The following is a 72,089-nucleotide window of genomic DNA, read 5'->3' on the forward strand; positions in this document are numbered from 1 at the left end:
AGGAGTAGATCAACCAGACCCATCCAGCTGGTACGACCGTTTTTTAGGAGGAAGGCCTTTCCTGTCCATCGTGCTGGATGGCATAGCAACACCTGCATTTTTGGACACCGGCTCACAGGTAACCATCATACCTGATGTCCTCTACAAAAGGTACTGGTCCATAGATGAACTCCACCCGCCAGCCCCGAACCTCTCTGTGTATGCCTCTAACAGCCTTCCTCTTATCCTAGTAGGGGTTAAGGACGTGACAGTGAAGGTGGGGAGAGTGGAACTAAAGGACCAAGGACTAATTTCATAGAATATAATCCTGGTGATACCAATCCGTATATGATACTTGGTACAAATATTGTTGGTAACTTTTTGGGAGAAGTGTTGTTTTTACTCCAACAGATTGCTGACACTGCCAAACCAGGACAGAGGAAGGTGCTCCAGAAAAAAATTTGAGCCCTCCTGTACTAGCAACAGGTAAAACTAACAGGTGGTGAGATTGGTAATGTACAGGTGACAGACCCAATACCCATTGTGATTCCCCCAATGAGTGAGATGCTGCTTTGGTGTAGGGCAGCAATAGGTCTCAAAGGACAGAACTACCAGGCGGTAGTGGAGCCCATTAGCTCAGAGCACAGACCTACACTCCTAACTGCTAGAGGGGTAGTTGATGTGCGCAATGGGAGGTTAGCCGTACGTCTCCTAAATTGTGGGGAGGAGGAAGTTAAATTGCCAAGATACGTCACTGTTGCCAGATTGTATACTGTGAATAATGATGCCATACTCACAGTGGAATCCTTGACCCCACCAGATACAGTGGAGGACAATGACTCCGAAGCTCAGCTGGAGGATTGGTGTCAACAGCTCCATGTTGGAACTGACGCCACCCCTGTCCATCAGAAACACGGTGTTTACAGGGTGGTTCAGGAATATGAACAAGTGTTTAGCAAGCACCCACTTGATTTTGGAAGGGTTAAAGGGGTACAACACCACATACCCACCGGTAACCATCCACCGATTAAGGAGCGTTACAGACCCATACCACCAGCACATTACCAAAAAGCCAAGGAAATGTTGCATGACATGAAAATGGCAGGGGTAGTAAGGGATAGCTGTAGCCCCTGGGCAGCTCCCCTCGTCCTAGTCAGAAAGAAGGACGGTAGCATGAGGATGTGTGTAGATTATAGACAAATTAATTGAATTACACATAAAGATGCATACCCTTTGCCCCATATAGAGGAATCCCTGGCCGCACTAAAATCTGCCAATTACTTCTCTACATTGGATCTCACTAGTGGGTACTGGCAAGTCTCTGATGCTGAGGAAGACCGGAAGAAGACAACCTTCACCACCCCGATGGGATTATGCGAGTTCAACAGTATGCCGTTTGGGCTCTGCAAAGCCCCCGGGACATTCCAGAGGTTGATGGAGTGTTGCTTAGGACACCGGAACTTTGAGACAGTGCTGCTATACCTGGATGACGTTATCGTGTACTCAAGGACGTATGAAGACCATCTGAAGCAACTGGCAGAGGTATTTGAAGCATTGTCCCGATGAGATAAAACTAAAACCTTCCAAGTGCCACCTGCTTAAACAGAAGGTTCAGTACCTGGGACACGTGGTCAGCTCAGAGGGAATAGCACCGGACCCGGAGAAGGTCACTGCCATCCAGCAGTGGCCTGAACCGAGAAACATCAAGGAAGTACGTCAGTTTCTGGGACTGGTCGGGTACTACCGGAGGTTCATAAAGGATTACACCTAAAAGGCAGCACCTTTACAAGATCTCCTGGTGGGACAGTCCAAGAGAGGTAAAAATCCCCCATTCCAGTGGGGTGAGGAACAGGCTGAATGATTTGCAGTAATGAAGGAAGTCCTAACTGGACTTACCCTAACTGCAGCCAGCATTTCCTGTTGTATACCGAAGCCAGCAACGAGGGACTGGGGGCTGTGTTGTCCCAGAAGCAAAACGGCAGAGAGAAGGTAATTGCCTATGCCAGTAGGAAGCTTCGCCCTACTGAGAGGAACCCGGAGAATTACAGTACCTTTAAGCTGGAGTTCCTGGCCTTGGTCTGGGCTATCACTGAAAGATTCAAGCATTACCTAGCCTCAACTAAATTCACAGCCTTTACCGACAATAATCCCTTGACACACCTGGAGACAGCCAGGTTGGGAGCCATGGAACAGCGTTGGGTGGCCAGGTTGTCGAATTATCAGTTCACAATCAAGTACTGGGCAGGTCACAAGAATACCAATGCTGATGCCCTGTCAAGGATGCCCCACCAGTCAGACACCGAGGATGAAGTGGATGACCTAGAAGAAGTTGAATTACCTGCCTTCCACAGAAGCGGAGTGGTCCACGAGCAACATGCCTCCAGAAGATGTCATGGTAGGACACCAAACCCTCTACCTCATCACAGCTGGAAGGAGACCCAGGACAGTGACCCGGTTATCAGCCTCATCAAAGGACTGATAACCCAAGAAGGTTCTCACCTGGAGAAGGATGCTCCTCCGCAAGCCAAACACCTGTGGAATGAGAGAAGCCGGCTGTTCATCTACAGAGAGAAGCTGTGCAGAAGGTATGTCAACCCCAAAACCCATGAAACGGTGTGGCAGATTGTTGTACCCAGGACGGATATTCAGATGGTGTTGGAGGCCTACCACGATCAAGCAGATCACTTTGTTTGGAAGAAGCTGGAAACCTTGTTGAAGGACCAATTCTATTGGGTTTGAATGCAGAGCTCCATAGAAAGGTGGTGACGGGAATTGTGGGCCCTGCAGCCTCAGAAGGAAAGACAGCAGCCAGAAAGCACCCTTGCAGTCCATCAAAACAACCCAACCCCTGGAGATTGTCGCTCTGGATCACGTCAAACTGTCACCCAGCAGATCAGGCTACTCGTATGCCCTGACCATGGTGGATCACTATTCCCAGTTCCTGGTGGTAGCCCCTGTCAAGGACCTGACACCGGAAACTGCGGCAAGAACGTTCCAAGCCTACTTCTGCAGACCCCATGGATATCCGGAAAAGGTGCTCACAGATCAAGGCCCTGCTTTCGAAACTGAGCTATTCAAGGAATTCTGACACCTGTATGGATGCAAGAAGATCCGGACTACGCCATATCATCCGCAGACCAACGGTATGTGCGAGAAAATGAACAACATTGTTAAAGACCTGTTGAAAACCCTACCCTTGGAAGAGAGGAACCAGTGGCCAGAAAAGCTACCTGACCTAGTAGACCTGTATAACCACATACCCGTGAGTTCTACAAATTGTACCCCAGCGTACCTCTTGAGAGCAAGACCTGGAAAATTGCCCATGGACCTGGAACTCGGAGTGGTAGAACCTGCTGCAGATGCGTCCACTGAAGATTGGGACACAAGTCGGCAAGAGCAGTACAGGAAGGTACAGGCCTATGTCGAAGACAGTCTAAACAAGGTGAGGGAAAGACAGGAAGAGCAGTACAATAAACATGCACCAGCAGAACCCTTGGCACCTGGAGAAATAGTGCTAAAGCGGAAAAGAAGAGGTCACAAGCTCGATGACCAGTGGGAAAGAGAGCCCTACACTGTGCTAAACTCCAGATTTGACAACAGTAAAACCTGCCTGATTAGTAAGGATGGAGGTAAGACAACCGCAACAGTCTCAAGAGATCACTTGAAGGTGTGCCCAGGTCTACTGAAGACAACAAAGGAAGAAGTACCTCCTATAGCACCGGAAGAACCCAAGGAAGATGTGCTTCACACAGTTCTAGGAGATTTCCCTGCGGACTGGCCTCAACTTGATGGAGCAGTTATTATACCAGTAATACACTTCTATCAACCACAAGAAGAACCTATGAGCGCCCTAGAGGAACCTGCTCAGGAACAGGAAGAGTCCCCAGTCAGAGGAGGATCACCCGTTGAAGCAGAGCCTGAAGGCCAAGTAATCAGTACACTTGCCAGTCCCATAGAGAGATTGAGGCAGTTTTATAATCTACCAGCACATACACCTGATAGGTTAGCAGAGAGTGCATGCACAGACACCAGTATCGCCCCAGTGCTACGAAGGTCCACACGCAGCACACAAGGACAAATCCCTGCCCGGTTTAGGGATTAAAATGCAAAATGCCTAAAGTGTAAATAGTTACCCAGTTGGAAACTGCCTATTGTTTATTGTGTAAACTGAAATTAATGTGTGCCTGTAGTTACCCGTCAGGGTACAGAGACTTGTAGGCTGAGGACTGTGAGCAGCCAAAAACTGTCTTTGTAAATAGTTGCACTCATCTAAAGTGCCCCCATTATTTGACCACTGAATAAAAACCTGTTTGGCGTGGCCGAAGACGTGGTCCAACACCTGGATCACTTATGCCCTGTAGCCACGCCCAGGGCCTACATTGAGGGTTTTCAGGCGGGTCCTTCATGTTACTCATTTTGCACTTTCATCGGTGAAATGGACACCTGGTTAGGGGACTTACTGTAACTTAATTATTGTTATTATAATAACTGTTATTGTTGTAACCTGTTACAAAAAGCTTCAGTCCAGGAGTACTGAATTGTACTAGGGGGAGATGTGGCACCCTGCTGTTCACAGGTACCACAGGACGCAAAAGGGTGCATGGATGGACTTCTCCACAAGAGGCCCTCGTTACAAACAAACACCTCCACCCTTCCACCTCAAACCACCAGAGAGGGAGCCCTGTTAGGGATATATATACAGTACAGACCAAAAGTTTGGACACACCTTCTAGTTTAAAGATTTTTCTGTATTTTCATGACTATGAAAATTGCACATTCACACTGACGGCATCAAAACTATGAATTAACACATGTGGAATTATATACTTAACAAAAAAGTGTGAATCAACTGAAAATATGTCTTATATTCTAGGTTCTTCAAAGTAGCCACCTTTTACTCTGATGACTGCTTTGCACATGTAGCACCCCGAGGGTTCGGCCGCTACAGGAGTATTGCACCTCTGCCAGAGGTGTGATATTCCACTCCCGGGTAAGGATGGAGTATGGACCAGGGCTCAGTTAGCTGCATACAGCACACACACCCCATTTCCGAGGGACAGCTCAACGGTGCTCCCACTAGACAGAAGTGCAGGCACGACCGACTATGTCCCTGTCTGGAGTGGGGAGGGGGGTGGAACACCCAGTGCTGTAGGGGCAGATAGGGGTTGGTTCCTGAGCGTAGGTAGGAGCCCATTGGTTGCTGGTCACCTGGGCTCGTGGTCAGAGGGAGGTATAAAAGGTGGGCACCATCTTAGCTCAGAGAGAGAGAAGTTTGTTCTGTCCAGTGAGGAGAGGACAGGGAGTAGAGGCTCTGTAGGAGCTCTACTCCAGAAGGGCCTAGTGAGAGGCCGAGGAGGAGGTGAAGGGGAGCTGAGATTGTGGCTCATCCCAGCTCCAAGAGAAAGGAACAGAAAGGAACAGGAAGGAACAGAAAATGAGAAGAAGAGACAGAGAAACAGAAGGGCTCAGGAACAAGAAGGTGGAAGGGACCCTAAGAACCCACGAGAATCCAGGGTGAAGGGTCAGGCAGATTAAGGGTACCGGATCCCAAGTTGGTGGAGGAGAAACTACCCTCAGCCAAAGACCGGTCGTCGTGATCATTTATTGGTGCGACACCTCATCAAACCTGCTAGGAAGGCACCATATAAGACAGCGGAGGACGGGGCCCACGTTTACCCGCACAAGTTCGCGGCAGCTGGACAAAAGTGGGTCACTGGTGAGGCAGGCCAGAGAAAGGACAAAAGGGGGTCCTGAGCCATGCTTCTGAACTGCCTGGGAGTTGACCGAGCCCCACACCTGGTGGACGCAGCACGGCTCGGGCGGTCACTACTGGTGCCGAAGTGACCTGGAGCACATGAACTGTGAGTAAAGACCCTGGACTGTAACTTGTTGTCTGTGTGCTCCTTCGCGCCTCCAGCACTACCGGTATTGGGACTCTCACCAACATCACTCCCACCATCTACTACACTGCCCTGGGGCCGCATTCTTCCCGTGGGGAGTCACACCACCTCAGCTGCACCCACCATCAGCCCCAGCGGTCTGCCCTGCAGCGGCGGTTCCTAATAACCGCAATCCACGGGTGGCGTAGTCGGACATAATCATCAGCACTTAACGGACTACCACTGGCCTGACCACCCTGAGCCACGGAACCGGGTTGCCACTACTACTCCCATCGTTCCCCTACTGCCCGGATCCGAGTGCCCCACGGCCCAGGGGGCGAGTCACACACTCTTGGCATTCTCTTGAAGAGCTTCAAGAGGTAGACACTGGAAATGGTTTTCCATCAATCTTGAAGGAGTTCCCAGAGATGCTTAGCATTTGTTGGCCCTTTTGCCTTCACTCTGCGGTCCAGCTCACCACAAACCATCTTGATTGGGTTCAGGTCTGGTGACTGTGGAGGCCAGGTCATCTGGTGTAGCACCCCATCAATCTCCTTCTTGGTCAAATAGCCCTTACACAGCCTGGAGGTGTGTTTGGGGTCATTGTCCTGTTGAAAAATAAATGATGGTCCAACTAAATGTAAACCGGATGGAATAGCATGCTGCTGCAAGATGCTGTGGTAGCCATGCTGGTTCAGTATGCCTTCAATTTTGAATAAATCCCCAACAGTGTCAGCAGCAAAGCACCCCCACAACATCACACCTCCTCCTCCATGCTTCACGGTGGAAACCAGGCATGTAGAGTCCATCCGTTCACCTTTTCTACGTCGCACAAAGACACGGTGGTTGGAACCAAAGATCTCAAATTTGGACTCATCAGACCAAAGCACAGATTTCCACTGGTCTAATGTCCATTCCTTGTGTTCTTTAGCCCAAACAAGTCTCTTCTGCTTGTTGCCTGTCCTTAGCAGTGGTTTCCTAGCAGCTATTTTACCATGAAGGCCTGCTGCACAAAGTCTCCTCTTAACAGTTGTTGAAGAGATATGTCTGCTGCTAGAACTCTGTGTGGCATTGACCTGGTCTCTAATCTGAGCTGCTGTTAACCTGCGATTTCTGAGGCTGGTGACTTCGGACAAACTTATCCTCAGAAGCAGAGGTGACTCTTGGTCTTCCTTTCCTGGGGCGGTCCTCATGTGAGCCAGTTTCTTTGTAGCGCTTGATGGTTTTTGCAACTGCACTTGGGGACACTTTCAAAGTTTGCCCAATTTTTCGCACTGACTGACCTTCATTTCTTAAAGTAATGATGGCCACTCGTTTTTCCTTACTTAGCTGCTTTTTTCTTGCCATAATACAAATTCTAACAGTTTATTCAGTAGGACTATCAGCTGTGTATCCACCAGACTTCTGCACAACACAACTGATGGTCCCAATCCCATTTATAAGGCAAGAAATCCCACTTATTAAACCTGACAGGGCACACCTGTGAAGTGAAAACCATTTCCGGTGACTACCTCTTGAAGCTCATCAAGAGAATGCCAAGAGTGTGCAAAGCAGTCATCAAAGCAAAAGGTGGCTACTTTGAAGAACCTAGAATATAAGACATATTTTCAGTTGTTTCACACTTTTTTGTTAACCCTAGAACACATACCTGGGGCCTCGCAGGCCCGCCCTGTTAATTGTTTTCTATTTTCAGCAAGATTTCTTTAGTTAGAATTTTGAAACTCTAGGTATTCCTCAGGTATATAGTTGTTTGTCATTTCCAGTTGGTCATTTATTTATTATTTGCACACGGGCCTAAAAGGCCCCAGGTATGTGAAAGTGTAGATTTTTATGGTCATGCGTTTTAGGGTTAAGTATGTATTTCCACATGTGTTAATTCATAGTTTTGATGCCTTCAGTGTGAATGTACAATTTTCATAGTCATGAAAATACAGAAAAATCTTTAAATGAGAAGGTGTGTCCAAACTTTTGGTCTGTACTGTATATATATGGAGGGTGGAGTTAGGCAGTTCAGTTCAGTCTGAGAGTTCAGTCAGATAGTGTGCTGGCACTTAGACCAGTGAAAAAGCAGCACATGGGCTGCTGTGTATTGAGGGCCCTGAGTGTGGCCGGAGGCAAGGAGGAGAGGAGAGAGGAGTTGAGGGGGCAGAGGAGCATCATAGGCTCACCCCAAAACACAAACCGGACACCGGGTCCGCGCCTACAGGGTCCTTTATACCCATTAGGGATCACCGGCATACCAGGAGGACTACAAGTCCCTGGTCGACCTGAAGCTAAACCCTTGACAGGACTAGGAACCACGAAAGCCCCAGTGTCCAGGGATAGTGGTTGCCAGAAAAAGGTCCTACTACCAAGCAACAGGTGAAGGAACAGCACGACACAGAAGCTGGGCCCAGTTGCAGGCTGGCCAGGAGCTTAGAGAGAGGGAGACACGGACCAGGAGGTCTTATACCCGCTCACTGGGGAGAAGTCCTTAAGTGCACCCTTCCTACCGAGTACCCTGGACCGTACCTGACATCCGCACCAGTAAAGGTACTGAAGTGAATCTCCTATCTCTGTCAGTTACTCCTGCTGCGCCATCTCTCCAGCACTGCAAGCCCCAGCATCACCACCATTTGCACCTACACTGCCCCGGGAGCCCGCTCCGCCTGTGGGGAGCAGAAACATCCCAGCTGCCATCCCATCACCCCCCGGAGGTCTGCAGCAGCGCCGGTAACCATTACCGGAACCACAGGTGGCGTCACGAGACAAACTGTATACTAAAACCCCTTTTTAAAGAGAGACCCAGAGTACGGGCCCGGGAGCCGACTGCCGTGACCTCCTAAACAAGGTAAAAGGCCTGGGTACCAAGTCCCCTATATTCCCTCCTGGGTGACACATTACACATATCCATCTTAACAAACAGTCCTTTAGAGGACTAACTAATCCCTCTGCAGAGATATCAGGCAGGCAGTGTATATAGGCAGGCGGGCAGTGGATATAGCATACTGCAGTGCACATAGCACAAGAGGCTACATACCAGTTCTGTCGGCTGCTGCTGTTAGATATTTCTGGAAATAGGCCCAGGTCTCAGGGGCAGGAATAATTTTTTTGGCATCTTAATCCTCATTATTTGCTTAAAAAGCAATCCAGAGAACACTATTTTTCTGCGCCATTTGCTTGTTGGCACTGCAGAATACAGCCAGGTCATTTCCATATTACAGTGCTAGAAATCCAGCTATTGAAAACTGTGTTTTCTCTGTCAAATAGATCACATATATTTTGTCAGAAAATACTGCCATTTCTGGCCTCCATTAAAAATTTCCTTTAGTGTGCCATTGAAGCAATTCACACCAGTTTGCTGTTCAAACTACTTACCTACAGGCCAGGTATTTAAAACTGTTTTCTCCGTCATACGGATCACATATACATTGTCAGAAAATACTGCCATTTCTGGCCTCCTTTAAAAATTTCCTTTAGTGTGTCAGTGAAGAAATTCACAGCAGTTTGCTGTTCAAACTATTTACCTACAGGCCAGGTATTTAAATCTCTGTTTTCTCTGTCACACCGATCACATATACGTTGTCAGAAAATACTGCCATTTCTGGCCTCCATTAAAAATTTCTTTCAGTGTGTCAGTGAAGCAATTCACAGCAGTTTGCTGTTCAAACTACTTACCTACAGGCCAGGTATTTAAAACTCTGTTTTCTCCATCACACGGATCACATATACGTTGTCAGAAAATACTGCCATTTCTGGCCTCCATTAAAAATTTTCTTTAGTGTGTAGATGAAGCAATTCACAGCAGTTTGCTGTTCAAACTACTTACCTACAGGCCAGGTATTTAAAACTCTGATTTCTCCATCACACGGATCACATATAAGTTCACTCCAAACTCAGTCATTTGTAGTGAGCGTGGAAGATACTGTCCTCCATTTAAAATGGGCAAGGCACGTGGCAAGGGACGGGGAACTGGACGTGATGGTAATGGTGCATGCAGAGGCCGAGGACAAGGCCGTGGGCAAGCTGAAATTTTGCCACAACAAACACCCACATCTTCTCGCCTGACCTTCCTGTCCCAATTTCTAGGGGACCGCAGCACACCACTATTGAACCCAGAGCAGTGTCAAAAGGTTGTTGGTTGGATAGCGAATAATGCTTCCAGTCACTTACCCACCGCCACCACCACCACCCTGTCTTCCACACGATCAAGTCTCAGTAGCCATGAGTCTGGACCGCATATTCCTCACCCTGATCCTCTTGCCTCTCACCATGCCGAGTGCCCAGAGACAACTGATCCCACACTTGGACAATCTGAAGAAGTGTTCACTTTTCCATTTATAGATTCGGGCCTCTCGCCCGGTCCATTTGAAGCGGGGCAAGAGGAGATCACGTGTAGCGATGCCAAATATTTCAGCAGCCACGGTCACACGAAAGCGATGGTAGGAAAGTGTCACAAGAGTTGGACGATGATGAGACACAATTGCCAGAAAGTCAGGAAGAGGACCAGGGTGCGGAAGTGGAAGACGAGGTTGTGGATGATATAGTAACACAACCTGGCAGGAGCAGAGCGAGGACAGCAGAACACAGGAGGAGGGAGGAAGAGCACCCCAATAGGCAGAAAGAAGCAGTGTGGTGGCCGCAGACAGAAGGCCGGCAACCGTTCCCCGTAACACCAACACGAAGTAAGTTGCCAGTACAACTGTTAGGTCTTCCTGAGTCTGGTTGTTTTTTAAAGACTCTGCCGATAACCCCAAAAAGGCCATTTGCACCACCTGCCAGGCCAGCATCAGGAGGGGTGGCAAAACGACCAGCCTGACCACCACCAGTATGATCAGGCACATGGCAGAAAAGCACCCGACTTTGTGGGACGAGCCCCAGGGTCCAGGAACAGTGCCTGCAGGTGGCACCATTGCTTCTTCCGCTGTTGTGCATGCAAACCAATCCGCTGTCCATGGTGCATGCGAAGATGCCTCCTGCCCTGCACCTGTCGTTGCACACTCTCAAGTAGCAGCATCAGGAAGCTCGTCCATGTCCTTGTCCCAGCACAGTGTTCGGTTGTGCATACCCCAGTCCTTGGAAAGCAAGCGCAAATATGCAGCCAACGCCCCACAGACCACACTACTAAATTCTCACATTTCACGACTGCTTGTGCTCAAAATGTTGCCTTTTAGGCTCGTGGAGACTGAAGCATTCCGCAACCTGATGGCGGCGGCTGTCCCTCAGTGCTCAGTCCCCAGCCGCCACTATTTCTCCCGGTGTGCCATCCCTGCATTACACAAGCACTTGTCCCAAAACATTAGCTGTGCCCTCAACAAAGCAGTTACCGGGAAAGTCCACCTAACCACGGACATGTGGACAAGTGCTTGTGGGCAGGGATGGTACATCTCGCTGACGGCACACTGGGTTAACATAGTGGAAGCTGGGACCCAGTCGGACCTTGGAACAGAACACGTCTTCCTGACGCCAAGGATTGCGGGCCCTAGGTCAATCAGGGTTGCCCCCACGGTCTACAGCTCCTGCACCTCATCTTCCTCAGCCTCCTCCTCCTCTTCAGCCTCCATCTTCGAAATGACCACATCAATCACAAGCTGGAAGCACTGCAGCACTGCCTCAGCCAAGCGGCAACAGGCTGTGCTGAACCGAATATGCTTAGGTGAAAAACCACACAATGCTGAAGAGTTGTGGACAACTCTGAAAGAGCAGGCAGAACTGTGGCTCACACCGCTGAAACTACAGTCTGGCATGGTCGTGTGTGACAATGGCCGGAACCTGGTGGCGGCTCTGAGGCGAGGCGAGCTCACACACGTACCATGCCTGCCCCATGTGCTTAACCTCGTGGTTCAGCAGTTTCTCAAAACCTACCCGGAGCTGCTGGATCTGCTTGTTAAAGTACACCGCCTGTGTGCCCATTTTAGAAAGTCAGCTACAGCTACCGCCACCCTTGCCGCATTTCAGCAGCGTTTGCAGCTTCCGGCTCACAGACTGGTGTGTGATGTCCCCACGCGTTGGAACTCTACACTACAGATGTTGGGAAGGATTTGTGACCAGAAAGCCATCGGTATTCAGTTCAGACTCCACACATAAGACCTCAGGAGTGGACATGGATGTCAGACATATGTACCATCCTCCAAAACTTTGAGGACTCCACCAAGATGGTGAGCGGCGATGACGCCATAATTAGCGTCACCATCCAGCTTCTCTGTCTTCTGAAACGCTCTCTGCTCACAATCAAAGAGGATGCATTGCAGGCGGAGCACGATGAGATGGAGCAAGGAACCATACAGGGTGATTACACACAGCCAAGCCTCATCTCATCCCAACGTGGATTGGGTGACAATCAGAGATGAGCGTTGTTCTACTCGAACTGTTCGCCAATCTCAAATTCGAGCTGTTTTGGGCGGTGTTCGAGCCGTTCGGCGAACACGAACAATTTGAGAAAAATTCGGCTGTTCGAGGTTATGTTCGATAACTGTTCGTGCACCAAAATCATAACTGGATTTTTTCTCAGTAATGATGAAAATTAATGTTAATACGCAGTTTGAGTGTACAGCGGGGTGGGGGGAGGGGCAGGGGATGGATCTCTGCAGGAACAATGGAGATCTCCATTTTTTTTTCTCTTTACCGCATTTGCAGTGGGGAGGTGCAATCTGTCAGCCTATCAGCAGCGCACACACGGAGCGAAGTGCTTTTTTTCACACAAGCAAGGGCATGTGTCATTGGCAGTGTATGTCACATGTCCTTGCCCTATAAGACCAAGCCATTTTCCCCGTCGCCACCATTTTCTCACTGCAGCAGCTGCGTGTTAGACGGCACCGCTGTTGCTGTGTGCGCTATACCTTGTTAATTTCAAGCCAATTTTCGCACAAATCTACAGATAGCTTGGGAGTAGGGAATAGTTGTGATTGCAGTCCTTTTAAGGACTAGGTTACAGCATTTCCTACGACTTTTATCAGGCAGGTCTGTGCTCTTAAATAGATAGATTGTGGGAGTAAAGACTAATTGTAATTGGAGTCCTTTTCAGGACTAGGTTACATCAGTTCCTATCAGTTTTTGCCAGGCAGGTCTGTGCCAGTGCTGTGCAAGTTTTTTTCACAGCATTTGGCTGAATCTAGCAAAGCTAATCCTTTTTGGCCTATTGCAGAGTGTGTTAGTCAGTGGAGTAGCCTATCTGTGTTGCAAGATATACCACCTGTGTATAGAATACCAATTTTTTTACTGCACCTAGTGAAGTAAAATCTTTTGGGCATAGCATCATTCTATTAGTCCATCTATACTGACCTCCATCGGGTTGCAAATTGAATATAATTTTTTTCTGCATCTAGCTCTGAAAAAATATTGGGCTTCTAGCTGTGTGTGGGACTTGTTCTATTAATCCATCTATACAGACCTCCATCAGGTTGCAAACTGAATATATTTTTTTCTGCATCTACCCCTGAAAAAATATTGGGCTTCTAGCTGTGTGTGGGACTTGTTCTATTAATCCATCTATACAGACCTCCATCAGGTTGCAAACTGAATATATTTTTTTCTGCATCTACCTCTGAAAAAATATTGGGCTTCTAGCTGTGTGTGGGACTTGTTCTATTAATCCATCTATACAGACCTCCATCAGGTTGCAAACTGAATATATTTTTTTCTGCATCTACCTCTGAAAAAATATTGGGCTTCTAGCTGTGTGTTTGACTTGTTGTATTAGTCCATCTATACTGACCTCCATCAGGTTGCAAACTGAATATATTTTTTTCTGCATCTACCTCTGAAAAAATATTGGGCTTCTAGCTGTGTGTGGGACTTGTTCTATTAATCCATCTATACAGACCTCCATCAGGTTGCAAACTGAATATATTTTTTTCTGCATCTACCTCTGAAAAAATATTGGGATTCTAGCTGTGTGTGGGACTTGTTCTATTAATCCATCTATACAGACCTCCATCAGGTTGCAAACTGAATATATTTTTTTCTGCATCTACCTCTGAAAAAATATTGGGCTTCTAGCTGTGTGTGGGACTTGTTCTATTAATCCATCTATACAGACCTCCATCAGGTTGCAAACTGAATATATTTTTTTCTGCATCTACCTCTGAAAAAATATTGGGCTTCTAGCTGTGTGTGGGACTTGTTCTATTAATCCATCTATACAGACCTCCATCAGGTTGCAAACTGAATATAATTTTTTTCTGCATCTACCTCTGAAAAAATATTTGGGCTTCTAGCTGTGTGTGGGACTTGTTCTATTAGTCCATCTATACTGACCTCCATAAGGTTGCAAACTGAATATAATTTTTTTCTGCATCTAGCACTGAAAAAATATTTGGCCTTCTAGCAGTGTGTGGGACTTGTTCTATTAGTCATCTATACTGACCTCCATCAGGTTGCAAATTCAAAATAATTTTTTGTCTGCATCTACCTCTGAAAAAATATTTGGCCTTCTAGCAGTGTGTGGGACTTGTTCTATTAGTCCATCTATACTGACCTCCATCAGGTTGCAAACTGAATATAATTTTTTTCTGCATCTAACTCTGAAAAAATATTTGGCCTTCTAGCAGTGTGTGGGTCTCATTGTATTAGGCCATCTATACCAAGCTCCACCAGCTTTTCAATTAATAATAATTTTTCGCTGCATCTAGCCCTGAAAATAATTTTTCTTCCCAATAGTGGTAGCAATAGAAATATGGGGCGTGCTCCTGGCTTACAAAAATATACGCTTCATAACAAAAAACACCAGCTTAGCGCACTGCATTAATAAGATGGCATCATCGTCTCTCCCAGTGCTAGGCCTACTACCCAGGCTAGCATTCCTGTGCCTAAAACACAATGTATGGGTCCGCGCTAGCCACTATGCTGAGGGGTCTAAAGCTGCTGCTAACGCTTTATAACAATTCAATTGGCAGATTTTCACAGAGCTCTTCCACAATGCTCACCCATCGGGACAACAGTTGCCCACCTTCCCTATGGGATCTAGTGGCGAATAGTTGATGCCATTAATCAGAGCGTCAGTTGCCCCGTCGACGTGGCAAGCATACGGTAAGGCATGGGAAGAGTGGACACGACTAGTAGCAGGCAGACGGGTTGACCAATGTGAACAAGCCAGATCACAAGTCACCATAGAATTTCTCCACCAGCTAATGATGAGGGGCATATCAGGGGCGTCAGCGCAGCGGTGTCTGACCGGAGTAGCATTTCACTTCCAACTACTGAATTGGGGAGATGTGACAAAGATTCATCATCAGACAATCCATAAAAGGGTGGAAAAGGGGTCAGCCAAGTCAGGAGTGTAGACGTCCCGTCCCGTGTCACTAAAACTGATTTCTCACATCATATCCCTAACACCATTAACATGACACTCACAATTTGAAGCAACACTACTGTCTACTGCATTTGTGATCGCCTTCTTCGGGGCGCTATGCATAAGCGAATTAGTCCCTCAATCCAAAATTAGCACCAGTGGAGGCTTATTACACCAGGACGTAGTCATAGGCAATAATGCAATACGTCTACGCATACACAAATCGAAAATGGTTCCAGCGGGCAGGGGCACTTGGGTACTTCTACAACCCACAAACGGTACACTGAGTCGGGTAACAATAGTAAAACCATATCTAACCATCAGATCACAAAGTAATTTGTTCCTATCACACATTGATGGGACGCCATTATCAAGATACCAGTTCCAAGCTATATTTAATAAATGCATAACATCGGCAGGGAACCACCCCAAAGATTACGGGACACACTCATTCCGCATAGGCGCGGCCACAGAAGCAGCAAGAGCATGACTGTCAGAAACGGAAGTTCAGAGGATAGAGAGATGGTGATCCACGTGTTTGGCAAGATACATAAGACCGGACTTGTTATCCTAACGTGGTTTGTTTCTTTTACAGGTGACGCTAAGCCAACAGTGTGGGTGATAGGCCACTCGTATATATATTGGGCAGATTAAAGGGCGAAAGTCCGCCCAGGCGGGAGGAAATTAGAGTTTCATAGCACATATTTCAACTGGAGAGGTATTAGAGGCCTGCTATGGCCACAGGTACTAATGGAGGTAATCAAGGTAGGGAGAGAGGCAAGATGTCTGGTCATCTTAGTTATACAGGCCGGGGGAAACAACCTAGGTCATCACAAGAGCGCATAACTAATGGCAATAATGAAACTAGACACTGAGCGCTTCAGAGAATTTTTCACAAAACTAGCTATAGTATGGTCAGAGATTGTGCCGATAGCGGTATGGCAAGGTGCGCGAGACATCACGGCCATCGAACGGACAAGGCGGGTAATAAATATTCGGATGGCAAAATTTAGAAGAGACAGAGGCGGTGTAGTGGTATGACACCGACAACTGGAAGGAGATAAAGCAGGCCTCATACGGCCCGACGGTGTTCACTTAATGGATATTGGACTGGACATATTCCTGTCAGGACTCCAGGACGGAGTGGAACAAGCGTTAAGAGTGATGGGTGGGGGTCAGAGTCCTGCATACGAGTACGCAGGATCCTCCGTGGCCTGGAAATAGAAAGGACATGTTGGAGAGTTACACTTGTTGGCCAAGTTGCCGGAGTGGAGACCCAGGGCATGCTGCAACAAGCTGAATTATTTTAGAAATAAAATGTCTTTCTAATGGAATGAGTATAAAGAGTTAATAAAGCTGTGACCGATCCTCACCCATCCAGTTGTAAGAGTTACATTATTGTATTGTCAAGGAAAGGGGGGCGGTAGGGGGGCTGAGCGTCTGGGTTTGGTTGGGGGTCCCCACAGTCTGCCTAGGCTAGATGCATTTAAAAATTCTTATTAGATACACAGGCGGTGCAGCTTGCTTCGCAGCTGGGCTACTACGCCCAAAGTATTGCCTAGGCTAGATGCAGTTAAAAATTCTACGCTGACTAGCAGACAATGAAGATTTGGAGCAGACCTCTGAGTAAACAGCTCTTCAGACTCAATCATCTGTGTTACCCCAAGCCATAGTGTATGTAGTTTCTTACAGTTAAAAGGGGGGGGGAGCGACCCAACCCACCTGGAATTGACGATGCCAACGTCACGTAAGACACAGCAAAGGGACTCCAAAAAGAGTTTCCATTTTTTCCCAAAATTGTGGCACAGACACCACTTAACCCTAGAACGCATACCTGGGGCCTCGCAGTCCCGCCCTGTTAATTGTTTTCTATTTTCTGCAAGATTACTTTAGTTAGAATTTTGAAACTCTAGGTATTCTTCATGTATATAGTTGTTTGTCATTTGAGTTTGAGTTATTCAATGTTATTTGCACACGGGCCTAAAAGGCCCCAGGTATATGAAAGTGTAGATTTTTATGGTCATGCGTTCTAGGGTTAAGTGGCATCAATTGCCCCACAGTTGCTTAAAATGGTTGGTGAGGTGATATTACCAAATCCTCAAGCTTTTAGCCTCCCAAGGATAACACAGGATTAGAAAAGTCCTTGCGAATCCATGATTTGTTCATCTTTATGAACGTGAGTCTGTCTACATTCTCAGTGGACAGCCGCGTGCGCTTATCTGTCAGCACACCATCAGCAGTGCTGAACACACGTTCAGAGAGAACACTGGCTGCAGGGCATGACAAGATCTCCAAGGTGTGAGTGGCGAGCTCCGGCCATTTTTCCAGATTGGAATACCAAAATGAGCAAGGGTCCAGTGACACAGTCATGGCTTCGATGTTCACTTGGAGATACTCCTGCACCATCCTCTCTAGGCATTGACTATGTGTCAGACTTCTTGTCTCCTGTGGCCTTGCAAAGGATGGTCTAAAAAAGTGGTGAAACGATTTCACAAAATTGCTGTTACCAGCAGATACTGTGTTACTGTTACGGTTTGAGTGATGAAGACTCGACAGTCCCGCGGTTGGCAAGTTAGAACTGTGAGATTCACTTCGTGCACCACTGGTGTTTTGTGGAAAAGCACATGTAAGATTCTGCAACAGCGTCTGCAGATACTCCTGCATGCGTCAATCCCTTTTTATGGCAGGAATTATTTCGGCAAATTTACTTTTGTACCGGGGATCTAAGAGTGTGGCAACCCAGTAGTCGAGATTACTTCGAATTCTGCAATCTGAGGGTCATGTTGCAGGTAGTGCAGCAAGAAGGCACTCATGTGTCTTGCGCATCCAGGAGGACCAAGTCCTTGTTGTGTTGGTAGCGAGGTAAGAATCATGCTTCTTTCCTCTGCCCTCTCCCCCCAACCTCGCACAACAGAAATGTGATCAAGGTCTCCCTCATCTGATGAGTCTTCCATGCCCATCGCCAGTTCATCCTCCACTTCTTCCTCGGCTCCTGCACCTTCCTCAACAGTTTGGCTGCTACCATGCGCCCTGTTTAATCCCTCTCCCCCACCCTCCCATGCCTGCCGCCTTGGTGCTGCCAACCGTCTGGACCTTGGAGATGTTATCCCTTCCGCATACGACTCCTCCTCTACTTCCTCCACCTCCTCTTGTCCGACCACCTGACTCTGAATTCTGTTTAATGTGTGCTCCAGCATGTAAATCACCGGAATAGTTATGCTGATAATGGCATCGTCGTCAGCACTAAACATCTTCGTCGCCATTTCAAAACTGTGCAGAAAGGTGTGTGGCGCCCCTGAGGGTGCAGTCACCACAGAGTTACTGCATCTCACCCAGAGGTGTGGTATCTCACCCTCAGGTAAGGAAGACGTATGGCTCGGGACCCTAACACCTGCATCCAACACATACCCGCAGTGGGGTTAGGGCGAGATTGCTCCTAAGGGAGAGCACAGTCCCAGGTCCCTAGCTGGTGGGAGGATCCTATGTAGTGGGTGCTTAGGGGAGCAGCTTAGGGGAGCACATGACAGGGAGAGTATAAATAGGAAGCCATCTTAGAAAGAGCAAGCCAGTCAGAGGAGGAAAAGTGACAGGAGCAGAGGCTCGGCATGAGCTCTGCTCCGGAGGCGGGCCTAGCCTGGGAGGCCCAGGACTGAAGGAGAGAAGAGAGGAGTGGGAGCAGGAAGGCTCCAGGAACCGAAGGGACCCTAGGGCTACGGGCCATGCAGAAGGCCACCTGTACTCCCGCTGCTACCAGGAGGTAGAGGGGTCAGGCCAGATAAGGGGAACCGGTCCCTCAACTAGAGGAGAAACAGCAAGGCTCAACTAGAAACCGGAGGCTGCAGCATTTCATGTACTGCAGGCAAAAGTCCACACCAGTCTCACTAAGAAGGTAGCCACATAGGACCCAGGGGACGGAACACAAGTCGCCCGCCAAGGCCCGAGGATACCGGATAGAAGTGTCACTGGGTGTGAGGTGCAGGGAGAAGGCCAGAGAAAGGACACACAGAAGGGGGTCCTGCTAAGTACTCCGGAGCTATCTGGGGGTGGACTGAGCCCCTCACTGAGTACGCACAGCACGACGGGTGAGATAGCTCTGGTACCTGTAATCTGGACTGCAACAACTGTGAGTAAAGATCTTGGGACTGCATCACACGGACTCTGTGTTCATTACTGACTCCCTGCACTACAGCCACCATTATCCACCCACACTGCCCTGAAGCTACACTCTTCCTGTGGTGAGTAATAATACCATTGCAGCAAAACCACCAGCTTCAGAGGACTGTTCCGCAGCGGCGGCCCCTTTGGCCGCACTCCACAGGTGGCGTAGTCGGACATTATAAAATCCATATATACAAATTACCGTTGGATTGACCGCCCTGGGTCACGGACCGGGTCACCGCCACAGTGACTACAACCCCCAGCGTCTACTGGCCCGGCTCCGGGTACCCCACGGCCCAGGGGGCGCGTCAACTTCATAGGTCCCTGATCTGAGACCACTCCTGCTGTGTGATTTGCCCCACCTCTGGATCTCGTTGGCCCAGGCTATACGTCAGAAACTATTGCACCAGGGCTTGTCGGTGCTGCCACAGTCGCTGCAACATGTGCAGAGTTGAATTCCACCGTGTCGGCACATCGCATTTCAGCCGGTGAACTGGCAGGCCCAACGACTTCTGTAGAGATGTAAGTCGTTGAGCTGCGGGATGCGAACGGCGGAAGTGAGCACACAGCGACCGTGCCCTCTGCAGAAGGCCATCTAGTCCGGGATAGTGGGCTAAAAATTTATGGACAACCAGGTTCAACACGTGAGCCATACAAGGCACGTGTGTAACATTGCCCCGGCGAAGGGCCGCACCCAGGTTTGCAGCATTGTCGCACACGGCCTTCCCTGGTTGCAGGTCCAGTGGAGACAACCATTCATGAAACTGGGTCTCCAGAGCTGACCACAAGTCCTCAGCTGTGTGACTCACATTTCCCAGACATTTCAAAGTAAACACTGATGCCTTTGAGCCCTGCTGCCAGCATAGTAAGGAGGTGCGCAGTTAGAAAGCAGGTGGCATTACCAGACAGGCTTTGGGTGCAGGTGGAGGACCGAGAGGAGGTTGAGGAGGCAGAAGCAGTGGAGGAACTTCTAGATAAAGAGGATTGACGTACAACTCGCGGGGACGGCAAGACTTGGACAGCAGCCCCTTGTCCTGCTGTCACCATAGTTACCCAGTGCCCTGTCAGCGACATGTAACGCCCCTGTCCATGCCTACTCGTCCAAGTGTCTGTGGTGAAATGCACCCTGTCACACACAGAGTTTCTCAAAGAAGCGGTGATGTTGTGTGCGACATGCTGGTGGAGCGCAGGCACACCTTTCTTTGAGAAGTAGTGCCGACTGGGCATCTGGTACTGGGGCACTGCGACGGACATAAGGTCTCAAAAATCCACTGTGTCCTCCAGGCGGAAAGGCAGCATTTCTGTAGCCAACAGCTTGCAGATGGTGAAATTCAACCTCTTAGCTTTCTCATGGCTAGGAGGAAATGGTCTTTTACTTGTCCACATCTGAGGGACCGAGGGCTGGCTGTTGTGCTTTGACGGGGTTGAGTAGGGTGTCCCTGGCAAACTGCCGGTCTGTGAGGAAGATGCAGGCGGACATGTTAGGTTGCCTTGATCCAAAGGTGGTGCTCTCGATGTCAGAGAGCTCTCAACACCAGCAGGTGTTTCCACTTCCCAATGAACTGACGACCTGCCAATCACACTGGCTGTTGCAGGTAAAGAGCTGGCAGGTCTGCGTCCAAAAACATGTGTGACTGCTGTCCCCCCAGTCACAGAGGATGAAGAGGCCGCGGATGCACAAGATGGGGCAGACGGTGGTTGGCCCAGCCTGCTAGGCCGCATTGTAGCACAGTGAGCTTCCCACTGCAACTTATGCTTCATATCCATGTGACGGTACATGCATGAAGTACTCAAACTATGGATTTTTTGGCCTCTACTTAGCTTTTGGTGACAAATATTACAGATAACACGAGTTGGGTCATCCTTATCGATCTGAATAAATGCCCAGGCTATGCAAGGCTTAGAGCCCATGCGACCTGAAGAGCCACTACGACTTGTGGTCAGAGGCGGAGTTGTGGTTGAGGATGCAGTTGTTGACGTGCTTCCAGTACGCCGTCTCTGTCCAGGAAGGCGCAACCTAACCTCGTCGTCAATAGCATCTGTGACGCCCCGCTGCGCTTGGTATCACAGATCCTAGAAGAGTGTATTGATGGAATCCTCTACAAGAGGCCCCCATAAACATTCACACATCTCCACCTTCCACCTCAGACCAGCAGAGGGAGCCCATTAGGGATATAAATAGGGAAGGTGGAGCTAGGCAGTTCAGTTCCTCTGAAGAGTTCCTGCAGTAGAGAAGCCTAAGAGAGGTCAGTCTGCAGTGGAGCTCAGTCTAGTCTAGAGAACTCAGTTAATAGTTCAGCAGTGGAGCACGAGGCTCCTGCTAGCTAGATTCAGGGAGCCCAGATAGAGCTTAAGGTGTGCCGGCGTCATAAGATCGGTGAAGCGCGGCAAGCTGCCGTTAGTGTGTATAGCCTATTGAGGGCCCGAGTAGGCCGAAGGCGAGTGGCGAGTTAGTACATAAGGGGCAGAGGAGCTTAACCAGCTCACCCCGAAGCATTTACCGGACACCGGATCCGAGCTTACCGGGATCTCTATGACCCAGTAAGGCATAACCGGAATCCCTGGAGAACTACAAGTCCCAGGATCGCTAAGGTGCTGATACGTAACAGAGCCAGGAGACGCTTAGTCCCCGCATACTGGGAGCGTGAACTTCAAGAGAAGGCCCTACCACAAGGTCAGCCAGCGCAGGACAGAGACAAAGTTAGGCCTAGCTCCAGGCAGGTCAGAAACTTACTGCGCAGAGGCAAGAAACAGGAGGCCCTACACCCGCTCATTGGGGAGGATCCTGATATGCACCCTTCACCCTACAGTGCTCCAGGATGTGCCTGAATTTCCTCCAGTAAAAGGTACTGAAGTGACTACCGTGTCCGTTTCCGTTCTTGCTCTGACCCAGCTGGGTCTCGCCTGTCCTGCATTCCCCCTGCATACGCTGCCCTGAGACCTAGCTCCACCTGTGGGGAGCTATACCATCGAGCTGCCTTATCACGGGCCTCAGTGGACTGCTGCAGCGCTGGTGCTTCTCACCAGATACCACAGGTGGTGTCACAAACTCTTATAAAATTAACAATTATCCACCCTTTTAAAGAGTGACCCCAGGGTACGGGCCAGGGAGCCGACCACCGCGACATCCCAAAGGCCAGGCAAAGGCCCGGGTGACTTCATCGACTGGCTGACTGTGGGTTGACAGTAAGTGGGATCTCCAACCTTGTCATCATCACCCTGTGTGTTATCACACCCGTCGTCCTCAAAGCCAACCTCTTCCTGCCCTGACCGAAAAGTCAAGTTGTCGCTCCAATCAGGTATTTGAGTCTCATCATCGTCTTCATCATTGTCTCCACCAACAGGAGTTACAGTTTTGGAAGGAGGGTCTACATTATGCTCAGAACCTTCTTCATCTGGTCCTGGATCCGACTTATAAAGATTCTGGGCATCAGTGCAGATCATTTCCTCGTCTGGATTAACAGAAGCTCTGGAGCAGACCTCCGTTTCCCAGGCTATAGTATGAGTAAACAGCTGTGCAGACTCAACCATCTGTGTTACCCCATACTCAGACGGGCAGCTGGAGACTTGGGAGCTGTGAGGAAGCAAGTGCGATTGGGGTGACACCTCTGAGGACTGGAGTATTTGTGATGTTGAAGTTGAGGTGGAGGAGAGCCCACTTGAAGGAGCACTTGATATCCGCTGAAGCACCTGCTGTTTTTGTGCCTCATCTGGAATTTGTAGCGATGGGCGTGTCCGTAACAAAGGGATCGTATCACATTGTCCACGAAAAGAAGTCGACATGTTAGTTTGGCTGGAAGATGGTCTTTCTTCTGCAGATGTTACTCCCCCCCCACCGCGGGGGGCTCGACCCACCAGCGGACAGGCACCAGTATTAGGAGAGGGGGGCTGGCCGTCAGGGTCCACCGCGGCTCTGGCACAAACCCGGCGACACGGAGGTGGCACGGGCAGGAACGGACTGGCCGTGTCGGCTTCTCACTTTTTGGATTTTAGAAGGGCATGACATGCCTATATCTGTGTCTCCCCCTCCTTTTACTCCTCCACCTCTTTTATTTTCGCATGACTATATGTACTTGTCACTTTTCCATGTGTTAGTTATGTCTTCTGAGCAGTTTGTCAGCTTTTGGACACCTTTGAAGGTGTTTTCTATGTGTTTCTATGTGTTTTTGTTTGCCTGCCATTGGTTTTAACGGTGTTCGAAGGTGTTCGACGAACAGTTCGACGAACAGTTCGGCGAACACACGGGTGTTCGACGAACCGAACCGAACTCGAACACTACGGGGGTGGCTCAACACTAGTGACAATGAGGAAGAGAAGGAGGAGGAGGAAGGACAGGAGCTAGTTTCATGCACTATAGACGGTACTACCAGCACAGCTGTCATACCGTCTGTTCAGCGTGTATGGCCAGAGGACAGAGATGAGGAGGAGAGCATGGTCAGTCATCCTCCTGGTGAAGACACTGAAGTCTTGCCTGTTAGGAGTCTGGCACGCATGGCTGAGTTTATGTTACGCTGCCTTTCCCATGACCCTCGCGTTCTCAAAATTTTGGGTGACAGTCACTACTGGTTGGTGACACTTCTAGACCCACGCTACAAGGAGAACTTTATATCTTTTATTTCTGAGGCAGACAGGTCTACAAAAATGGGGCTGTACCAGAAGGCCCTTGTTGAGGAACTATTAAAAAAATTCCCATCTGAAAACGCTGGCGGCAGAGGGCATACTTCGTTGGACAACCAAGGAGTACAGACGAGAGAGACACAAATCCAATCCAGCAGAGGCAGGGGAACACTGTCAAAGTTCTGGGAGAGTTTTCTCAGACCCTCCCATCGGACAGGCCCTGAGGCGCGGGGTACTCTCACAAGAAGTGCAAAGTTTTGGAAGATGCTGAGGGAGTACCTTGCCGACCGTACCGTCCTCTGTGATTCCTCTGTGTCTTATAATTATTGGGTATCCAAGCTGGAAATGAGGAATAAACTGGCTCTCTATGCCTTGGAGGTGCTGGCCTGCCCTGCTGCCAGCGTTTTATCAGAGCGGGTTTTTAGTGCCGCTGGTGGAATTATAACTGATAAGCACATCCGCCTATCAACTGAAAATGCTGACAGGCCGACTCTTATAAAAATGAACAAGGGCTAGATTGGGCCAGACTTCTCAACACCACCGAATGATAGCAGCGTAACATAAACTCAAATCCAGTGTCTTTTCTTGGGAGGTGTATTCCCATGCACCTTTTCACACCCACACATGGGTATAGCTTCCTGATTTTGGCTATTTGCTCTTGTCCTCCTCCATCTCCTCATCCTCCACCACCATATCATCAGGGTGACCGTGGTCCGTGATGCAACACCCACATAATTTGTTTAAAGGGTGTTTATGATGCCCGTAAAAAAAAATTTTATACAGTATGTTCATGTATACCCCCCAGGGGTAAATGTTTGTCAGCCCATACACTTAGTGCATGGGCATTACAAGTATAGGAGGCTCGCTCCTTTCTAATGGGAATCTTTTTTTATGAGGCCCTCCTCCACATCTCTTCCAAGGGGCATTGAAGTGCCTCCAAATTTTTGGCAGCCCTTGCATTCACTGCATAGGCCAGCTGTTAGAACCCTCCTGTTTGTTTTTTCCATCTTGTGTTTTGCGGTCACGTGACCATCTGCCTTTATATTCCAGCTCCGCCCTTTTGGCTGTGCTGGACTTCAGTGTTTGACTATTTCTCTAGCCAGGTGCTTCTGTGCCTTTCTCTGTCAGTTCGTTTGTTCGTTTGGTCCTTCTGGGACCTCTAGTACTTTTTTGTCTGTTTGTCTTTTTATGTTCTGCCACAACTTCTCTGTTTAGGGGGTGTCCCATTTTTGACCCAGTCCTTAGTTCTTTTAGGGACCCCTCACCTTATGCTCTAGGTCTTCGTTCAGACTAGCCGAGGACTTAGGCGGGTCTGTTCGCTAGGAACAGGCAGCCCGCTACATCGTAGTGATTCAGCTTAATTTTACTGTAGGGACAGTTTTCCCTTATCTTTCCTTAGTACATGTTGCAGATCATAACACCAACACTATGGGAGACTCTCTCCTTTCTAATGGGAATTTGTCATTACTGTGGCCCTGCTCTATGTGTCTTTAAATTCTTAGTGGGGTTTTTCCTAAAATTGGTCAGACGTTGGACTCACTGCATACCCTATAACTGTATAGCACACCCTCTCCTTTCTAATGGGAACATGTTGTACTTGTTACTGTGGCCCTGCTCTGTGTGTCCTTAAATTCTTAGTGGGGTTTTTCCTAAAATTGGTCAGCCGTTGGACTCACAGCATACCTTATAACTGTATAGCAGACTCTCTCCTTTCTAATGGGAATTTGTCATTACTGTGGCCCTGCTCTATGTGTCTTTAAGTCTTAGTCGAGTTTTTCCTACAATTGGTAAGCCGTTGGACTCACTGCATAACCTATAACTGTATAGCAGACCCTCTCCTTTCTAATGGGAACATGTCGTACTTGTTACTGTGGTCCTGCTCTGTGTGTCCTTAAATTCTTAGTGGGGTTTTTCCTAAAATTGGTCAGCCTTTGGACTCGCTGCAAACCCTATAACTGTATAGCAGACTCTTTCCTTTCTTATGGGAATTTGTCATTACTGTGACGCTGCTCTATGTGTCTTTAAATTCTTAGTGGGGTTTTTACTAAAATTAGTCAGCCATTGGACTCACTGCATACCCTATAACTGTATAGCAGACTCTCTCCTTTCTAATGTGAATTTGTCGTTACTGTGGCCCTGCTCTATGTGTCTTTAAATTCTTAGTGGGGTTTTTCCTAAAATTGGTCAGCCTTTGGACTCACTGCATACCCTATAACTGTATAGCAGACTCTCTCCTTTCTTATGGGAATTTGTCGTTACTGTGGCCCTGCTCTATGTGTCTTTAAATTCTTAGTGGGGTTGTTCCTAAAATTGGTCAGCCTTTGGACTCACTGCATACCCTATAACTGTATAGCAGACTATCTCCTTTCTAATGGGAACATGTCGTACTTGTTACTGTGGCCCTGCTCTATGTGTCTTTAAATTCTTAGTGGGGGTTTTTCCTAAAATTGGTCAGCCGTTGGACTCACTGCATACCCTGTAACTATATAGCAGACTCTCTCCTTTCTAACGGGAATTTTGTCGTTACTGTGGCCCTGCTCTATGTGTCTTTAAATTCTTAGTGGAGTTTTTCCCAAATTTTGGCAGCCCTTGCAGTCACAGCATGGGCATTACCACTATAGGAGACCCGCTCCTTTATAATGGGAACATTTTTTTTACTGAGACCCTCCTCTATGTCTCTTCAAAGGGGCATTGGGTTGCGTCCAAATTTTTGCCAGCCCTTGCAGTCACTGGATACGCAATAACAGTATAGGAGACCCACTTGTTAATAATGGGAACAACAAAGCATAGCCGGCGGATGACTCTCTAACCATAGCGAGGGCCGACTGCTAGCCTTTTAAGAATAGTAAAGGCCGTCTGATGGCCCTATAAAAATAGGCTTTATGACTTTCAGAGTCCCTCCATCATAAATAAAAACGTATGTGTCTGATGATGTGTCACACACCACATTGCCAAATAAGGTTGTAAAATGTTAAAATGACATTTCCCGGTGAATGCATTTGTCTTAAAAAATAACGTAAAAAAACAAAACAATAGGACCTTTCTTTAGTATAAAAAACAGCATCACCAATTTAACCTCAATGTAATCACACTGTTCAGCTCCTGCACCTCCTCCTCCATCTCTAAAATGACCACATCAGTCACAAGCTGACAGCACTGCAGCACTGCCTTGGCCAAGCGGCTGTAGTATCGGCGTCTCTGCCCCTTGACAGGCAGAGACGCCGTCCCACTTACCGCCGCGCTCCCTGCCCGGCGTCCTCTGGCAATCCTGCCTCTGTTGCTGCCAGCACGCGCAGCTTCCCGGGCACTGTGCTTAAGACGCGCGCGCGCTCCCTCCCTCTTAAAGGGGTCGCGCGTGCCGTCCTAAGGAGTCCCCGGCCAATGGCCGGAGGACCTCTCGTATAAAAGGCACCTCCTCCAAAATGGAGGTGCCCGTGCCAAGTTGTAGCTTTGTGTATTATACTCTGCTTCAGCCCTCAGGCCCCGCTGCTAGCCTGTCTACCAGTCCAGCCCACCAGCCTGACTACCAGTCCAGCCCGCCAGCCTGACTACAAGTCCAGCCCACCAGCCTGACGACAAGTCCAGCCCGCCAGCCAGACTACAAGTCCAGCCCACCAGCCTGACTACAAGTCCATCCCGCCAGCCTGACTACAAGTCCAGTCCGCCAGCCTGACTACAAGTCCAGTCCACCAGCTTGTCTACTCTCCAGCCCGACAGTCTGTCTACAGTCCAGTCCGCCAGTCTGTCTATGGGCTCTGCCCGCCTGCCTACCTGGAAGCACCTGTCCGTTACCTGCCGTGCGTACCAGCCAGCCTACCTGGAGGCTCCTGCTTGTTACCTGCCGTGTCTGCCAGTACATCTGCTCGGATCACCCGTCCCTGCCTTCTGTCCCGTGGGAGTCACCTGCTCTCATACAAGGTCGGTCCCAGAGTAGCACCTGGTCCCTCTGCTCGGTCCTTCCGTGGTCACGGAGTCGATTGAGCCGCCGTACGACCTTGGTCGGTCCAAGTTGATACCTAGTTACGCCCCTTTGGTTCCTCCTTGCACCGCAGCACAGAGGTTCCACCACCCGGATCTGTTGCAGCGGCAATGGGCTGTGCTGAAGATAACATGCTTAATGCTTAATTGACAAACCGCCCAGCGCTGCAGAGTTGTTGAAAGCTGTAACACAGCAGCCTGATCTGTGGCTCTCACCGCTGAACATACAGCCAGGCATGGTTGTGTGTGACAATGGGCGGAACCTGGTGACGGAGAACTGACACCCAGAGTAGATACGGTTTCCCTCTATGCCAGTCCTTTCACGGAGCTAAATACAACTCTCAGCAAAAAAAGCTGTGGACTGGCTCCGTACCATCCCTGGCCACATTCACCTGTCCACGAGTTTGTGGTTAGGCAGTCCTTCCCATTAAGTGCACTGGGGAGGGCACGGGTAATGTTGTGGGACCCGTGCTTGTGGAAGGCGGAGACGATACTGGGAGAAATAGTGGCGGCTGGGGACAAAGTATGGACACCCAGCCGCCGCCGGCATGAGGTTATGAAAAGCTTCCGCCTCCACGAGCCTAAAAGGCCACATTTCAAGTGAAAGCAGCTTTAGAGGACTTCCTGGGTGAAATGACAGCTGGATAGATATGGTTTCCCAAGTCCTTTCACTAAAGAATATGGCTGTAGTGAAATACTGTCCATGGTGCATGCGAAGATGCCTCCTGCCCTGCACCTGTCGTTGCACACTCTCAAGTAGCAGCATCAGGAAGCACGTCCATGTCCTTGTTCCAGCGCAGCGTTCAGTTGTCCATACCCCAGTCCTTGGAACGCAAACGCAAATATGCAGCCAACGCCCCACAGACCACACTACTAAATTCTCACATTTCACGACTGCTTGCGCTCAAAATGTTGCCTTTTAGGCTCGTGGAGATGGAAGCATTCCGCAACCTGATGGCGGTGGTCATCCCTCGGTACTCGATCCCCAGCCGCCACTATTTCTTCCGGTGTGCCGTCCCCGCATTACACAAGCACGTGTCCCAAAACATTAGCCGTGCTCTCAACAACGCAGTTACCGGTAAAGTCCACCTAACCACGGACACGTGGACAAGTGCCTGAGGGCAGGGACGGTACATCTCGCTGATGGCACACTGGGTTAACATAGTGGAAGCCGGGACTCAGTCAGACCTTCGGACGGAACACGTCCTCCCGACACCAAGGATTGCGGGCCCTAGGTCAAACAGGGTTGCCGCCATGGTCTACAGCTCCTGCACCTCATCCTCCTCAGCCTCCTCCTCCTCTTCAGCCTCCATCTCCGAAATGACCACATCAGTCACAAGCTGGAAGCACTGCAGCAGTGTCTCGGCCAAGCGGCAACAGGCTGTGCTGAAGCTAAGGTGAAAAACCACACAATGCTGAAGAGTTGTGGACAGCTCTGAAAGAGCAGACAGATCTGTGGCTCACACCGCTGAACCTACAGCCAGGCATGGTCGTGTGTGACAATGGCCGGAACCTGGTGGCGGCTCTGAGGCGAGGTGAGCTCACACACGTACCATGCCTGGCCCATGTGCTTAACCTCGTGGTTCAGCGGTTTCTCAAATCCTACCCGGAGCTGCTGGATCAACTTGTTAAAGTACGCCGCCTGTGTGCCCATTTTAGAAAGTCAGCTACAGCTTCCGCCACCCTTGCAGTGTTTCAGCAGCGTTTGCCGATTTCGGCTCACAGACTGGTGTGTGATGTCCCCACTTGTTGGAACTCTACACTGCAGATGTTGGGAAGGATTTGTGAGCAGAAGAGGGCAGTTGTTGAGTAACATCATCAACAAGGCCGTCGGTATTCAGTTCAGACTTCACATATAAGACCTCAGGAGTAGACATGTATGTCAGACATATGTACTATCCTCCACAACTTTGAGGACTCCACCGAGATGGTGAGCGGCGATGATGCCATAATTAGCGTCACCATCCCGCTTCTCTGTCTTCTGAAATGCTCTCTGCTCACAATCAAAGAGGATGCATTGTAGGCGAAGCACGATGAGATGGAGCAAGGAACCATACAGGGTGATTACACACAGCCAAGCCTCATCTCATCCCAACGTGGATTGGGTGACAATGAGGAAGAGGAGGAGGAGGAGGAAGGACAGGAGCTAGTTTCATGCACTAAAGATGGCACTACCTGCACAGCTGTCATACCGTCTGTTCAGAGGACAGAGAGGAGGAGGAGGAGGAAGAGAGCATGGTCAGTCATCCTCTTGGTGAGGACACTGAAGTCTTGCCTGTTAGTAGTCTGTCACGTGTGGCACCCCAGGGGTCCGGTTGCCACAGTGGCATTGCCTCCCTCACAAGAGGTGATGCCATGCCTGGAAGCAAGCAGGGGTTCCCTAATCAGGTTTTGCTAAGCATGCAACACTTTCCTAGCTCCAGACCAGCAAGGGGAGTTCCTCCCCTTGGCAACTGGGATCTAGAGGCGGGGTTAGTTAGTCTCAGTGTGAGGAGTTGAAGTCGGGACGTCGAAGAGAGAGGAGCTGGTGACTGGAGCTGCGCGGCAGGTCACCCCAGAAGAACCAGCACAGAAGAACCGGACACCGGAATCCGAGGCTGTGGGGCACCGAAGGCCCAGCAGTAGAAACCGGAGGGCCGGAGATTGACGGTCTCCTGGCCCCATCAGACGCCCGGAGGCTGAGCAGCACCGCAGGGTCCAGCACAGCCCCATGGGAGCAATGCACCAGCAAGGCCCGAGCTGCCTGCAATACGGGTGAGCACAGAAACATTGCACTCAGGGACGAGGGCCACCACACAGCTACGAGCAGCAGAGCCAAAGAGTTTAGTGGAAAGGGAAGGCCTCCAACTTCACCTGGCAAGGAGGATTCTTTACTTGCTTACAGGCTGCTCGGACTTCCACTTATAACCAGTACCCTAGTCCCAGCTTGTCTAATTACAACCAGTAAAGACAAGAGGAAACCGCCATTAAGTTGTGGACTGATTATTGCTTTGCCAATCAAACCCTGCACTACAACACCCAGCATAACCCATAACATCTACACTGCCCTGGAGCTAAGCTCTACCTGTGGAGAGCCACACTATCCCTGCTGCAGTAACATCAGCTCCAGAGGTACTGCTCCGCAGCGGTGGCTCCCCTAGCCGCATACCACAGGTGTCGTCACAAACTTTGTACATAAAAACTATAAAATCCCCTTTTTACTGACCGCCCTGGGTCACGGACCGGGTCACAGCCATTGTGACATCTCCCCTAACAACGACCGGCCCTGCACCGAGTACCCCACGGCCCAGGGGGCACGTCAACAGGATTCATGAAGCCCGATATAACCGGGTCCTGTGTGACATAGACTTTATTGAACTGTGTTATCACGTGGTTTGCCGCCCGCTGAGGGTGAAGAAATGAGCCCCGATCCGGAACCGCCGGGTAAGAGATCCTTCCGCCTGCAGAGCAGCATACTAGTACGTCAGGAGACGGCCAGGACCTGGCTGAGGTTCACTAGGGGGGAGGAAGATGCCCAACATGGAGGAGGGTTCAGGCCGAGGTGCGGCCGCTGCCACTGTAATGCTGTTATCAATGCCATACATACCGGGGGCGGCGTGGTTGCCCCAGTACTCAGGAGAGTCGCACACCCTGAACGACTTTGAGAAGAGACTGCGCAGTTTGTTTATAGTGTACCCCCTGTCGGAGGAGCAGAAAGTCAGCATCCTCATAGGCCAGCTAATCGGTGCAGCCCAGAGAGAAGTGAAGTCCTGGCCGGGCAGAGACAAAGGCACTGTAAAAGAGATATTGGACCGGTTAAAGGATACCTTTGACACCCGCACTGCAGCAGAAATTAAAATGAAGTTTTACGGGTGCAAACAAAGGGTGCAGGACAGTGTACGGGACTATGCTCTAAACCTGCAGGAGGCGCTGCAGGCCATCAAACAGGTAGAACCTGACAGTGTGCATGATGAGGACAGATTGCTAACTGAGCAGTTTATTGAGGGGCTCCTGTCCAGCGCTCACAGGACGCAGCTGCACATTATGGCTCTGCAAAACCCTGATCTGGACTTTGCGCAATTTAAAGACAGAGCCATCCAGGTGCTGCGGGAATCAACACCAGGAGGCACTGCATCCCACCAGCGCCCAGCTATCACCTACCACCAGGAGGTGGCATCCTTTTCCCCAGAACCTGTGGAGGCCGACGCGCAGACTCTGGACAATGACCCGTCTGCCGACCTGCACCTTCAGGTCCAGGAGCTGACCAAAAGTGTGGCTGCGTTAACCAAAACCATGCAGGCCATTCAAGTGTCCCCCAAGGAAAAGATCCAGCTGGCTTCCAGTCCAGATGACGTCCCATGGTGACGACAAAAGAGAATTCCACCGATCAGAGGGAGGAACAGCGATCGCTACGACCAGGACGGACAACCCATCTGCTGCTGCTGTGAAAAGGCGGGACACTACGCAAGATTCTGCAATTTAAACGAGCAACACCTGGGTCAGAGGGTCAACCCCCAGGAGTAAGATGACCAGGCCCACAAAGCTGGCGAGACAAATACGTGGGAGGACGACCGGTCCTACCTGTCATGCTTGATGGCATCCAAATGAACGCGTTGCTGGACACTGGGTCCCAGGTGACCACGATGCCATATATCCTTTATAAACAATACTGGACTGACTCAGACATTACCAGCCGTCCAGATGAACATCTTAGTATCTATGCCAGCAATGGACAGCCCTTGCCTCAGGTGGGGTATAAAGAGGTGACCATAAAAGTTGGCAAAGTAGAATTGCCATCACAAGGAATGATTATTGTTGATATTGATCGCCGAGAAAGCCATCCCCTGATAACCTTAGGCACTAATGTGATAGAAAATTGTCTTGGAGAAATTATTGTTATGTTGCAGCAGGTCGCAGAGACTGTCAGTTCCAGTCAGCAGAGAGTTCTGCAGAAGGAGATCAGAGCCCTGATGAAAAGACAACAGGTAGAGCTGTCTGGAGGGGAAATTGGCAGTGTCAGGATGAGTGATCCGTTCCCCATTGCAATGCCCCCTAGGAGTGAAATGTTGATATGGTGTCGAGCAGCAATTGGTCTGAGGGGTGAAGATTATCAGGCCCTGGTAGAACCCATGTAATCTGACAGTAGGCCCACCATCTTGACAGCCAGGGGGGTAGTCGATGTCGGCAAGGGGAGAGTACCGATACGCATCCTGAATTGTGGGGAGAAAGAGGTCCATTTACCCCGTATGCTACCCTTGCTAAGCTGTTCACTGTCAGTAACAATTCTATAAGGACAGTGGAACCCTTGCCTCCATCCAAACCGGCGGAGGATAATGGCTCCAAGGGACAGGTAGAGGATTGGTGTCAGAAGCTACAAGTGGGCACTGACTCCACCCCATTGCAACAAAAGCATGGAGTATACCGGGTGGTCCAAGAGTGCAGCTAATGACTCCTCAATCCTGTGTAATGGGTAGGTGTCCTTATGTGTAATGCAGGTAATCTGCCTGTAATCAACACACATCCTCATTGTACCATCCTTCTTTCTAACGAGAACTAATGGAGCTGCCCAGGGGCTACAACTATGTCAGATCACCCCAGCCTCCTTCATCTCCCGTAACATTCCTTTGGCACATTGATAGTGAGCTGGGGGTACAGGATGGTACCTCTCTTTAATGGGCGGATGATCTCCGGTGGGGATATGATGTTGGACCCCTTTTACCTGCCCAAAGTCTAGTGGGTGTTTGCTGAAGACTTGTTTTTAATGCACCCTTGGAGGAGATGTGGAGATCAGACTGGTTTAACAAGACGGTTTTAATGCCCCTTGGAAGAGACATGGAGGTCAAAGTAGCTTAACAAGACGGTTTTAATGCCCCTTGGAAGAGATGAGGAGGTCAAGGTAGCTTAACAAGAAGGTTTTAAAGCCCCATGGAGACGTGGAGGTCACAGTAGCTTAACAAGACTGTTTTAATGCCCCTTGGAAGAGTTGTGGAGGTCACAATAACTTAACAAGACGGTTTTAATGCCCCTTTAAAAAGACGTGGTCACAGTAGCTTAATAAGACGGTTTTAATGCTCCTTGGATGAGACGTGAAGTTCAGAGGGGTTTAACAAGACGGTTTTAATGCCCATTAGAAGAGACGTGGAGGTCACAGTAGCTTAAAAAGACTACTTTAAAGCCTCTTGGAAGAGACATGGAGTTCAGAGTAGCTTAACAAGACAGTTTTAATGCCCCTTGGAAGAGACGTGGAGGTCACAATAGCTTACCAAGACGGTTTTAATGCCCCTTGGAAGAGACGTGGAGTTCAGAGCAGTTTAACAAGACGGTTTTAATGCCCATTGGAAGGGACGTGGAGGTAACAGTAGCTTAACAAGACGATTTTAATGCCCCTTGGAAGAGACGTGGAGGTCACAGTAGCTTAAAGAGACGGTTTTAATGCCCCTTGGAAGAGAAGTGGAGTTCAGAGTGGTTTAACAAGACTGTTTTTATGCCCCTTGGAAGAGATGTAGAGTTCAGACTGATTTAACAAGACTGTTCTGATGCCCCTTTCAAGAGACGTGGAGGTCACAGTAGCTTAATAAGATGGTTTTAATGCACATTGGAAGAGACGTAGAGGTCACAGTAGCTTAACAAAACTGTTTTAATGCCCCTTGGAAGAGACGTGGAGGTCACAGTAGCTTAACAAGACAGTTTTAATGTCCCTTGGAAGAAAAGTGGAGGTCACAGTAGCTTAACAAAACAGTTTTAATGCCCCTTGGAAGAGACGTGGAGGTCACAGTAGCTTAACAAGATGGTTTTAATGCCCCTTGGAAGAGACGTGGAGGTCACAGTAGTTTAACAAAACGGTTTTAATGCCCATTGGAAGAAATGTGGAGGTCACAGTAGTTTAACAAGATGGTTTTAATGCCCCATGAAAGAGACGTGGAGGTCAAAGTAGCTTAACAAGACAGATTTAATGCCCCTTGGAAGAGAGGTGGAGTTCAGAGTAGCTTAACAAGACACTTTGAATGCCCCTTGGAAGAGACGTGGAGCTCATAGTAGCTTACCAAGACTATTTTAATTCCGCTTGGAAGAGAAATGGAGGTCACAGTAGCTTAATAAGACGGTTTTAATGCCCATTGGAAGAGACGTGGAGTTCAGAGTGGTTTAACAAGACGGTTTTAATGCCCCTTGGAAGAGACGTGATGGTCACAGTAGCTTAACAAGACAGTTTTAATGCCCCTTGGAAGAGACGTGGAGTTCAGACTGGTTTAACAAGACGGTTTTAATGCCCCTTGGAAGAGACATGGAGGTCACAGTAGCTTAACAAGACGGTTTTAATGCCCCTTGGAAGAGACGAGGAGGTCAAGGTAGCTTAACAAGAAGGTTTTAAAGCACCATGGAGACGTGGAGGTCACAGTAGCTTAACAAGACTGTTTTAATGCCCCTTGGAAGAGTTGTGGAGGTCACAATAGCTTAACAAGACGGTTTTAATGCCCCTTGAAAAAGACGTGGTCACAGTAGCTTAATAAGACGGTTTTAATGCTCCTTGAAAGAGACGTGTAGTTCAGAGGGGTTTAACAAGACGGTTTTAATGCCCCTTAGAAGAGATGTGGAGGTCACAGTAGCTTAACAAGACAGTTTTAATGCCCCTTGGAAGAGACGTGGAGTTCAGACTGGTTTAACAAGACGGTTTTAATGCCCCTTGGAAGAGACATGGAGGTCACAGTAGCTTAACAAGACGGTTTTAATGCCCCTTGGAAGAGACGAGGGGGTCAAGGTAGCTTAACAAGAAGGTTTTAAAGCACCATGGAGACGTAGAGGTCACAGTAGCTTAACAAGACTGTTTTAATGCCCCTTGGAAGAGTTGTGGAGGTCACAATAGCTTAACAAGACGGTTTTAGTGCCCCTTGAAAAAGACGTGGTCACAGTAGCTTAATAAGACGGTTTTAATGCTCCTTGAAAGAGACGTGGAGTTCAGAGGGGTTTAACAAGACGGTTTTAATGCCCCTTAGAAGAGATGTGGAGGTCACAGTAGCTTAAAAAGACGATTTTATTGCCCCTTGGAAGAGACATGGAGTTCAGAGTAGCTTAACAAGACAGTTTTAATGCCCCTTGGAAGATACGTGGAGGTCACAGAAGCTTAATAAGACAGTTTTAATGCCCCTTGGAAGAAACGTGGAGGTCACAGTAGCTTACCAAGACGGTTTTAATGCCCCTTGGAAGAGACGTGGAGTTCAGAGCGGTTTAACAAGATGGTTTTAATGCCCATTGGAAGGGACGTGGAGGTAACAGTAGCTTAACAAGACGATTTGAATGCCCCTTGGAAGAGACGTGGAGGTCACAGTAGCTTAAAAAGACAGCTTTAATGCACCTTGGAAGAGAAGTGGAGTTCAGAGTGGTTTAACAAGACGGTTTTTATGCCCCTTGGAAGAGACGTGGAGTTCAGACTGAATTAACAAGACGGTTCTAATGCCCCTTTTAAGAGACGTGGAGGTCACAGTAGCTTAACAAGACAGTTTTAATGCCCCTTGGAAGAGACGTATAGGTCACAGTAGCTTAACAAGACTGTTTTTATGCCCCTTGGAAGAGATGTGGAGCTCACAGTAGCTTAAGAAGACGGTTTTAATGTCCCTTGGAAGAAAACTGGAGGACACAGTAGCTTAACAAGACAGTTTTAATGCCCCTTGGAAGAGACATGGAGGTCACAGTAGCTTAACAAGACAGTTTTAATGCCCCTTGGAAGAGACGTGTAGGTCACAGTAGTTTAACAAGACGGTTTTAATGCCCCTTGGAAGAAATGTGGAGGTCACAGTAGCTTAACAAGACGGTTTTAATGCCCCTTGAAAGAAACGCAGAGGTCAAAGTAGCTTAACAAGACGGTTTTAATGCCCCTTGGAAGAGACGTGGAGTTCAGAGTAACTTAACAAGACCCTTTGAATTCCCCTTGGAAGAGACGTGGAGCTCATAGTAGCTTACCAAGATGATTTTAATGCCCCTTGGAAGAGAATTGGAGGTCACAGTAGCTTAATAAGACGGTTTTAATGCCCATTGGAAGAGACGTTGGGTTCAGAGTGTTTTAACAAGACGGTTTTAATGCCCCTTGGAAGAGACGTGAAGGTCACAGTAGCTTAACAAGACAGTTTTAATGCCCCTTGGAAGAGACTTGTAGTTCAGAGTGGTTTAACAAGACGTTTTTAATGCCCTTTGGAAGAGACATTGAGGTAACAGTAGCTTAACAAGACGGTTTTAATGCCCCTTGGAAGAGACGTGGAAGTCAAGCTAGCTTAACAAGAAGGTTTTAAAGCAACATCGAAGAGACGAGGAGGTCACAGTAGCTTAACAAGACTGTTTTAATACCCCTTGGACGAGTTGTGGAGGTCACAATAGCTTAACAAGACGGTTTTAATGCACTTTGAAAAAGACGTGGAGGTCACAGTAGCTTAAAAAGACGGTTTTAATGCCCCTTGGAAGAGACGTGGAGTGCATAGTGATTTAACAAGATGGTTTTAAAGCCCCTTGGAAGAGACGTGGAAGTCACAGTAGCTTAACAAGACGTTTTCAATGCCCATTGGAAGAGACGTGTAGTTCAGAGTAGTTTAACAAGATGGTTTTAATGCCCCTTGGAAGAGACATGGAGGTCACAGTAGCTTAGCAAGATGTTTTTAATGCCCCTTGGAAGGAACGTGGAGGTCACAGTAGCTTAACATGTCGGTTTTAATGCCTCTTGGAAGAAACGTGGAGGTCACAGCAGCTTAGCAAGACGGTTTTAATGCCCTTTGGAAGAGACATGGAGGTCACAGTAGCTTAACAAGACGGTTTTAATGCCCCTTGGAAGAGACGTGGAGTTCAGAGAGGTTTAACAAGACGGTTTTAATGCCCCTTGGAAGAGACATGGAGTACAGAGTACCTTAACAACACAGTTTTAATGCCCCTTGGATGAGACGTGGAGGTCACAGTAGCTTAACAAGATAATTTTAATGCCCCTTGGAAATGACGTGGAGGTCACAGCAGGTAAACAAGACGGTTTTTAAGCCCCTTGGAAGAGACGTGGAGTTCAGAGTGGTTTAACAAGACAGTTTTAATGCCCCCTGGAAGAGACATGGATGTCACAATAGCTTAACAAGACGGTTTTAATGCCCCTTGGAAGAGACGTGCAGGTGAAGGTAGCTTAACAAGAAGGTTTTAAAGCAACATGGAAGAGATGTGGAGGTCACAGTAGCTTATCAAGACTTTTTAATACCCCTTGGAAGAGTTGTGAGGTCACAATAACTAAACAAGACGGTTTTAATGCCCTTTGAAAAAGACGTGGAGGTCACAGTAGCTTAACAAGATGCTTTTAATGCCCCTTGGAAGAGACGTGGAGTGCATAGTGGTTTAACAAGATGGTTTTAATGCCCCTTGGAAGAGACATGGAGGTCACAGTAGCTTAACAAGATTGTTTTAATGCCCCTTGGAAGAGATGTGGAGGTCAAGGTAGCTTAACAAGACGGTTTTAATGCCACTTGGAAGATACGTGGAGGTCACAGTAGCTTAACAATACTGTTTTAATGCCCCTTGGAAGAGTTGTGGAGGTCACAATAGCTTAACAAGACAGTTATAATGCCCATTGAAAAAGACGTGGAGGTCACAGTTTCTTAACAAGACAGTTTTAATTCCCATTGGAAGAGACGTGAAGTGGAGAGTGGTTTAACAAGATGGTTTTAATGCCCCTTGGAAGAGACGTGGAGGTCACAGTAGCTTAACAAGATGATTTAAAGGCCCCTTGGAAGAGAAGTGGAGGTAACAGCTGTAACATACCTGGCGGCGTCCTTGCATGGTGGTCCATCTCCCACTGTGCAAGAGCGCGCACTTGATCTCCAGTCCAGAATGTCTCTCTGGCTTCCCTCCATGCTGTCTGTTTGTGTCTGTTTCTGCTGCTTAAGGGCGGCGCCCGATTTCCTGCTTTTTGTACCTGCTGTGGGTCACACCCCTTGTGCGTCCTCAGCCTATTGCTGTCTGTCACCTGGTATATAGCTCAGCTGCTCCCATCTATCCCTGCCTGAGCATAGTGTTTCATTCAGTGTGTGCTCGCACTCTGAAGGTGCCAGGTCCCGTTCTGTGTTCTCTTGTCTGCCTATCCTGGAGGCTGTATTTCCAGGCCTGTCTGAACACGCTCCTAGCCTGTTCCTCCTGCCTTCTAGGGGCCGTTTACCTAGACCCGCTCCTGTATCTTGTCTGTCCTGTCTGAACACGCTCCTAGCCTGTTCCTCCCGCCTTCTAGGGGCCGATTACCTAGACCCGCTCCTGTATCTTGTCTGTCCTGTCTGAACACGCTCCTTGCCTGTTCGTCCCGCCTCTCTGGGGGCCGTATTCCCAGACCCGCTCCTGTATCCCGCTGCAGTGTCGGTCTCCTCCGTACGCTCAGTTCCAGTCTGAACTCTCTCCTATCCTTTACCTGTTTTGCCTCTATGTCCGTTCCTTTCCTTTTTCTGCAGAGTCTGAACTTGTACCTAACTCCTGTTTGTTGTCTCTGTACTCCCGTTTGTGAGTTTGTGGTCCACTCGTTACTTCACTGCAAGTACCCTGTGGGTATCTGGCTCTGCCTTTCTCTTCCTGTCTGTTCCGTGTGAACATAGCCCTGTCCCCCCTACTCAGCCTTGCCTGCTCTGACTCCTTTGCTCACTGCTCCGGCGGTTCTAGTCTGCTCTGACTCCTTTGCTCACCGCTCCGGCGGTTCTAGTCTGCTCTGACTCCTTTGCTCACCGCTCCGGCGGTTCTAGTCTGCTCTGACTCCTTTGCTTACCGCTCCGGCAGCCTTGCTCCGCTCTGACCCTTTTGCTCTCTGCTCCAGCAGTCTCGCTCAGCTCTGATCCTTTGTTCACCGCTCCTGGCGGCCTTGTCCTGCTCTACTCTTGCTCACCGCTCCAGGCGGCCTTGTCCTGCCCTGTTCTCGCTCACCTCTCTGGGCGGCCTCACTCTGCTTTGTTTGTCCGCCACATCTGTGGTTCTGTTCCTGAGTCCCAGTGTGTACTGGGTCCTATCCCGCCAGTGTCCCTACCTGCTAGTGCCTCCCTGTCTGCATTCTAGCTGTGCTTGCCTGTACCCCTCTACCTGTATTGTTCCTGAGTCCCAGTGTGTACTGGGTCCTATCCCGCCTGTGTTACTACCTGCTAGTGCCTCCCTGTCTGCACTCTAGCTGTGCTTGCCTGTACCCGCCTGCCTGCATACCCGCCTGCCTGCATACCAGTCGTGCCTGCCTATACCCACCATTCTGTGTGCCAGCCTACCAGTCTGTTCCTGTATTCGCCTGTTGGGTCAACAGCCGTGTCCGGGGTCTGTCCTGGAGTAGCACCTGGTCCCTCTGCTCGGTTCCTCCTTGGTGCACTGGCGTCGTATGCCGTCGTGCGACCCTGGTCGGATCGGGTGAATACCTAGTTACGCCCCTCCAGGCATTCACTCTCCGGCACGGTCCAGTGGAATCACTACAATCACACGCACACGCCGCTCAGCCCGGGCGTGTGCATAACAACAGCCATCTAACAAGACGGTTTTAATGCCCCTTGGAAGAGACGTGGAGGTCAGAGTAGCTTACCAAGACGGTTTTAATGCCCCTTGGAAGAGACGTGGAGTTCAGAGGGGTTTAACAAGACAGTTTTAATGCCCCTTGGAAGAGAGATGGAGGTTACAGTAGCTTAACAAGACGGTTTTAATCCCCCTTGGAAGAGACGTGGAGGTCACAGTAGCTTTACACGACAGTTTTAATGCCCATTTCAAGAGACGTGAAGTTCAGAGTGGTTTAACAAGACGCTTTTAATGCCCCTTGGAAGAGACATGGAGGTCACAGTAGCTTAACAAGACGATTTTAATGCCCCTTGGAATAGACGTGGTGGTCAAGGTTGCTTAACAAGAGGGTTTTAAAGCCCCTTGGAAGAGACCTGGAGGTCACAGTAGCTTAAAAAGACTGTTTTAATGCCCCTTGGAAGAGTTGTGGAGGTCACAATAGCTTAATAAGACTGTTTTAATACCCCTTGAAAAAGAGGTGGAGGTCACAGTAGCTTAACAAGACGGTTTTAATGCCCCTTGGAAGAAACGTGGTGTGCAGAGTGGTTTAACAAGATGGTTTTAATGCCCCTTGGAAGAGACGTGGAGGTCACAGTAGCATAACAAGATGATTTTAATGCCCCTTGGAAGAGACGTGGAGGTAAGAGTCGTTTAGCAAGACGGTTTTAATGCCCCTTGAAAGAGACGTGGAGGTCACAGTAGCTTAGCAAGACGGTTTTAATGACCCTTGCAAGAGACCTGGAATTCAGAGGGGATTAACAAGACGGTTTTAGTGCCCCTTGGAAGAGACGTGGAGGTCACAGTAGCTTAACAAGACGATTTTAATTCCCCTTGGAAAAAACGTGGAGTTCAGAATGCTTTAACAAGATGGTTTTAATGCCTCTTGGAAGAGAGACGTGGAGGTCACAGTAGCTTAACAAGACGGTTTTAATGCCCCTTGGAAGACACGTGGAGGTCACAGTAGCTTAAAAAGATGGTTTTAATGCCCCTTGGAATATAAGTGGAGTTCAGAGTGATATAACAAGACTGTTTTAATGCCCATTGGAAGAGACGTGGAGGTCACAGTAGATTAACAAGACAGTTTTAATGCCCCTTGGAAGAGACGTGGAGTTCAGAGTGGATTAACAAGACGATTGTAATGCCCCTTGGAAGAGACGTGGAGGTCCCAGTGGAGTAAAAAGACAATATTAATGCCCCTTGGAAGAGTGGTGTAGGGTGCAGTGTAATAAAAAGACAATATCAATGACCCTTGGAAGAGACGTGGAGGTCACAGTAGCTTAAAAAGATGGTTTTAATACCCCTTGGAATAGTTGCGGAGTTCAGAGTGGTTTAACAAGACGGTTTTTTATGCCCCTTGGAAGAGACATGGAGGTCACAGTAGCTTAACAAGACGGTTTTAATGACCCTTGAAGAGACGTGGAGTTCAGAGTGGTTTAACACGACAGTTTTAATGGCCCTTGGAAGAGACGTGGAGGTCCCAGTGGAGTAAAAAGACAACATCAATACCCCTTGGAAGCGTGGTGAATGATGCAGTGGAATAAAAAGACAATATCAATGACCCTTGGAAGAAACGAGTAGGTCACAGTAGCTTAACAAGAGGATTTTAATGCCCCTTGGAAGAGAAGTGGAGTTCAAAGTGGTTTAACAAGATGGTTTTAATGCCCCTTGGAAGAGATGTGGAGTTAAGACTGATTTAACAAGACAGTTCTAATGCCCCTTGGAAGAGACGTGGAGGTCAAATTATCTTAATAAGACAGTTTTAATGCCCCTTGGAAGAGACGTAGAAGTCACAGTAGCTTAACAAAACTGTTTTAATGCCTCTTGGAAGAGACGTGGACAACACAGTAGCTTAACAAGACTGTTTTAATGCCCCTTGGAAGAGACGTGGAGGTTACAGTACCTTTGCAAGATGGTTTTAATACCCCTTGGAAGAGACGTGGAGGTCACAGAAGCTTAACAAGACGGTTTAATGCCATTTGGAAGAGACATGGAAGTCACAGTAGCTTAAGAAGACTGTTTTAATGCCCCTTGGAAGAGACGTGGAGGAAACAGTAGCTTAACAAGACGTTTTTAATGCCCCTTGAAAGGGACGTGGAGTTCAGAGCGGTTTACCAAGACGGTTGAATGCCCCTTGGAAGAGACATGGAGGTCACAGTAGATTAACGAGACGTTTTTAATGCCCCTTGGAAGAGACTTGGAGGTGACAGTAGCTTAACAAGTCGGTTTTAATGCCTCTTGGAAGAAACGTGGAGGTCACAGTAGCTTAACAAGACGGTTTTAATGCCCCTTGAAGAGACGTGGAGTTCAGAGTGGTTTAATAAGATGGTTTTAATGCCCCTTGGAAGAGACGTGGATGTCACAGTGTAGTTATAAGACAATATCAATGCCACTTGGAAGAGTGGTGGAGGTTGCAGTGGAATAAAAAGACAATATCAATGACCCTTGGAAGAGACGTGGAGGTCACAGTAGCATAACAAGAAGATTTTAATGCCCCTTGGAAGAGATGTGGAGTTCAAAGTGGTTTAACAAGACGGTTTTAATGCCCCTTGGAAGAGACGTGGAGTTCAGACTGATTTAACAAGACGGTTCTAATGCCCCTTGGAAGAGACGTGGAGGTCACAGTATCTTAATAAGACGGTTTTAATGCCCCTTGGAAGAGACGTAGAGGTCATAGTATCTAAACAAGACTGTTTTAATGCCCCTTGGAAGAGACGTGGAGATCACAGTATCTTAACAAGACTGTTTTAATGCCCCTTGGAAGAGACGTGTACGTTACAGTAGCTTAACAAGACGGTTTTAATACCCCTTGAAAGAGACGTGGAGGTCACAGTAGCTTAACAAGACGGTTAATGCCCTTTGGAAGAGACATAGCGGTCACAGTTGTTTAACAAGACGGTTTTAATGCAACTTGGAAGAGAGGTGGAGGAAACAGTAGCTTAACAAGATGTTTTTAATGCCCCTTGGAAGAGACGTGGAGTGCAGAGTGGTTTAACAAGATGGTTTTAATGCCCCTTGGAAGAGAAGTGGAGGGCACAGTAGCTTAACAAGATGGTTTTAATGCCCCTTGCAAGAGACGTGGAAGTCACAGTAGCTTAACTAGACGGCTTTAATGCCCCTTGGAAGAGACGTGGAGGTCCCAGTAGCTTAACAAGACAGTTTTTATGCCCCTTGGAAGAGGCTTGGAGTTCAAAGTGGTTTAAAAAGACGGTTTTAATGCACCTTGATATAGACATGGAGGTCACAGTTGCTCAACAAGACGGTTTTAATGCACCTTGGAAGAGACATGGAGGTCAAGGTAGCTTAACAAGAAGGTTTTAAAGCCCCATGGAAGAGACATGGAGGTCACAGTAGCTTAACAAGACTGTTTAAATGCCCCTTGGAAGAGACGTGGAGGTCACAATAGCTTAACAAGATGTTTTTAATTCCCCTTGGAAGAGATGTGGAGTGCAGAGTGGTTTAACAAGATGGTTTTATTGCCCCTTTGAAGAGACGTGGAGGTCACAGTAGCTTAACAAGTTGATTTTAAGGCCCCTTGGAAGAGAAGTGGAGGTAAGAGTCGTCTAACAAGACGGTTTTAATGCCCCATGGAAGAGAAGTGGAGTTCAGAGTGGTTTAAAAAGACGGTTTTAATGCCCCTGGGAAGAGACGTGGAGTTCAGACTGATTTAAAAAGACGGTTCTAATGCCCCTTTCAAGAGACGTGGAGGTCACAGTAGCTTAATAAGACGGTTTTAATGCCCCTTGGAAGAGACGTAGAGGTCACAGTAGCTTTACAAAACTGTTTTAATGCCCCTTAGAAGAGACGTGGAGGTCACAGTAGCTTAACAAGACAGTTTTAATGTCCCTTGGAAGAGAAGTGGAGGTCACAGTAGCTTAACAAGACGGTTTTAATGCCACTTGGAAGAGACGTGGAGGTCACAGTATCTTAACAAGATGGTTTTAATTCCCATTGGAAGAGACGTGGAGGTCACAGTACCTTAACAAGACGGTTTTAATGCCCTTTGGAAGAGACGGGGAGGTCACAGTAGATTAACAATACGGTTTTAATGCCCCTTGGAAAAGATGTGGAGGTCACAGTAGCTTAACAAAACAGTTTTAATGCCCCTTGGAAGAGCCGTGGAGATCACAGTAGCTTAACAAGATGGTTTTAATGCCCCTTGGAAGAGACGTGGAGGTCACAGTAGCTTACCAAGACGGTTTTAATGCCCGTGGAAGAAAGCGTGGAGTTCAGAGGGGTTTAACAAGACAGTTTTAATGCCCGTTGGAAGAGAGATGGAGGTCACAGTAGCTTAACAAGACGGTTTTAATGCCCCTTGGAAGAGACGTGGAGGTCACAGTAGCTTCACAAGACAGTTTTAATGCCCATTTCAAGAGACGTGGAGTTCAGAGTGGTTTAACAAGACGCTTTTAATGCCCCTTGGAAGAGACATGGAGGTCTCAGTAGCTTAACAAGACGGTTTTAATGCCCCTTGGAATAGACGTGGTGGTGAAGGTAGCTTAACAAGATGGTTTTTTATGCCCCTTGGAAGAGACGTGGAGGTCACAGTAGTTTAACAAGACGGTTTTAATGACCCTTGACGAGACGTGGAGTTCAGAGTAGTTTAACACGACAGTTTTAATGCCCCTTGGAAGAGACGTGGAGGTCCCAGTGGAGTAAAAAGACAATATCAATACCCCTTGGAAGAGTGGTGAATGTTGCAGTGGAATAAAAAGACAATATCAATGACCCTTGGAAGAAACGAGTAGGTCACAGTAGCATAACAAGAGGATTTTAATGCCCCTTGGAAGAGAAGTGGAGTTCAAAGTGGTTTAACAAGATGGTTTTAATGCCCCTTGGAAGAGATGTGGAGTTCAGACTGATTTAACAAGACGGTTGTAATGCCCCTTGGAAGAGACGTGGAGGTCACAATATCTTAATAAGACGGTTTTAATGCCCCTTGGAAGAGACGTAGAAGTCACAGTAGCTTAACAAAACAGTTTTAATGCCCCTTGGAAGAGACGTGGAGGTTACAGTAGCTTAACAAGACTGTTTTAATGCCCCTTGGAAGAGACGTGAAGGTTACAGTAGCTTAGCAAGACAGTTTTAATACCCCCTGGAAGAGACGTGGAGGTCACAGAAGTTTAACAAGACGGTTTAATGCCATTTGGAAGAGACATGGAGGTCATAGTAGCTTAAGAAGACGTTTTTAATGCCCCTTGGAAGAGACGTGGAGGAAACAGTAGCTTAACAAGACGTTTTTAATGCCCCTTGGAAGGGACGTGGAGTTCAGAGCGGTTTACCAAGACGGTTGAATGCCCCTTGGAAGAGACATGGAGGTCACAGCAGCTTAACGAGACGTTTTTAATGCCCCTTGGAAGTGACTTGGAGGTGACAGTAGCTTAACAAGTCGGTTTTAATGCCTCTTGGAAGAAACGTGGAGGTCACAGTAGCTTAACAAGACGGTTTTAATGCCCCTTGAAGAGACGTGGAGTTCAGAGTGGTTTAATAAGATGGTTTTAATGCCCCTTGGAAGAGACGTGGATGTCACAGTGGAGTTAAAAGACAATATCAATGCCCCTTGGAAGAGTGGTGGAGGTTGCAGTGGAATAAAAAGACAATATCAATGACCCTTGGAAGAGACGTGGAGGTCACAGTAGCTTAACAAGAGGATTTTAATGCCCCTTGGAAGAGATGTGGAGTTCAAAGTCGTTTAACAAGACGGTTTTAATACCCCTTGGAAGAGACTTGGAGGTGATAGTAGATTAACAAGTCGGTTTTATTGCCTCTTGGAAGAAACATGGAGGTCACAGTAGCTTAACAAGACGGTTTTAACGCCCCTTGAAGAGACGTGGAGTTCAGAGTGGTTTAACAAGACTGTTTTAATGCCCCTTGGAAGAGACGTGGATGTCCCAGTGGAGTTAAAAGACAATATCAATGACCCTTGGAATAGTGGTGGAGGTTGCAGTAGAATAAAAAGACAATATCAATGACCCTTGGAAGAGACGTGGAGGTCACAGTAGCTTAACAAGAGGATTTTAATGCCCCTTGGAAGAGATGTGGAGTTCAAAGTGGTTTAACAAGACGGTTTTAATGCCCCTTGGAAGAGACGTGGAGTTCAGACTGATTTAACAAGACGGTTCTAATGCCCCTTGGAAGAGATGTGGAGGTCACAGTATCATAATTTGACGGTTTTAATGCCCCTTGGAAGAGACGTAGAGGTCATAGTATCTTAACAAGACTGTTTTAATGCCCCTTGGAAGGGACGTGGAGATCACAGTAGCTTAACAAGACGGTTTTAATACCCCTTGCAAGAGACGTGGAGGTCACAGTAGCTTAACAAGACGGTTAATGCCCTTTGGAAGAGGCGTGGAGGTCACAATTGCTTAACAAGACGGTTTTAATGCAATTTGGAAGAGACGTGGAGGAAACAGTAGCTTAACAAGATGTTTTTAATGCCCCTTGGAAGAGACGTGGAGTGCAGAGTGGTTTAACAAGATGGTTTTAATGCCCCTTGGAAGAGACGTGGAGGTCACAGTAGCTTAACAAGACGGTTTTAATGCCCCTTGGAAGAGACGTGGAAGTCACAGTAGCTTAACTAGACGGCTTTAATGCCCCTTGGAAGAGACGTGGAGGTCACAGTAGCTTAACAAGACAGTTTTTATGCCCCTTGGAAGAGGCTTGGAGTTCAGAGTGGTTTAAAAAGACGGTTTTAATGCACCTTGATATAGACATGGAGGTCATAGTTGCTCAACAAGACAGTTTTAATGCCCCTTGGAAGAGACATGGAGGTCAAGGTAGCTTAACAAGAAGGTTTTAAAGCCCCATGGAAGAGACATGGAGGTCACAGTAGCTTAACAAGACTGTTTAAATGCCCCTTGGAAGAGTTGTGGAGGTCACAATAGCTTAACAAGACGTTTTTAATTCCCCTTGGAAGAGATGTGGAGTGCAGAGTGGTTTAACAAGATGGTTTTATTGCCCCTTTCAAGAGACGTGGAGGTCACAGTAGCTTAACAAGTTGATTTTAAGGCCCCTTGGAAGAGAAGTGGAGGTAAGAGTCGTCTATCAAGACGGTTTTAATGCCCCATGGAAGAGAAGTGGAGTTCAGAGTGGTTTAAAAAGACGGTTTTAATGCCCCTTGGAAGAGACGTAGAGGTCACAGTAGCTTTACAAAACTGTTTTAATGCCCCTTGGAAGAGACGTGGAGGTCACAGTATCTTAACAAGATGGTTTTAATTCCCTTTGGAAGAGACGTGGAGGTCACAGTAGCTTAACAAGACGGTTTTAATGCCCTTTGGAAGAGACGGGGAGGTCACAGTAGCTTAACAAAACGGTTTTAATGCCCCTTGGAAGAGACGTGGAGGTCACAGTAGCTTAACAAGACGGTTTTAATGCCCCTTGGAAGAGACGTGGAGGTCACAGTAGCTTAACAAGATGGTTTTAATGCCCCTTGGAAGAGATGAGGAGGTCAAGGTAGCTTAACAAGAAGGTTTTTGAAGCCCCATGGAAGAGACGTGGAGGTCACAGTAGCTAAAGAAGACTGTTTTAATGCCCTTGGAAGAGTTGTGGAGGTCACAATAGCTCAGCAAGACTGTTTTAATGCCCCTTGAAAAAAAAGTGGAGGTCACAGTAGCTTAACAAGACGGTTTTATTTCCCCTTGGAAGAGATGTGGAGTGCAGAGTGGTTTAACAAGTTGTTTTTAATGCCCCTTGGAAGAGACGTGGAGGTCACAGTAGCTTAACAAGATAATTTTAACCCTCCGTCACGTGCAATAGGCCTGACAGGCACATCTCTTTTACTTTCATTTCTCCTTTCTCACCAGATTGTGAGGAAATCCCCTCCATCCAGGTAGTCTCCTGTCTCTAGCAGCTCTGTGAAACCTCATACCACAGTTGGATTGCAGAGCTTCAGGAGGACAGATATAACTGCGCTAATTTCTCAGGCTCATTGTATGTGAACACGTCACACTCAATAAGGTTGGTATTTTATGTTTTTATTCATCACAATTGTTTATTTAGCTTGTTTTATGAATGTATAGCACAAAGTGTGAGGATATTTCATAGAAATAAGGCAGATTAAAAAAGAAAGTGTGCTGCTCAGGCATATACAGTAGCTCACTAAGACATATTCCTTCTCTTGCTTCAGATTATCTGCTGAAATGGAGAGGAAAATTTACAATTTATCAAAAAACCTTGATGTTGAGGAAGTAACAAACATGCTGTTAGATGATGCAGACCCCACACTGAATGAGGATTTAGGAGAGGAAAGTGAGATTGATTCTCATGATGAGGTGGAAGTATGTGAAGTGGATTCTGAAACAGAGCAAGATGGTGACAATGATGAGGATGAAGATGTAGAATCTTATTATATGGGAAAAGATAAAAAACCCAATGGAACAAGAAGCCACTCCAGAAAAAACGTAGGGAACCTCAAAACATTATTACTCACCTTCCTGCAGTTATAGGAACTGCAAGTAATGCAAAAACTGCAGTTGAATGCTGGAATAGTTTATTCACAGATGACATTCTGGACTCTATTGTCACATATGCCAACCAATATATAGACATTATAAAGGACAAGTTCATCTGCAACAGAACCATCAAGGCCACAGATGAAATAGAACTGCGTGCTTTTTTTGGATTATTTACCTTGTAGGAGCTTATAGGGCAAATAGACAAAGTTTGGAGGAACTTTGGAGTAAAGATGGGGATGGAGTTGAAAAATTTGGCCTTGTTATGTCCATAAACAGATTCAAGTTTCTAATTCGTTGCCTTCGGTTTGACGACAGAACTACCCGAACCGAACGTAAAACACATGACCGACTTGCTCCAATTCGTGATATATTCCAAAAATTTGTTGAAAACTGTAAAAAAAGCTATTGCCCTGGGGAGAATCTCACTATTGACGAAATGCTCCATGGTTTTCTTGGTAAATGTGCCTTTCGTCAATATATTCCATCAAAGCCTAACAAATATGGAATAAAAATGTATGCCCTTGTTGATGTCAGTAAGACCTACACTTACAACCTGGAAGTTTATGCAGGAAAACAACCAGAAGGTCCTTACTGTGTCAGCAACAAACCCAGTGATGTTGTAAAAAGACTGGCTGAGCCCTTATTTGGATCGGGTCGCAATATAACAGCTGACAATTGGTTTTCAAATTGTGATCTGATTGATTATCTGAAAATGCAGAAGCTTTCATATGTCGGAACTGTAAGAAAAAATAAAAAAGAATTGCCTACACAGTTTGTAAGTGTGAAAGGGAGACAACAGTACAGCAGTATGTTTGCATTCCATAATGGAAAGGTTTTGGTTTCCTATGTACCACAAGCAAAAAAAATTGTACTTCTTCTATCAACACACTTCATGATGATGATGCCATCGATCTTGGGACTGAGGCACAAAAAAACCCGGAGATAATTACATTTTATAATGCAACCAAAGGGGGTGTTGATATAGCTGATCAGATGTGCTCAGCTTTCAACGTCAGCAGAAACACCAAACGCTGGCCAATGGTCATATTTTTTGCTATGTTGAATTTGGGTGGTATAAATTCACAAGTCATTTACCTTGAAAACAAGCTTGAACCACTCCGTAGACCATTCTATCTGAAAAAAAATGGCCTATGAACTAGTGCTTGGAGAGCTACGCAGGAGAAGTATGAAAACAATCGGTATCCCCTCTCGCCTTCAAGTTCAGCTCAAAAGATTCCGCCCAGAAGATGATAGTGAAAATTCACCACCTGCACCACCTCCCAAAAGAAGGAGATGCACCACCTGCACTACGGAAAGCGGAATCAGAAGGCTTTCTAATTATGAATGTCACAAATGTCATAATGCAATCTGCCTGACACATGCAAAAATGATATGTAATTCTTGCTCTTTGCTCTGCAAGTGTAATTTTTCTGGGGAAACTTCAGGATCTAATTCTGATTGAATATGTGTTTAATAGTACTTAAGGTATCTTAAAATTAAGTTTGTTTCCATAAATTTTCTTTATCGAACTGGGGACTATTTGGCGGGAGTTTTGAAATGTTTTTATTTCAGAGTTATTAGTTTTATGTTAAGTAAATGGGTTTTTTTTGCACCTGATTATGTGTAGTCTCTTTTATTACATCCCTATGAAGGTCACTGATCACTTTTAGAGCACTGAAATTGCAAACATTAGATATTATAGGTATTTTTCTAGCCTGCGTCTGACAGTTACATTGTATGTGAACTCGTTAAAACCGATATTGTATGTGACGGAGGGTTAAGGCCCCTTGGAAGAGAAGTAGAGGTAAGAGTCGTCTAACAAGACGGTTTTAATGCCCCTTGGAAGAGTTATGGAATTCAGAGTGGTTTAACAAGACGGTTTTAATGCCCCTTGGAAGAGACGTGGAGTTCAGACTGATTTAACAAGACAGTTCTAATGCCCCTTTCAAGAGACGTGGAGGTCACAGTAGCTTAATAAGACGGTTTTAATGCCCCTTGGAAGAGACGTAGAGGTCACAGTAGCTTAACAAAACTGTTTTAATGCCCCTTGGAAGAGACGTGGAGGTCACAGTAGCTTAACAAGAAGGTTTTAATGCCCCTTGGAAAAGACGTGGAGGCCAAAGTAGCTTAACAAGACGGTTTTAATGCCCATTGGAAGAGACGTGGAAGTCACAGTAGCTTAAAAGACATTTTTAATGCCCCTTGGAAGAGACGTAGAGTTTAGAGAGGTATAACAAGACAGTTTTAATTCCCATTGGAAGAGACGTGGAGGTCACAGTAGCTTAACAAGACGGTTTTAATGCACCTTGGAAGAGTTATGGAATTCAGAGTGGTTTAACAAGACGGTTTTAATGCCCCTTAGAAGAGACGTGGAGTTCAGACTGATTTAACAAGACAGTTCTAATGCCCCTTTCAAGAGACGTGGAGGTCACAGTAGCTTAATAAGACGGTTTTAATGCCCCTTGGAAGAGACGTAGAGGTCACAGTAGCTTAACAAAACTGTTTTAATGCCCCTTGGAAGAGACGTGGAGGTCACAGTAGCTTAACAAGAAGGTTTTAATGCCCCTTGGAAAAGACGTGGAGGCCAAAGTAGCTTAACAAGACGGTTTTAATGCCCATTGGAAGAGACGTGGAAGTCACAGTAGCTTAAAAGACAATTTTAATGCCCCTTGGAAGAGACGTAGAGTTCAGAGTGGTATAACAGGACAGTTTTAATTCCCATTGGAAGAGACGTGGAGGTCACAGTAGCTTAACAAGACGGTTTTAATGCCCTTTGGAAGAGACGTGGAGGTCACAGTAGCTTAACAAGTTGATTTTAATGCCCCTTGGAAGAGATGTGGAGTTCAGTGTGGTTTAACAAGACGGTGATAATGACCCTTGGAAAAGACGTGGAGGTCACTGTAGCTTAACAAGACGGTTTTAATGCCCCTTGGAAGAGACGTGGAGTTCAGAGCTGTTTAACAAGATGGTTTTAATGCCCCTTGGAAGAAACGAGGAGGTCACAGTAGCTTAACAAGACAGTTTTAATGCCCCTTGGAATAGACGTGGAGGTCACAGTAGCTTAACAAGACGGTTTTAATGCCCCTTGGAAGAGACGTGGAGGTCACAGTAGATTAACAAGACGGTTTTAATGCCCTTTGGAAGAGACGTGGAGTTCACAGTGGTTTAGCAAGACTTTTTTAATACCTCTTGGAAGAGACATGGATGTCACAGTATCTTAACAAGACGGTTTTAATGCCCCTTGGAAGAGACGTGGAGGTCAAGGTAGCTTAACAAGAGAGTTTTAAAGCCCCAAGGAAGAGACGTGGAGGTCACAGTAGCTTAACCAGAGGATTTTAATGCCCCTTGGAAGAGATGTGGAGTTCAGAGTGGTTTAACAAGACGGTTTTAATGCCCCTTGGAAGAGACGTGGAGGTCACAGAAGCTTAACAAGATGGTTTTAATGCCCCTTGTAAGAGACGTAGAGGTCACAGTAGCTTAAAAAGACTGTTTTAATGCCCCTTGGAAGAGACGTGGAGGTCACAGTAGTTTAACAAGACGATTTTAATGCCCCTTGGAAGAGACATGGAGGTCACAGTAGCTTAACAAGACAGTTTTAATGCCCCTTAGAAGAGACGTGGAGTTCAGAGTGGTATAATAAGACGGTTTAATGCCCCTTGGAAGAGACATGGAGGTCACAGTAGCTTAACAAGACGTTTATAATGCCCCTTTCAAGAGACGTGGAGGTCACAGTAGCTTAACAAGTTGGTTTTAATACCTCTTGGAAGAAACGTGGAGGTCACAGTAGCTTAACAAGACGCTTCTAATGCCCCTTGGAAAAGTCGGGGAGGTCACAGTAGCTTACCAAGAAGGTTTTAATGCCCCTTGGAAGAGACGTGGAGGCCAAAGTAGCTTAACAAGACGGTTTTAATGCCCCTTGGAAGAGACGTGGAAGTCACAGTAGCTTAAAAGACATTTTTAATGCCCCTTGGAAGAGACGTAGAGTTCAGAGTGGTATAACAAGACAGTTTTAATGCCCCTTGGAAGAGACGTGGAGGTCACAGTAGCTTAACAAGACGGTTTTAATGCCCTTTGGAAGAGACGTGGAGGTCACAGTAGCTTAACAAGTTTATTTTAATGCTCCTTGGAAGAGATGTGGACTTCAGTGTGGTTTAACAAGACGGTGATAATGACCCTTGGAAAGACGTGGAGTTCACTGTAGCTTAACAAGACCGTTTTAATGCCCCTTGGAAGAGACGTGGAGTTCAGAGTTGTTTAACAAGACGGTTTTAATGACCCCTTGGAAGAAACGAGGAGGTCACAGTAGCTTAACAAGACAGTTTTAATGCCCCTTGGAATAGAGGTGGAGGTCACAGTAGCTTAACAAGACGGTTTTAATGCCCCTTGGAAGAGACGTGGAGGTCACAGTAGATTTACAAGATGGTTTTAATGCCTATTGAAAGAAACGTGGAGGTCAGAGTGGTTTAACAAGACGGTTTTAATGCCCCTTGGAAGAGACATAGAGGTCACAGAAGCTTAACAAGATGGTTTTAATGCCCCTTGGAAGAGACGTAGAGGTCACAGTAGCTTAACAAGACTGTTTTAATGCCCCTTGGAAGAGACGTGGAGGTCACAGTAGCTTAACAAGGCGATTTTAATGCCCCTTGGAAGAGACATGGAGGTCACAGTAGCTCAACAAGATGGTTTTAATGCCCCTTAGAAGAGACGTGGAGTTCAGAGTGGTTTAATAAGATGGTTTAATGCCCCTTGGAAGAGACATAGAGGTCACAATAGCTTAACAAGACGTTTTTAATGCTCTTTAGAAGAGACGTGGATGTCCCAGTGGAGTAAAAAGACAATATCAATGCCCCTTAGGAAGAGTGGTGGAGGTTGCAGTGGAATAAAAAGACAATATCAATGACCCTTGGAAGAGACGTGGAGGTCACAGTAGCATAACAAGACGATTTTAATGCCCCATGGGAGAGATATGGAGTTCAAAGTGGTTTAACAAGACGGTTTTAATGCCCCTTGGAAAAGATGTGGAGTTGAGACTGATTTAACAAGACGGTTCTAATGGCCCTTGGAAGAGACGTGGAGGTCACAGTATCTTAATAAGACGGTTTTAATGCCCCTTGGAAGAGACGTAGAGGTCACAGTAGCTTAACAAGACTGTTTTAATGCCCCTTTTAAGAGACGTGGAGATCACAGTAGCTGAACAAGACTGTTTTAGTGCCCCTTGGAAGAGACGTGGAGGTTACAGTTGCTTAACAAGACGGTTTTAATACCCCTTGGAAGAGACATGGAGGTCACAGTAGCTTAACAAGATGGTTTAATGCCCTTTGGAAGAGACGTGGAGGTCACAGTAGCTTAACAAGATGGTTTAAATGCCCCTTGGAAGAGACGTGGAGGAAACAGTAGCTTAACAAGACATTTTTAATGCCCCTTGGAAGAGACGTGGAGTTCAGAGTGGTTTAACAAGACTGTTTAATGCCCCTTGGAAGAGACATGGAGGTCACAGTAGCTTAACAAGACGTTTTTAATGCCCCTTGGAAGAGACGTGGAGGTCACAGTAGCTTAACAAGTCGGTTTTAATGCTTCTTGAAAGAAACGTGGAGGTCACAGTAGCTTAACAAAACGGTTTTAATGCCCTTTGGTAGAGACGTGGAAGTCACAGTAGCTTAACAAGATGGTTTTAATGCTTCTTGAAAGAGACGTGGAGGTCAAAGTAGCTTAACAAGACGATTTTAATGCCCCTTGGAAAAGACCGGGAGGTCACAGTAGCTTAACAAGACGTTTTTTTTGCCCCTTGGAAGAGACTTGGTGTTCAGAGTGGTTTAACAAGAAGTTTTTATTGCCCCTTGGAAGAGACATGGAGGTCACAGTAGCTTAACAAGACTGTTTTAATGCCGCTTGGAAGAGTTGTGGAGGTCACAATAGCTTAACAAGACGGTTTTAATGCCCTTTGAAAAAGACGTGGAGGTCACAGTAGCTTAACAAGACGTTTTATTTCTCCTTGGAAGAGACGTGGAGTGCATAGTGGTTTAATAAGATGGGTTTAATGCCCCTTGGAAGAGACGTGGAGGTCACAGTAGCTTAACAAGACGGTTTTAATGCCCCTTGGAAGAGACGTGGAAGTCACAGTAGCTTAACAAGACGGTTTTAATGCCCCTTGGAAGAGACGTGGAGGAAACAGTAGCTTAACAAGACATTTTTAATGCCCCTTGGAAGAGACGTGGAGTTCAGAGTGGTTTAACAAGACGGTTTAATGCCCCTTGGAAGAGACATGGAGGTCACAGTAGCTTAACAAGACGTTTTTAATGCCCCTTGGAAGAGACGTGGAGGTCACAGTAGCTTAACAAGTCGGTTTTAATGCTTCTTGAAAGAAACGTGGAGGTCACAGTAGCTTAACAAAATGATTTTAATGCCCTTTGGTAGAAACGTGGAAGTCACAGTAGCTTAACAAGATGGTTTTAATGCCCCTTGGAAGAGACGTGGAGGTCAAAGTAGCTTAACAAGACGGTTTTAATGTCCCTTGGAAAGGACCGGGAGGTCACAGTAGCTTAACAAGACGGTTTTTATGCCCCTAGGAAGAGACTTGGTTTTCAGAGTGGTTTAACAAAAAGTTTTTATTGCCCCTTGGAAGAGACATGGAGGTCACAATAGCTTAACAAGAGGAATTTAATGCCCCTTGGAAGAGACGTGGAGGTCAAGGTAGCTTAACAAGAAGGTTTTAAAGCAACATGGAAGAGACGTGAAGGTCACAGTAGCTTAACAAGACTGTTTTAATGCCGCTTGGAAGAGTTGTGGAGGTCACAATAGCTTAACAAGACGGTTTTAATGCCCTTTGAAAAAGACGTGGAGGTCACAGTAGCTTAACAAGACGTTTTAATGCCCCTTGGAAGAGACGTGGAGTGCATAGTGGTTTAACAAGATGATTTTAATGCCCCTTGGAAGAGACGTGGAGGTCACAGTAGCTTAGCAAGACGGTTGTAATGCCCCTTGGAAGAGACGTGGAAGTCACAGTAGCTTAACAAGACGGTTTTAATGCCCCTTGGAAGAGACGTGGAGGTCACAGTAGCTTAACAAGACGGTTTTAATTCCCCTTGGAAGAGACGTGGAAGTCACAGTAGCTTAACAAGACGGTTTTAATGCCCTTGGAAGAGACGTGGAGGTCAAGGTAGCTTAACTAGAAGGTTTTAAAGTCCAATGGAAGAGAGGTGGAGGTCACAGTAGCTTAACAAAACTGTTTTAATGCCCCTTGGAAGAGTTGTGGAGGTCACAATAGCTTAACAAGACAGTTTTAATTCCCCTTGGAAGAGATGAGGAGTGCAGAGTGGTTTAACAAGATGGTTATAATGCCACTTGGAAGAGACGTGGAGGTCACAGTAGCTTAACAAGATGATTTTAAGACCCCTTGGAAGAGAAGTGGAGGTAAGAGTCGTCTAGCAAGACGGTTTTAAGGCCCCTTAGAAGAGACGTGGAGGACACAGTAGCTTACCAAGATGGTTTTAATGCCCCTTGGAAGAGACGGGGAGTTCAGAGGGGTATAACAAGACAGTTTTGATGCCCATTAGTAGAGACGTTGAGGTCACAATAGCTTAACAAGACGATTTTAATGCCACTTGGAAGAGACGTGGAGGTCACAGTAGCTTTAAAATACGGTTTTAATGCCCCTTGGAAGAGAAGTGGAGTTCAGAGTGGTTTAACAAGACGGTTTTAATGCCCCTTGGAATAGTCGTGGAGTTCAGACTGATTTAACAAGACGGTTCTAATGCCCCTTTCAAGAGACGTGGAGGTCACAGTAGCTTAACAAGACTGTTTTAATGCCCCTTGGAAGAGACGTGGAGGTCAGAGTAGCTTAACAAGATGGTTTTAGTGTCCCTTGGAAGAGATGTGGAGGTCACAGTATCTTAACAAGTTGGTTTTAATGCCCCTTGGAAGAGACGTGGAGGTCACAGTAGCTTAGCAAGTCGGTTTTAATGCCCTTTGGAAGAGATGTGGAGGTCACAGTAGCTTAACAAGACGGTTTTAATCCCCCTTGGAAGAGACGTGGAGGTCACAGTAGCTTAACAAGACGGTTTTAATGCCCCTTGGAAGAGCCGTGGAGGTCACAGTAGCTTAACAAGACGGGTTTTATGTCCCTTGGAAAAGACGTGGAGGAAACAGTAGCTTAAAAAGACGTTTTTAATGCCACTTGGAAGAGACATGGAGTTCAGAGTGGTTTAACAAGACGGTTTTAATTCCCCTTGGAAGAGACGTGGAGGTCACAGTAGCTTAACAAGATGATTTCAAGGCCCCTTGGAAGAGAAGTGGAGGTCACATTAGCTTAACAAGATGGTTTTAATGCCTCTTGGAAGAGACGTGGAGGTCACAGTAGCTTAACAAGATGGTTTTAATGCCCCTTGGAAGAGAAGTGGAGTTCAGAGAGTTTTAACAAGACGGTTTTAATGCCCCTTGGAAGAGACATGGAGGTCACAGCAGCTTAACAAGTCGGTTTTGATGCCCCTTGGAAGAGACGTGGAGGTCAAGGTAGCTTAACAAGAGGGTTTTAAAGCCCCATGGAAGAGACGTGGAGGTCACAGTAGCTTAACAAGAGGATTTTAATGCCCCTTGGAAGAGATGTGGAGTTCAGAGTGGTTTAACAAGACGGATTTAATGCCCCTTGGAAGAGACGTGGAGTTCAGACTGATTTAAAAAGACGAATCTAATGTCAGTTGGAAGAGATGTGGGGGTCACAGTATCTCAATAAGACGGTTTTAATGCCCCTTGGAAAAGACGTAGATGTCACAGTAGCTTATCAAGACTGTTTTAATGCCCCTTGGAAGAGACGTGGAGGTCACATTAGCTTAACAAGACGATTTTAATGCCCCTTGGAAGATACTTAAAGGTCACAGAAGCTTAACAAGATGGTTTAATGCCCTTTGGAGGAGAAGTGGAGGTCACAGTAGCTTAACAAGACGGTTTTAATGCCCCTTGGATGAGACGTGGTGGAAACAGTAGCTTAACAAGACGTTTTTAATGCCCCTTGGAAGAGACATGGAGTTCAGAGTGGTTTAACAAGACGGTTTTAATGCCCCTTGGAAGATACATGGAGGTCACAATAGCTTAACAAGATGGTTTTAATGCCATTTGAAAAAGTCATGGAGGTCACAGTAGCTTAACAAGACAGCATTAATGCCCCTTGGAAGAGACGTGAAAGTCACAGTAGCAAAACTAGACGGTTTTAATGCCCCTTTGAAGAGACGTGGAGGTCACAGTAGCTTAACAAGACAGTTTTTATGCCCCTTGGAAGAGACTTGGTGTTCAGAGTGGTTTAACAAGACGGTTTTAATGCCCCTTGGAAGAGACGTGGAGGTCACAGTAGCTTAATAAGATGTTTTTAATGCCCCTTGGAAGAGACGTAGAGGTCACAGTAGCTTTACAAAACTGTTTTAATGCCCCTTGGAAGAGACGTGGAGGTCACAGTAGCTTAACAAGATGGTTTTAACATCCCTTGGAAGAGAAGGGGTGGTCACAGTAGCTTAACAGGACAGTTTTAATGCCCCTTGGAAGAGACGTGGAGGTCAAAGTAGCTTAACAAGATGGTTTTAATGCCCCTTGGAAGAGACTTGGAGGTCACAGTAAGTTAACAAGACGGTTTTAATGCCCTTTGGATGAGACGTGGACGTCACAGTAGCTTAACAAGATGGTTTTAATGCCCATTAGAAGAGACGTGGAGGTCACAGTAGCTTAACAAGACGGTTTTAATGCCCCTTAGAAGAGCCGTGGAGGTCACAGTAACTTAACAAGATGGTTTTAATGCCCCTTGGAAGAGACGTGGAGTTCAGACTGATTTAAAAAGACTAATCTAATGTCAGTTGGAAGAGATGTGGGGGTCACAGTATCTCAATAAGACGGTTTTAATGCCCCTTGGAAAAGACGTAGATGTCACAGTAGCTTAACAAGACTGTTTTAATGCCCCTTGGAAGAGACGTGGAGGTCACATTAGCTTAACAAGACGATTTTAATGCCCCTTGGAAGATACTTAAAGGTCACAGAAGCTTAACAAGATGGTTTAATGCCCTTTGGAGGAGAAGTGGAGGTCACAGTAGCTTAACAAGATGGTTTTAATGCCCCTTGGATGAGACGTGGTGGAAACAGTAGCTTAACAAGACGTTTTTAATGCCCCTTGGAAGAGACATGGAGTTCAGAGTGGTTTAACAAGACGGTTTTAATGCCCCTTGGAAGATACATGGAGGTCACAATAGCTTAACAAGATGGTTTTAATGCCATTTGAAAAAGTCATGGAGGTCACAGTAGCTTAACAAGACAGCATTAATGCCCCTTGGAAGAGACGTGAAAGTCACAGTAGCAAAACTAGACGGTTTTAATGCCCCTTTGAAGAGACGTGGAGGTCACAGTAGCTTAACAAGACAGTTTTTATGCCCCTTGGAAGAGACTTGGTGTTCAGAGTGGTTTAACAAGACGGTTTTAATGCCCCTTGGAAGAGACGTGGAGGTCACAGTAGCTTAATAAGATGTTTTTAATGCCCCTTGGAAGAGACGTAGAGGTCACAGTAGCTTTACAAAACTGTTTTAATGCCCCTTGGAAGAGACGTGGAGATCACAGTAGCTTAACAAGATGGTTTTAACATCCCTTGGAAGAGAAGGGGTGGTCACAGTAGCTTAACAGGACAGTTTTAATGCCCCTTGGAAGAGACGTGGAGGTCAAAGTAGCTTAACAAGATGGTTTTAATGCCCCTTGGAAGAGACTTGGAGGTCACAGTAAGTTAACAAGACGGTTTTAATGCCCTTTGGATGAGATGTGGACGTCACAGTAGCTTAACAAGATGGTTTTAATGCCCATTAGAAGAGACGCGGAGGTCACAGTAGCTTAACAAGACGGTTTTAATGCCCCTTAGAAGAGCCGTGGAGGTCACAGTAACTTAACAAGATGGTTTTAATGCCCCTTGGAAGAGACGTGGGGTTCAGACTGATTTAAAAAGACTAATCTAATGTCAGTTGGAAGAGATGTGGGGGTCACAGTATCTCAATAAGACGGTTTTAATGCCCCTTGGAAAAGACGTAGATGTCACAGTAGCTTAACAAGACTGTTTTAATGCCCCTTGGAAGAGACGTGGAGGTCACATTAGCTTAACAAGACGATTTTAATGCCCCTTGGAAGATACTTAAAGGTCACAGAAGCTTAACAAGATGGTTTAATGCCCTTTGGAGGAGAAGTGGAGGTCACAGTAGCTTAACAAGACGGTTTTAATGCCCCTTGGATGAGACGTGGTGGAAACAGTAGCTTAACAAGACGTTTTTTATGCCCCTTGGAAGAGACATGGAGTTCAGAGTGGTTTAACAAGACGGTTTTAATGCCCCTTGGATGATACATGGAGGTCACAATAGCTTAACAAGATGGTTTTAATGCCATTTGAAAAAGTCATGGAGGTCACAGTAGCTTAACAAGACAGCATTAATGCCCCTTGGAAGAGACGTGAAAGTCACAGTAGCAAATCTAGACGGTTTTAATGCCCCTTTGAAGAGACGTGGAGGTCACAGTAGCTTAACAAGACAGTTTTTATGCCCCTTGGAAGAGACTTGGTGTTCAGAGTGGTTTAACAAGACGGTTTTAATGCCCCTTGGAAGAGACGTGGAGGTCACTGTAGCTTAATAAGATGTTTTTAATGCCCCTTGGAAGAGACGTAGAGGTCACAGTAGCTTTACAAAACTGTTTTAATGCCCCTTGGAAGAGACGTGGAGGTCACAGTAGCTTAACAAGATGGTTTTAACATCCCTTGGAAGAGAAGTGGTGGTCACAGTAGCTTAACAGGACAGTTTTAATGCCCCTTGGAAGAGACGTGGAGGTCAAAGTAACTTAACAAGATGGTTTTAATGCCCCTTGGAAGAGACTTGGAGGTCACAGTAAGTTAACAAGACGGTTTTAATGCCCTTTGGATGAGACGTGGAAGTCACAGTAGCTTAACAAGATTTTTTTAATGCCCATTAGAAGAGACGTGGAGGTCACAGTAGCTTAACAAGACGGTTTTAATGCCCCTTAGAAGAGCCGTGGAGGTCACAGTAACTTAACAAGATGGTTTTAATGCCCCTTGGAAGAGACGTGGAGTTCAGAGTGGTTTAACAAGACGGTTTTAAAGCCCCTTGGAAGAGGCGCGGAGATCACAGTAGCTTAACAAGACAATTTTAATGCTCCTTGGAAGAGACGTGGAGTTCAGAGTCGTTTAACAAGACGGTTTTAATGCCCCTTGAAAGAGACGTGGAGGTCACAGAAGCTTAAAAAGACGGTTTTAATGCCCCTTGGAAGAGATGTGTAGGTCACAGTAGCTTAACAAGACTGTTTTTATTCCCCTTGGAAGAGACTTGGAGTTCAAAGTGGTTTACCAAGACTTTTTTAATGCCCCTTGGAAGAGACGTGGATTTCACAGTAGCTTAACAAGACGGTTTTAATGCCCCTTGAAAGAGACGTGGAGGTCAAGGTAGCTTAACAAGAAGGTTTTAAAGCAAATTGGAAGAGACGGGGAGGTCACAGTAGCTTAACAAGACTGTTTTAATGCCCCTTCAAAGAGTTGTGGAGGTCACAATAGCTTAAAAAAACGGTTTTAATACCCCTTGGAAGAGACGTGAAAGTCACAGTAGCAAAACTAGACGGTTTTAATACCCCTTGTAAGAGACGTGAAAGTCACAGTAGCAAAACTAGACGGTTTTAATGCCCCTTGGAAGAGACGTGGAGGTCACAGTGGCTTAACAAGACAGTTTTTATGCCCCTTGGAAGAGACTTGGAGTTCACAGTGGTTTAACAAGACGGTTTTAATGCCCCTTGGAAGAGACGTGGAGTTCAGATGGTTTTAACAAGTCGGTTCTAATTCCCCTTCCAAGAGACGTGGAGGTCACAGTAGCTTAATAAGACGGTTTTAATGCCCCTTGGAAGAGACGTAGAGGTCACAGTAGCTTTACAAAACTGTTTTAATGCCCCTTGGAAGAGACGTGGAGGTCACAGTAGCTTAACAAAACTGTTTGTATGTCACTTGGAAGAGAAGTGGGAGTCACAGTAGCTTAACAAGACAGTTTTAATGCCCCTTGGAAGAGACGTGGAGGGCACAGTAGCTTAACAAGATGGTTTAAATGCCCCTTGGAAGAGACGAGGAGGTCACAGTAGCTTAACAAGACGGTTTTAATGCCCTTTGGAAGAGACGTGGAGGTTACAGCATCTTAACAAGACAGTTTTAATGCCCCTTGGAAGAGACGTGGAGGTCAGAGTAGCTTAACAAGACAATTTTAATGCCCCTTGGAAGAGACGTGGAGTTCAGAGTGGTTTAACAAGATGGTTTTAATGCCCCTTGAAAGAGACGTGGAGGTCACAGTAGGTTAAAAAGATGGTTTTAATGCCCCTTGGAAGGGACGTGGAGGTCACAGTAGCTTAACAAGATGGTTTTAATGCCCCTTGGAAGAGATGTGGAGGTCACAGTAGCTTAACAAGACTGTTTTTATGCCCCTTGGAAGAGACTTGGAGTTCAAAGTGGTTTAATAAGACTTTTTTAATGCCCCTTGGAAGAGACGTGGATTTCACAGTAGCTTAACAAGATGGTTTTAATGCCCCTTGAAAGAGACGTGGAGGTCAAGGTAGCTTAACAAGAAGGTTTTAAAGCAAATTGGAAGAGACGGGGAGGTCACAGTAGCTTAACAAGACTGTTTTAATGCCCCTTCAAAGAGTTGTGGAGGTCACAATAGCTTAAAAAAACGGTTTTAATACCCTTTGAAAAAGACATGGAGTTCACAGCAGCTTAACAAGATGGTTTTAATACCCCTTGGAAGAGACGTGAAAGTCACAGTAGCAAAACTAGACGGTTTTAATGCCCCTTGGTAGAGACGTGGAGGTCACAGTGGCTTAACAAGATTGTTTTTATGCCCCTTGGAAGAGACTTGGAGTTCACAGTGGTTGAACAAGACGGTTTTAATGCCCCTTGGAAGAGACGTGGAGTTCAGATGGTATTAAAAAGTCGGTTCTAATTCCCCTTCCAAGAGACGTGGAGGTCACAGTAGCTTAATAAGACGGTTTTAATGCCCCTTGGAAGAGACGTAGAGGTCACAGTAGCTTTACAAAACTGTTTTAATGCCCCTTGGAAGAGACGTGGACGTCACAGTAGCTTAACAAGACTGTTTTTATGTCCCTTGGAAGAGAAGTGCGAGTCACAGAAGCTTAACAAGACGGTTTTAATGCCCCTTGGAAGAGACGTGGAGGACACAGTAGCTTAACAAGATGGTTTAAATGCCCCTTGGAAGAGACGAGGAGGTCACAGTAGCTTAACAAGACGGTTTTAATGCCCTTTGGAAGAGACGTGGAGGTTACAGTATCTTAAAAAGACAGTTTTAATGCCCCTTGGAAGAGACGTGGAGGTCAGAGTAGCTTAACAAGACAATTTTATGCCCCTTGGAAGAGACGTGGAGTTCAGAGTGGTTTAATAAGATGGTTTTAATGCCCCTTGAAAGAGACGTGGAGGTCACAGTAGGTTAAAAAGATGGTTTTAATGCCCCTTGGAAGAGACGTGGAGGTCACAGTAGCTTAACAAGATGGTTTTAATGCCCCTTGGAAGAGATGTGGAGGTCACAGTAGCTTAACAAGACTGTTTTTATGCCCCTTGGAAGAGACTTGGAGTTCAAAGTGGTTTAATAAGACTTTTTTAATGCCCCTTGGAAGAGACGTGGATTTCACAGTAGCTTTACAAGACGGTTTTAATGCCCCTTGAAAGAGACGTGGAGGTCAAGGTAGCTTAACAAGAAGGTTTTAAAACAAATTGGAAGAGACGGGGAGGTCACAGTAGCTTAACAAGACTGTTTTAATGCCCCTTCAAAGAGTTGTGGAGGTCACAATAGCTTAAAAAAACGGTTTTAATACCCTTTGAAAAAGACCTGGAGTTCACAGCAGCTTAACAAGATGGTTTTAATACCCCTTGGAAGAGACGTGAAAGTCACAGTAGCAAAACTAGACGGTTTTAATGCCCCTTGGAAGAGACGTGGAGGTCACAGTGGCTTAACAAGACAGTTTTTATGCCCCTTGGAAGAGACTTGGAGTTCACAGTGGTTTAACAAGACGGTTTTAATGCCCCTTGGAAGAGACGTGGTGTTCAGATGGTTTTAACAAGTCGGTTCTAATTCCCCTTCCAAGAGACGTGGAGGTCACAGTAGCTTAATAAGACGGTTTTAATGCCCCTTCGAAGAGACGTAGAGGTCACAGTAGCTTTACAAAACTGTTTTAATGCCCCTTGGAAGAGACGTGGAGGTCACAGTAGCTTAACAAGACTGTTTTTATGTCCCTTGGAAGAGAAGTGCGAGTCACAGAAGCTTAACAAGACGGTTTTAATGCCCCTTGGAAGAGACGTGGAGGACACAGTAGCTTAACAAGATGGTTTAAATGCCCCTTGGAAGAGACGAGGAGGTCACAGTAGCTTAACAAGACGGTTTTAATGCCCTTTGGAAGAGACGTGGAGGTTACAGTATCTTAACAAGACAGTTTTAATGCCCCTTGGAAGAGACGTGGAGGTCAGAATAGCTTAATAAGACAATTTTAATGCCCCTTGGAAGAGACGTGGAGTTCAGAGTGGTTTAACAAGATGGTTTTAATGCCCCTTGAAAGAGACGTGGAGGTCACAGTAGGTTAAAAAGATGGTTTTAATGCCCCTTGGAAGAGACGTGGAGGTCACAGTAGCTTAACAAGATGGTTTTTATGCCCCTTGGAAGAGACTTGGAGTTCAAAGTGGTTTAATAAGACTTTTTTAATGCCCCTTGGAAGAGACGTGGATTTCACAGTAGCTTAACAAGACGGTTTGAATGCCCCTTGAAAGAGACGTGGAGGTCAAGGTAGCTTAACAAGAAGGTTTTAAAGCAAATTGGAAGAGACGGGGAGGTCACAGTAGCTTAACAAGACTGTTTTAATGCCCCTTCAAAGAGTTGTGGAGGTCACAATAGCTTAAAAAAACGGTTTTAATACCCTTTGAAAAAGACGTGGAGGTCAGAGTAGCTTAACAAGACAATTTTAATGCCCCTTGGAAGAGACGTGGAGTTCAGAGTGGTTTAACAAGATTGTTTTAATGCCCCTTGAAAGAGACGTGGAGGTCACAGTAGCTTAACAAGACGGTTTTAATGCCCCTTGGAAGAGACGTGGAGGTCACAGTATCTTAACAAGATGATTTTAAAGCCCCTTGGAAGAGACGTGGAGGCCACAGTAGCTAAACAAGTCGGTTTTAATGCCCTTTTGAACAGACGTGGAGGTCACAGTAGCTTAACAAGACGGTTTTAATGCCCCTTGGAAGAGACGAAGAGGTCACAGTATCTTAACAAGATGATTTTAAAGCCCCTTGGAAGAGACGTGGAGGTCACAGTAGCTAAACAAGTCGGTTTTAATGCCCTTTGGAAGAGACGTGGAGGTCACAGTTGCTTAAAAAGACGGTTTTAATGCCCCTTGAAAGAGACGTGGAGGTCAAAGTAGCTTAAAAAGACGGTTTTAATGCCCCTTGGAAGAGACGTGGAGTTCAGAGTACCTTAACAAGACAGTTTTAACGCCCATTGGAAGAGATCTGGAGCTCATAGTTGCAAACTAAGACGATTTTAATGCCCCTTGGAAGAGAAGTGGAGGTCACAGTAGCTTAATAAGACGGTTTTAATGCCGCTTGGAAGAGACGTGGAGTTCAGAGTGGTTTAACAAGACAGTTTTAATGCCCCTTGGAAAAGACGTGGAGGTCACAGTAGCTTAATAAGACAGTTTTAATGCCCCTTGGAATAGACGTGGAGGTCACAGTAGCATAGCAAGACGGTTTTAATGCCCTTGGAAGAGACGTGGAGGTCACAGTAGCTTAACAAGATGGTTTTAATGCCTCTTGGATGAGACGTGGAGTTCAGAGTGCTTTAACAAGACGGTTTTAATACCCCTTGGAAGAGACATAGAGGTCACAGTAGCTTAACAAGACGGTTTTAATGACCCTTGGAAGAGACGTGGAGTTCAGAGTTGTTTAACAAGGCGGTTTTAATGCCCCTTGGAAGAGACGTGGAGGTCACAGTAGCTTCACAAGATGGTTTTAATGCCCCTTGGAAGAGACGTGGAGGTCACAGTAGCTTAACAAGACTGTTTTTATGCCCCTTGGAAGAGACGTGGAGTTCAGAGTTGTTTAACAATACGGTTTTAATATCCCTTGGAAGAGACATGGATGTCACATTAGCTTAACAAGACGGTTTTAATGCCCCTTGGAAGAGACGTGGAGGTCAAGGTAGCTTAACAAGAGGGTTTTAAAGTCTCAGGGAAGAGACGTGGAGGTCACAGTAGTTTAACCAGAGGATTTTAATGCCCCTTGGAAGAGACGTGGAGTTCAGAGTGGTTTAACAAGACGGTTTTAATGCCCCTTGGAAGAGACGTAGGGGTCACGGAAGCTTAACAAGACGGTTCTAATGCCCCTTGGAAGAGACGTGGAGGTCACAGTAGCTTAAAAAGTTGGTTTTAATGCCTCTTGGAAGAAACGTGGAGGTCACAGTAGCTTAACAAGACGTTTTTAATGCCCCTTGGAAGAGACTTGGAGGTCACAGTAGCTTATCAAGTCGGTTTAATGCCCCTTGAAGAGACGTGGAGTTCAGAGTGGTTTAACAAGATGGTTTTAATGCCCCTTGGAAGAGGCATGGATGTCCCAGTGGAGTAAAAAGACAATATCAATGCCCCTTGGAAGAGTGGTGGAGGTTGCAGTGGAATAAAGAGACAATATCAATGACCCTTGGAAGAGACGTGGAGGTCACAGTAGCTTAACAAGATGATTTTAATGCCCCTTGGGAGAGATGTGAAGTTCAAAGTGGTTTAACAAGACGATTTTAATGCCCCTTGGAAGAGACGTGGAGTTCAGACTGATTTAACGAGACGGTTCTAATGCCCCTTGGCAGAGACGTGGAGGTCACAATATCTTAATAAGACGGTTTTAATGCACCTTGGAAGAGACGTAGAGGTCACAGTAGCTTAACAAGGCTGTTTTAATGCCCCTTGTAAGAGATGTGGAGATCACAGTAGCTGAACAAGAATGTTTTAATGCCCCTTGGAAGTGACGTGGAGGCTTCAGTTGCTTAACAAAACGGTTTTAATACCCCTTGGAAGAGACATGGAGGTCACAATAGCTTAACAAGATGGTTTAATGCCCTTTGGAAGAGACGTGGAGGTCACAGTAGCTTAACAAGATGGTTTTAATGCCCCTTGGAAGAGACGTGGAGGAAACAGTAGCTTAACAAGACGTTTTTAATGCCCCTTGGAAGAGACGTGCAGTTCAGAGTGGTTTAACAAGACGGTTAATGCCCATTAGAAGAGACATTGAGGTCACAATAGCTTAACAAGACGTTTTTAATGCCCCTTGGAAGAGACGTGGATGTCACAGTAGCTTAACAAGTCGGTTTTAATGCTTCTTGGAAGAAACGAGGAGGTCACAGAAGCTTAACAAGATGGTTTTAATGCCATTTGGAAAAGATGTGGAGGTCACAGTAGCTTAACAAGATGGTTTTAATGCCCCTTGGAAGAGATGTGGAGTTCAGAGAGGTTTAAAAAGACGGTTTTCACGCCCCTTGGAAGAGACGCGGAGGACTCAGTAGCTTAAAAAGACGATTTTAATGCCCCTTGGAAAAGACGTGGAGTTCAGAGTGGTTTAACAAGACTGTTTTAATGCCCCTTGGAAGAGACGTGGAGGTCACAGTATCTTAACAAGACGGTTTTAATGCCCCTTGGAAGAGACGTGGAGGTCACAGTAGCTTAACAAGACGGTTTTAATGCCCCTTGGAAAAGACGGGGAGGTCACAGTAGCTTAACAAGACAGTTTTAATGCCCCTTGGAAGAGACGTGGAGTGCATAGTGGTTTAACAAGATGGTTTTAATGCCCCTTGGAAGAGACGTGGAGATCACAGTAGCTTAACATGATGGTTTTAATGCCCCTTGGAAGAGATATGGAAGTCACAGTAGCTTAAAAAGACGGTTTTAATGCCCCTTGGAAGAGACGTGGAGGTCACAGTAGCTTAACAAGACGGTTTTAATGCCCCTTGGAAGAGAAGTGGAGGTCACAGTAGCTTAATAAGACGGTTTTAATGCCGCTTGGAAGAGACGTGGAGTTCAGAGTGGTTTAACAAGACAGTTTTAATGCCCCTTGGAAAAGACGTGGAGGTCACAGTAGCTTAATAAGACAGTTTTAATGCCCCTTGGAATAGACGTGGAGGTCACAGTAGCATAGCAAGACGGTTTTAATGCCCTTGGAAGAGACTTGGAGGTCACAGTAGCTTAACAAGATGGTTTTAATGCCTCTTGGATGAGACGTGGAGTTCAGAGTGCTTTAACAAGACGGTTTTATTACCCCTTGGAAGAAACATAGAGGTCACAGTAGCTTAACAAGACGGTTTTAATGACCCTTGGAAGAGACGTGGAGTTCAGAGTTGTTTAACAAGGCGGTTTTAATGCCCCTTGGAAGAGACGTGGAGGTCACAGTAGCTTCACAAGATGGTTTTAATGCCCCTTGGAAGAGACCTGGAGGTCACAGTAGCTTAACAAGACTGTTTTTATGCCCCTTGGAAGAGACGTGGAGTTCAGAGTTGTTTAACAATACGGTTTTAATACCCCTAGGAAGAGACATGGATGTCACATTAGCTTAACAAGATGGTTTTAATGCCCCTTGGAAGAGACGTGGAGGTCAAGGTAGCTTAACAAGAGGTTTTTAAAGTCCCAGGGCAGAGACGTGGAGGTCACAGTAGCTTAACCAGAGGATTTTAATGCCCCTTGGAAGAGACGTGGAGTTCAGAGTGTTTTAACAAGACGGTTTTAATGCCCCTTGGAAGAGACGTAGGGGTCACGGAAGCTTAACAAGACGGTTCTAATGCCCCTTGGAAGAGACGTGGAGGTCACAGTAGCTTAAAAAGTTGGTTTTAATGCCTCTTGGAAGAAACGTGGAGGTCACAGTAGCTTAACAAGACGGTTTTAATGCCCCTTGGAAGAGACTTGGAGGTCACAGTAGCTTATCAAGTCGGTTTAATGCCCCTTGAAGAGACGTGGAGTTCAGAGTGGTTTAACAAGATGGTTTTAATGCCCCTTGGAAGAGGCATGGATGTCCCAGTGGAGTAAAAAGACAATATCAATGCCCCTTGGAAGAGTGGTGGAGGTTGCAGTGGAATAAAAAGACAATATCAATGACCCTTGGAAGAGACGTGGAGGTCACAGTAGCTTAACAAGATGATTTTAATGCCCCTTGGGAGAGATGTGAAGTTCAAAGTGGTTTAACAAGACGATTTTAATGCCCCTTGGAAGAGACGTGGAGTTCAGACTGATTTAACGAGACGGTTCTAATGCCCCTTGGAAGAGACGTGGAGGTCACAGTATCTTAATAAGACGGTTTTAATGCACCTTGGAAGAGACGTAGAGGTCACAGTAGCTTAACAAGACTGTTTTAATGCCCCTTGGAAGAGATGTGGAGATCACAGTAGCTGAACAAGACTGTTTTAATGCCCCTTGGAAGTGACGTGGAGGCTTCAGTTGCTTAACAAGACGGTTTTAATACCCCTTGGAAGAGACATGGAGGTCACAATAGCTTATCAAGATGGTTTAATGCCCTTTGGAAGAGACGTGGAGGTCACAGTAGCTTAACAAGATGGTTTTAATGCCCCTTGGAAGAGGCATGGATGTCCCAGTGGAGTAAAAAGACAATATCAATGCCCCTTGGAAGAGTGGTGGAGGTTGCAGTGGAATAAAAAGACAATATCAATGACCCTTGGAAGAGACGTGGATGTCACAGTAGCTTAACAAGATGATTTTAATGCCCCTTGGGAGAGATGTTAAGTTCAAAGTGGTTTAACAAGACGATTTTAATGCCCCTTGGAAGAGACGTGGAGTTCAGACTGATTTAACGAGACGGTTCTAATGCCCCTTGGAAGAGACGTGGAGGTCACAGTATCTTAATAAGACGGTTTTAATGCACCTTGGAAGAGACGTAGAGGTCACAGTAGCTTAACAAGACTGTTTTAATGCCCCTTGGAAGAGATGTGGAGATCACAGTAGCTGAACAAGACTGTTTTAATGCCCCTTGGAAGTGACGTGGAGGCTTCAGTTGCTTAACAAGACGGTTTTAATACCCCTTGGAAGAGACATGGAGGTCACAATAGGTTATCAAGATGGTTTAATGCCCTTTGGAAGAGACGTGGAGGTCACAGTAGCTTAACAAGATGGTTTTAATGCCCCTTGGAAGAGACGTGGAGGAAACAGTAGCTTAACAAGACGTTTTTAATGCCCCTTGGAAGAGACGTGCAGTTCAGAGTGGTTTAACAAGACGGTTAATGCCCATTAGAAGAGACATTGAGGTCACAGTAGCTTAACAAGACGTTTTTAATGCCCCTTGGAAGAGACGTGGATGTCACAGTAGCTTAACAAGTCGGTTTTAATGTTTCTTGGAAGAAACGAGGAGGTCACAGTAGCTTAACAAGATGGTTTTAATGCCATTTGGAAAAGATGTGGAGGTCACAGTAGCTTAACAAGATGGTTTTAATGCCCCTTGGAAGAGATGTGGAGTTCAGAGAGGTTTAAAAAGACGGTTTTCACGCCCCTTGGAAGAGACGCGGAGGACTCAGTAGCTTAAAAAGACGATTTTAATGCCCCTTGGAAAAGACGTGGAGTTCAGAGTGGTTTAACAAGACTGTTTTAATGCCCCTTGGAAGAGACGTGGAGGTCACAGTATCTTAACAAGACGGTTTTAATGCCCCTTGGAAGAGATGTGGAGGTCACAGTAGCTTAACAAGACGGTTTTAATGCCCCTTGGAAAAGACGGGGAGGTCACAGTAGCTTAACAAGACAGTTTTAATGCCCCTTGGGAGAGACGTGGAGTGCATAGTGGTTTAACAAGATGGTTTTAATGCCCCTTGGAAGAGACGTGGAGATCACAGTAGCTTAACATGATGGTTTTAATGCCCCTTGGAAGAGACATGGAAGTCACAGTAGCTTAAAAAGACGGTTTTTATGCCCCTTGGAAGAGACGTGGAGGTCACAGTAGCTTAACAAGACGGTTTTAATGCCCCTTGGAAGAGACGTGGAGGTCAAGGTAGCTTAACAAGAAGGTTTTAAAGTCCCATGGAAAAGACGTGGAGGTCACACTAGCTTAACAAGACTGTTTTAATGCCCCTTGGAAGAGTTGTGGAGGTCACAATAGCTTAACAAGACGGTTTTAATGACCCTTGAAAAAGACGTGGAGTTCACAGTAGCTTAACAAGACGGTTTTAATTCCCCTTGGAAGAGACGTGGAGTGCAGAGTGGTTTAACAAGATGGTTATAATGAACCCTTTGGAAGAGACGTGGAGGTCACATTAGCTTAACAAGATGATTTTAAGACCCCTTGGAAGAGAAGTGGAGGTAAGAGTCGTCTAACAAGACGGTTTTAATGCCCCTTGGAAGAGATGTGGAGGTCACAGTAGCTTACCAAGACTGTTTTAATGCCCCTTGGAAAAGACATGGAGTTCAGAGGGGTATAACAAGATGGTTTTGATGCCCTTCGGAAGAGATGTTGAGGTCACAGTAGCATAACAAGATGATTTTAATGCCACTTGGAAGAGACGTGGAGGTCACAGTAGATTTAAAATACGGTTTTAATGCCACTTGGAAGAGAAGTGGATTTCAGAGTGGTTTAACAAGATGGTTTTAATGCCCCTTGGAAGAGTCGTGGAGTGAAGACTGATTTAACAACACTGTTATAATGACCCTTTCAAGAGACGTGGAGGTCACAGTAGCTTAACAAGACTGTTTTAATGCCCCTTGGAAGAGACGTGGAGTTCACAGTAGCTTAACAAGCAGGCTTTAGTGTCCCTTGGAAGAGAAGTGGAGGTCACAGTAGCTTAACAAGACGGTTTTAATGCCACTTGGAAGAGACATGGAGGTCACAGTATCTTAACAAGATGATTTTAAAGCCCCTTGGAAGAGACGTGGCGGTCACAGTAGCTAAACAAGTCGGTTTTAATGCCGTTTGGAACAGACGTGGAGGTCACAGTAGCTTAACAAGACGGTTTTAATGCCACTTGGAAGAGACGTGGAGGTCACAGTATCTTAACAAGATGATTTTAAAGCCCCTTGGAAGAGACGTGGAGGTCACAGTAGCTAAACAAGTCGGTTTTAATGCCCTTTGGAAGAGACGTGGAGGTCACAGTTGCTTAACAAGACGGTTTTAATGCCCCTTGAAAGAGACGTGGAGGTCAAAGTAGCTTAAAAAGACGGTTTTAATGCCCCTTGGAAGAGACGTGGAGTTCAGAG

This window comes from Phyllobates terribilis, unplaced genomic scaffold (genome assembly GCF_046119375.1).
Source record: "Phyllobates terribilis strain yellow unplaced genomic scaffold, ASM4611937v1 Scaffold_9__5_contigs__length_417890890, whole genome shotgun sequence".
NCBI classification, from domain to species: Eukaryota; Metazoa; Chordata; class Amphibia; order Anura; family Dendrobatidae; genus Phyllobates; species Phyllobates terribilis.